The sequence below is a fragment of the Schistocerca serialis genome, chromosome 6, assembly GCF_023864345.2.
Source record: "Schistocerca serialis cubense isolate TAMUIC-IGC-003099 chromosome 6, iqSchSeri2.2, whole genome shotgun sequence".
Taxonomy (NCBI): domain Eukaryota; kingdom Metazoa; phylum Arthropoda; class Insecta; order Orthoptera; family Acrididae; genus Schistocerca; species Schistocerca serialis.
Window position 1 is genome coordinate 183,597,970 of NC_064643.1, and position 72,089 is coordinate 183,670,058.

Sequence of the window (72,089 nt, forward strand, 5' to 3'; positions counted from 1 at the left end):
TTCTGTCATTTGTTATTTTGCTGCGTAGGTAGTAGAATTCCTTCATCCTTTTCGTGACCATCATTCCTGATGTTAAGTTTCTCACTGTTCTCATTTCTGCAACTTCTCATTACTTTCGTCTTTCTTCGATTTACTCTCAATTCTTATTCTATACTCATTAGACTGTTTATTCCATTCAGCAGATCCTGTAATTCTTCTTGACTTTCATTGAGGGTAGCAATATCATCAGCAAATATCATCATTGACATCCTTTCATCTCGAAATTTAATTCCGCACCTAAACTTCTTTTTAATTTCCATCATTGCTTCTTTGGTGATTATATTGAACAGAAGGGGGAAAGACTACACTCTGTCTTACACTCTTTTTAATCCAATCATTTCGTTCTTGGTCTTCTAGTCTTATTCACTCTTGCTTCTTGTGCGTTTTGCATGTTACTCGTCTCTCCCTATAGCATACCCCTATTTTCCTCAAAATTTCGAACATCTTCCACCATTTTACATTGTCGAACGCATTTCCCGGGTCGACAAGTGCTATGAATGTGTCTTGATATTTCTTTGTTTATTATCATAAGACATCAAAATGATTTACCCAATGAATAAACCATATATACATTTGATAAATGGACAAAAATCTTTAAGCAATAATTATAGTCTTTGGAGAAGTGGGTGGCTACATGAAAGCATAATGTGAAAGTATATCATGGATATGGCTAATGACGGTAAAAATGGCTAGTGATTTGGAGAAAGAACCCCAGAAAAGCAAGTATGAACACCAATAGAATAGATTCACCAATGTGCATAATGGGTGCAAGTACTTGACTGTGAATTTTACAAGAGCATAATTAAACTGTGATGTAAATTAAAGAGCTTTGTCTCCACCTTAGGTCTGTGACAGCATCACTGGCTCATGCTTACAACAGAATGTCTGGAATATGGCTGCAAATTTTGAGCCCAACTCGACCTCTCTACTGTGATCTCTGTATACTGCCACCTAAAGTGACGTGCGTTCTTGACACCGTCGCTGTACTCATTAATTTCTTGGCAGAAAGTGAGTTCTGACTTTAATCCCTGAAAAATAGCTGGTTGTGTCGGTGTAGAAATCTCGATGACGAGTTGCAGCATACCTTGCAATTTCTGACCAATAATGGTTTTATGAGCACGTTTAAGAAATTCCTGTTCTCACAGATTTTGTCGTGGTTAACTAATAATAGTGTGGCATCGGAAAGTTGTCAGAAAATCTCTCCTACTACATGACAGGTTTATAACCCTGGGCAATCAAAAGCTTTTAATGAAGGCACACGTGAGAAAACACGCCTTCTACCGAAATAATTATTGTGAGCTAATCACAGCCCTTTTATTTGGATCTAAACGAACTTTCTTGCATGCTGTGGCTGTGGACAATGGCCGATCACACAGTCTCAAGTTCTGAGTGTTTCACCTGGTTGTCAGATCTCTATCTCTCCAAAAAGTATTCCTGCTAGCACCTCACACAACGCACACAGGGCTCCCTCCTACTCCTGCTGTACTGAGATGGGACACTGTAACGTCACTGTTCTTTCTCTGCTCGGGGGCTGTTTTCAGTGTTGAACAAGTTTATGACACTTTGGTGCTTCTAAGTTAACTTCCCTGTAACGAGCCAATTAAGGAAATCTCGCCAGGCTGCTGAAAATAGCAAGTGTCCCTCACTGTACTAATAGGAAAAGAGAAGCAGAAGTAATTAGCTGTGCGGTGTGAATATTCCCTGCCGTTTTCATGCAGCGTTAAAGAATCAACTATACTGACTATTGGGAAATGCATATTATATTATAAAATAGGTTGCATGACACCTTGGGTATAAACTTCCAGGTAACAATAATATTGATCAAAACAAGAAGAAAAGTTCCTATAATTACATGCCTGGAAGCCAGTACTTGTTAAGATATGGACCGTTTTGCTTGTGCATTTACAGATGAAGCAGGATTCACAAGAGATGGCGTAGTAAATTACCCTGATATTCTCCCGTCGGCAGATGCAAATCTTCGAGTAATCACGGAGGTCAGGCTACAGGATCTCTTTAAAATCAATGTCCTGGTGGGAATTGACGGTGCTAGGCTCATAGGGACATAAACTGCAACATATTTATGAGTCCAGTGCATCAACGATTTCTATTTACGAGCGCAGTGCATCAACGATTTCTGTTTGGTAAGTCAGAGAGTGCTATTGGAGGACATTATTGCAGAAAGACAATAACTATAGTTTATGCATGGTGGGGCGTGACTCTATTTTCTATTTATCATGCAATGGTAGCTCACAGCAATGTTTTACAGCCGACTGATTGGTCTAGATCATCTACTAGCACCAGACTCGATTCCATTGGTTTCTAGCTTCAGGGTATTTAAAGGCATAAGTATATGCTCACCTCCTTGGCAATGTGCAGATGTTATAGAAGCGTATGCCCAATTCGTGTGGTAAACCCCAAATGAATCCAGATGTATTTAAAAGAGTGCATGATTCACTGTGGAGAAGGGCTGAGAGATACGTCAGGATGCACGGTAATCACACGCAGCACTGCCTGTAGTCTCTACTTCTACATAACAGACAGGTTGGAATGAGATGACAGATTGGTCTATATCTCAAATGTATTGTTTTCTGGACGTAACAATGTCGAAACTTTTCTTTTAGCTGTGATCAATACTACCTCATGTACGAATATATGACACTTTCATTTTAAACGACCTGTGTAGCAGAGAAATGGGTTCTGCACAACCTAGGAGATCTTTACCAGGATCAGAATGAATTTTCTCTCAGAAGTTCAGAAGGGCTGTGAGAGTACTGGTGGTGTAGAGCTCGTTGGGGAGCTCAGTGCATAGAGCACTTGCCTGCGAAAGGCAAAAGTCCAAGGTTTGAGCCCTGGTCCAAATCAGAACATATTGCCCCCCTTCCCCCCCTCCCCCCCCCCCCAATACCCCAAGGGGTGAAAATCCATTCTGGAAACAATATGAGTCTGTGGCTAAGCTTTAGCTCCGCTGTATGTTTTTCTTCCAGCAGAGTGAGTTCTGCTAGGTATACAGGAGGAAGTCTGTGAAGTATGGAAGATAGGACGTCGCAATAGCGGAAATGAAATTGTCAGGGTGCGTCGTAAATCGTTCTTTAACAGTTCAGTTGGTACAGTATTTGCCCACGGTAGGCAAAGGTTACAGGTTCGAATCCCACTGGCTACGCGGTTTTAATCTGTCAAGAAGTTTCAAGTCAACCAGACTGTCATAGGTTACATACATTTTTTTATTATACATAATGTATTTATATCTAATTGTAGTTTACAAGGGAGTAACGTTGTTAGCAAAAATATCGAATGGTTCTTGACCGATTTACTTCTAATTTTTACATAATTCTCTAAGAGACTTGTAGACGTGTGTACGAACGTGGTCTATATAACTTTATAATATATATATATATATATATATATATATATATATATATATATATATTTGTGTGTGTGTATTTATTTAATATGTAAAGGGGTAGCCTTGTTACAAAAAAATCTCGAAATCATCTTTTCCAATTTAATTTTTATATAATAATAATATAATAAACATTTGGAGCGACATGTGCCACATATTATTAATATGTATGGTAAGCTACGTAAACATGCGATATGTAATACACAGAGAAACGTTGTTAGCAAAAATCTCAAAAACTTCGTGGCCGATTTCCTTCAAATTTTTACACGATACTGTAAGAAACAACTAGACAGACGTAGTTGGTGAGTCGGTTTTGACGTAATGCAGGAAAGTTGTATTTATGGCTAGTCGGCATTTGATTATAATACTAATACGGAATGAGAATCGTCCGAAAGTTTGTAATCCTAGCGGTTGTAGATTATAACCATGCGAAATTCGGTGACTGAGGCGACTATCCCCATCAACCCAGCACCTGGAGAAGTCTCCGCTATACCCTGTAACCAATGACCCCAACGGATATAACTATTCATTCTAAGCGACATCAAATGCCAGTCAGGGTTTCGTTCGCAACAGCAATAAACAAGGACCAGAGTCAGAGAGAGAGGAAGGGAGAGAAAAGCCGGCCGGGGTGGCCGAGCGGGTATAGGCGCTTAGTTCGGAACCACGCGGCTGCTACGGTCGCAGGTTCGAATCCTGCCTCGGGCATGGATGTGTGTGATGTCCTTAGGTTAGTTAGGTTTAAGTAGTTCTAATTTTTAAGGGACTGATGACCTCAGATGTTAAGCCCCATAGTGCTCAGAGCCACTTTCGAAATCTGGCAAGCGTGAGCAGTTTCACGCACTTTCAATCGGCGATCCTTCGTAATCATTTTGTGCCATTTTTGCAATGATTTCTGGAGTAGTGATACATCTTGGCTGGCCACTGCGCGAATCACCATCTAAGCTCCCCCGACCAAACTTAAATTCATTTGCCCACTTGGCAACAGTTGAACATGAAGGAGCAGAGTCCCCCAGTGTAGCCTGGAAATCGGCATGAATGTCCTTCGTTTTCATACCTTTCTTTACGAGGTACTTAATCACAGCTCGAATCTCGATTTTTTCCATCTTCGCAAATCACTACGCGGGAACAACAACAGAGCCACGTCACCGCCACAGCTCTCTTCCAAGAGCAGTGACGTGGCATGTGTTTACAAGCAACAGTGCAAAGAATATCACGTGAACAGAACAACTCGATGCGCTAGCGCTGACCTCTCGTGGTGATGCCAAGAACTTTACAAACCACCCTCGTAGATGTCCGACACACAGTGACATGAATGGGAGGAAAGCTCCCCATAACATCATGCAAACTTAAGAGAAAAAAATCTTCTGCTCGTTGTGTTAACTTTTTCGCAAATCATTTCTGCTCCTGTCCAGCTTCCCTACGACGAGAGTTGCCACGCCGCTCTGTATAACACCTCTCCTTATACTGAATGAAGTGGTCCACAACATTTACCATCCATGGTGTACTTTCTTATAACATTGCTGGTTGAGAAACGGTCTTAGAAAACTTTAATCTCGTATGTTTCTGACAAGAGTTTAATGTTTCAGACGTCTGATGAATGGTTATAACAGTCGTACATTATATCGAATCCAAAATATTTTAATTGTTTGACTTGTTGTATTAATTATTGATAACGCCGCTTTAAGTTTGGCGCTTACCTACAAAGGATGTGTTTTTAGTTTACTACACAGCAAAGTTTTAGATTATATTCTCAACATTTGTTTTCAATTTTTAGGTGCTATGTGTGTGTCTTTTTCTGTCCTCGAAATCAATAGAGTTCGTCAACATACCGTAAAGAAGTACTTTTAATAGTGACAGCTTGTTCAGTTCTACCCCATTATTTACTCTTAAACTCTATTTGCAAACCACATCGTCGCTGACGGTATTAAACAGGGTAAGAGGTAAAGCTAGATGCTCATGCCACTCCTTTGTTTTTTCGATTGGGTATATCACTTTTCCGAATTTATGCGCCACAGATTTTGTGGTTGCGAACGTGCTCAGACTTGCAGATATCGTATGGAAATGTCGTACTCTACACTTCGTTATATATCATAATTTCGAACTCTGTGTACACTTGAGACATTTCTATTTTGATTCCCAGTTATATCTTTATGCTGAACAGGATGTGTAAGTTTAATTAGAAAACGCTGACCGTGGTGGCCGAGCGGTTCTAGGCGCTACAGTCTGGAACCACGCAACCGCTACGGTCGCAGGTTCGAATCATATCCCGGTCATGTGTGTGATGTCTTTAGGTTAGTTAGGTTTAAATAGTTCTAAGTTCTAGGGGACTGATGACCTTAGAAGTTAAGCCCCATAGTGCTGAGAGCCATTTGAACCATAATTCGAAAACTAGTGACGAAAACACTATATGTCTAGAACTGGTGGGGGAAACGTTCCAGCGTGTATAGCAATTCATAATACGTGGCTCAACGCTGGAACTTTTAATGGAAAAGGAAATGGAGAAAAACATTTGTGCAACAGAAGTGTTATAAACAAAATCAGACTTGTGTGGCCAATGACCCTAGTAAATCAATAATCAAAGATAGACGTGTGTTAGATAGCTACAGAAATAATATGAAAACAAATTCAATCACTGCATTATTTATCTATATAAATAAAAATGTCTATGTTCGTTTGTTCGGAATCTTAAATGTCTCAAAATTCTCCACCGACTGCTTTGAAAATTTGGCACTATGTTGCATTCCAATACGCGCATCTTTTTACATACCTACCGCCATATAGTGTACGTAAATATAAAGATGTCCATGTGACATTGTAAGAATTTGAAGCGAATCGGTCAAGAACTATTCGACACTTTGTTTCTCCTGTATATAAGTATATACCTATAATATATATAAAGGGGAACAAAAAAATTTAGTATGGATTGCTGACACACAGGAGGCGTGAACATATTTTAATGATTAACTTTTGTTTATTATTTAGCTTTCCTTAGAGGTATGCTACTGGGTACTGAATATTTCTTCTAGATATTAATACTTATAGGTGCAGCAGTATGTAGTAAGCAGCCGGTCCCTGTGGTCGAGCGGTTCTAGGCGCTTCAGTCCGGAACCACGCTGCTGCTACGGTCGCAGGTTCTAATCCTGCCTCGGGGCATGGATATGTGTGATGTCCTTACATTAGTCAGGTTTAAGTAGTTCTAAGCCTAGGGGACTGATGACCTCAGATGTTAAGTCCCATAGCGCTTAGAGCCATTTGAACCATTTTTGTATGTAGTAAGCTTTCACGTAATAGTGGATTATAGTTTGCATTCATTAAAGAGCTCGTATTAAGGGCGCATGAATAGGTGAATGAGTCATAGTGGATTATTGTTTGCATTCATTAAAAAACTATTAAGGGCGCATGAATAGGTGAATGAGTCTTATCTTTTCAAATGGCATACTAAAAACAAGTTCCGGGGTTGCACAAAAATATGGAAACATTGCGAGGAATGGATGCCTGAACATAACTGCAGGTGCTAGTCAAGCCTGGAGATTGCGCTGTTGTATTTGACTACGGAACGGCACCTGTACGATATCCTCAGTACAAATGTCATTTGCTGTCGGAACACAGGTCTGTGTAGATGTGAGTGCGCCATGTTGGAGCTCCGTAAGTCGGAACGTGGAAACATTGTTGGTGCTCATGTGATGAGTGCTTCTATACCCATGGCAGTCGACGTGTTGATGTTTCCAGAGGCACTGTGCTGAACATTTATACTGCATAAAACGAAATCGGATACTCGCCATCAGTTAAGTCAAAACGTGGACGAAACTTATGTTGAGTGATCGTGACAGACGGTCACTGAAGATGACTATGACGAAAACTAAAAGAACGACACCTGCAGAAATCACTGCAGAACTGAATCTCGCACTCACGAACTCTGTCAGCATGAAAACAACACGGAGAGAGCTCCATAGGCAAGGAGTTGCAGGGCTAATTAGAGTTCCACAAAACACACATTAGTTAAGAAAATGCCTGTAGCAGGAAAACGTGGTGCCGAAGCCATAGAACCTGGACTGTGGTGCAATGCAAGAAACTCATTTGGCTGGATGAGTCTTGTTTCGCACTGTTTCCAACTTCAAGCCGAGTTTACGTCCCAAGAGCGAAACACGGCAGTGGATGGGTGGTGTTTTCGACAGCCATGTCGTGGTATTCCCTATGCCCTATGGCTACTCTGAAAGGTGTGACCATTTTGGCTGATCAGGTGCATTCTGTGGTGCGATGTTTGTTCGCCAATGGTGATGCTGTGTTCCAAGAGGACGCAGCTCGCATCGCCCAGAGTTGGTTATGTGAGGAAGAAGATGAAAAGTCGCACCTCCACTGCTCACCACAATCTCCAGATCACAATATTATTGAGCCTTTGTGGTCTGCTTCGGAGAGAAAGGTGCACGATCGTTTTCCACCTCCATTATCGTTACCTGAATTTACCACTGTTTTCCAGGAAGGATGTTTAAAATTCTCATCAAAACCATGCAGAACTTGTATTTATCCATTCTGAGGTCGCTGTAATCTGTTCTGTATGTCAGTGGTTTTCCTACGTTGTACTAGGTACGGTAAATGGAAATGAGTGTTTGGCGTCATTGGCCGGGAGGTCCCTTACGGGGTAGGTCCGGCCGCCTTGGTGCAGGTCTTATTACAGTCGACGCCACACTGGGCGACCTGCGCGCCGGATGGGGATGAAATAATGAAGAAGACAGCACAACACCCAGTCCCTGAGCGGAGAAACTCCCCGACGCAGCCGGGAATCGACTCCGGGCCCGTAGAACGGCAATCCGTCACGCTGACCACTTTGTTATTCTTTTCTTTTTTTTTCGTTGATTTTGATCTGGGCGGACGTCACAAGACATACGTTTAAGTTTGATTGGTGAATCCGTTACTCAGTTTTTTAATTACTCATTACTCTGACTGAATACGCTGAGCTACCGTGCAGGCATCTCTCACCTATCGGGGCGGACACTAGGTACGCTAATGTGTGTTCAGTGTTTCCATATTTTTGTCAGCCCTTGTATATTTGTTCACTGTTTCCCTCTTCGGAGAGGAAGCAAAGAAAGGCATCCGCAGATGAATTGTTATTATCATTAAATGTCGACTATGTAATCGAAAGCTGTATTTACTCATTGCTAAAAGCGTTATGTCAATATCGTGGCTCTGATACATAACAAACTTGGAAGTGGAAAACAAAGCGATCTTACTACTTGTTATAATCGGAATACCATTGATAATAAGAAAATAGCTTCGGGGAATGGTATCTCAGCACGTGAAGAGACGAGCTTCGGAGAATGGCTGTTACGTCACGAGAGGGGTGGTTCCAGGCGCCCAGGCTATACGCGGCATTAGGGGCGTAGCTGTGGCGGCTGGAACCACCCCTCCTGTGGAGAATCCGCAGTGCCACCGGCGCTAAACGGGACGCTTCAAGTCGCTGCGTCGAATTGGCCGCCATGACTCTCCGAGCAGCCCAGAAGCCAATCGGCAATTCTGACTGCTTAGAATTTAATGTAAAACGGTGCGGTGTTGAATTATGGTGTGAGAGACTGGTCTAGGAACAGCCCAAAATGCACTGAAACAGTTCGCTAAGTCCAACACTGACCAGCGAAGGAGCTTTTTGCGGCATCGGGGACTTTGCATCCCTCGCGGTATATGGACACTACAACTGACAGACAATTACACTACTGGACATTAAAATTGCTACACCAAGATGAAATGCAGATGATAAACGGGTATTCATTGGACAAATATATTGTACTAGAACTGACATGTGATCACATTTTCACGTAATTTGGGTGCATAGATCCTAAGAAATCAGTACCCAGAACAACTACCTCTGGCCGTAATAACGACCTTCATTCGCCCGAGCATTGAGTCAAACAGAGCTTGGATGGCGTTACAGGTACAGCTGCCCATGCAGCTTCAACACAATACCACCGTTCATCAAGAGCAGTGACTGGCGTATTGTGACGAGCCAGTTGCTCGGCCACCATTGACCAGACGTTGTGAGTTGGTGAGAGATCTGGAGAATGTGCTGGCCAGGGCAGCAGTCGAACGTTTTCTGTATCGAGAAAGGCCAGTACAGGACCTGCAACATGCGGTCGTGCATTATCCTGCTGCAGTGTAGGCTTTCGCAGGGATCGAATGAAGGGTAGAGCCACGGGTCGTAACGCATCTGAAATTTAACGTCCACTGTTCAAATTGCCGTCATGCGAACAAGAGGTGACCGAGAAGTGTAACCAATGGCACCGAATACCATCACGCGGGGTGATATGCCAGTATGGCGATGACGAATACACGCTTCCATTGTGCGTTCACCGCGATGTCGCCAAACGTGGATGCGACCATCATGATGCTGTAAACAGAACCTGGATCCATCCGAAAAAATGAAGTTTTGCCATTCGTGCACCCAGGTTCGTCGTTGAGTACACCATCGCAGGCGCTCCTATCTGTGATACAGCTTCAAGCGTAACCGCAGCCATGGTCTCCGAGCTGATAGTCCATGCTGCTGCAAACGTCGTCGAACTGTTCGTGCAGATGGTTGTTGCCTTGCAAACGTCCCCATCTGTTGACTCAGGCATCGAGACGTGGCTGCACGATCCGTTACAGCCATGCGGATAAGATGCCTGTCATCTCGACTGCTAGTGATACGAGGCCGTTGGGATCCAACACGGAGTTCCGCATTGCCCTCCTGAACCCACCGATTCCATATTCTGCTAACAGTCATTGGATCTTGACCAACGCGAGCAGCAATATCTCGATACGATAAATCGAAATTGCGATAGGCTACAATCCGACCTTTATCAAAGTCGGAAACGTGATGGTACGCATTTCTCCTTCTTACACGAGGCATCACAACAACGTTCCACCACGCAACGTCGGTCAACTGGTGTTTGTGTATGAGAAATCGGTTGGAAACTTTGCTCATGTCAGCACGTTGTAGGCGTCGCCACCGGCGCCAACCTTGTGTGAATGCTCTAAAAAGCTAATCATTTGCATATTACAGCATCTTCTTCCTGTCGGTTAAATTTCGCGTTTGTAGCACGTCATCTTCGTGGTGTAGCAATTTTAATGGCAAGTAATGTATTAGGGAAAGAGTGCCTGCTGCACGAAGAAAAATGAGTATCCGTGTTGAGTCTCCACATCCTAATTGTGGCATACACGCTGCGTGACAACATAATGGCTTCGGACGTGCTTAATGGAGAGAGGATGGACGACATCGCCAAACATGGAGGACCAAACCACAAGCATATCGGTGGAGCGAGGAAGAGTGTGAAGTCTGGAAGAGGTGTTTGTCGAGAAGTGGTGTCGATGCGATGATGATGATGATAATGGTGATGACGTGGTGACGGCCTGAGAAACCAACAGCTCATCTCACCGAAGCATCACCATCCTCTTCATCATCGTATCGGCATTAAAGATCACACATGCAAGAACGTTTACTTGTGGTGCCCGTAGAATTCCATAATGTTTTCATTATACAGTGACTGAACACGGAAACAATGTACGATCTGTCGGCTGTAACAGTTAATTTGTCAAGGAGTGTCAATAGAAGTGTTGGATTATTTTCTTCTTTTATATTTTTGTTTTTGATATTATCAAGTGAATCGTTTAACAAAAGAAGTCGACTAAGTCAATTTTGCTTTGTGATGGAATGTACACTCGTTTGAATCTTCCTGGCAGGTTAAAACTATACGTCGGATCGGCATTCGAACTTGGAAACTTCCCCGTCGTGGGAGACTGCTCTGTCGACCTGAGATCTCCTGTACTGACTCATGACACATCCACCCTCACAGATTCACTTCCGACACTCCTATCCCCAAACTTCACAGAATTTCTCCTGCTTACTTTGCGGGAGTAACACTCTTACATTACGCGCACAAGGCGTTTAAAAAAAAGTATTCCTACAGGAAGTAGTGTGAGCTGTCAGTCAAGTTATTTAGCACACCCCAAAAATGCTAGAAGTCTGATCCCAGGTTACCTACATTTTCCAGGCGTAAGAGAAACCACGTCACGCAACAGATAACGTCTCTGGTTTGCTGCAACCCGCCATGAGCTCCTCTTCATCTCAGAGTAGCACTTGCCATCTACGTCCTCTGTTATTTGCTAGATGTATTCCAGGATCTGCCTCCCTCCACAGTCTTATCCTCTACACCTCCCTCTAGTACCATGGTTGTTATTTCCTGGTGTCTTAACAGATGGCCTATCATCCTGTCCCTTCTTCTTGTCAGTATTTTCCATAAACTCGTTTCCCCTCCGATTCTGCACACAACCTCCTCATTCCTTACCTTATCAGTCCACCCAATTTTCAACATTCGTATTTAGCACCACATCTCAAATGCTTCTACTGTCTTCTTTTCCGATTTTCCCGCAGTCCATGTTTCACTACCAATTTGTCAGAAATTTCTTCCTGAAATTAAGACGATGTCTGATAGTACTAGACTTCTCTTGGCCAGGAATGCCTTTTTTGGCAATGCTAGTCTGCTTATGATGTCCTCTTTGCTACTTCTGTCATTGGTTTTTTTGCAGCCTAGGTAGTAGGATTCCGTAACTTCACCTTTTTTGTGACCATCAATCCTGATGTTAACTTTTCCACTGTTCTCATTTCTGCTACGTCTCATTACTTTCGTCTTTCTTCGATTTACTCTCAATTCTTATTCTATACTCATTAGACTGTTTATTCCATTCAGCAGATCCTGTAATTCTTCTTGACTTTCATTGAGGGTAGCAATATCATCAGCAAATATTATCATTGACATCCTTTCATCTCGAAATTAATTCCACACCTAAACTTCTTTTTAATTTCCATCATTGCTTCTTTGGTGATTAGGTTGAACAGAAGGGGGAAAGACTACACTCTGTCTTACACTCTTTTTAATCCAATCATTTCGTTCTTGGTCTTCTAGTCTTATTCACTCTTGCTTCTTGTGCGTTTTGCATGTTACTCGTCTCTCCCTATGGCATACCCCTATTTTCCTCAAAATTTCGAACATCTTCCGCCATTTTACATTGTCGAACGCATTTCCCGGGTCGACAAGTCCTATGAATGTGTCTTGATATTTCTTTGTTTATTATCATAAGACATCAAAATGATTTACCCAATGAATAAACCACATATACATTTGATAAATGGACAAAAATCTTTAAGCAATAATTATAGTCTTTGGAGAAGTGGGTGGCTACATGAAAGCATAATGTGAAAGTATATCATGGATATGGCTAATGACGGTAAAAATGGCTAGTGATTTGGAGAAAGAACCCCAGAAAAGCAAGTATGAACACCAATAGAATAGATTCACCATTGTGCATAATGGGTGCAAGTACTTGACTGTAAATTTTACAAGAGCATAATTAAACTGTGATGTAAATTACAGAGCTTTGTCTCCACCTTAGGTCTGTGACAGCATCACTGGCTCATGCTTACAACAGAATGTCTGGAATATGGCTGCAAATTTTTGGCCCAACTCGACCTCTCTACTGTGATCTCTGTATACTGCCGCCTAAAGTGACGTGCGTTCTTGACACCGTCGCTGTACTCATTAATTTCTTGGCAGAAAGTGAGTTCTGACTTTAATCCCTGAAAAATAGCTGGTTGTGTCGGTATAGAAATCTCGATGACGAGTTGCAGCATACCTTGCAATTTCTGACCAATAATGGTTTTATGAGCACGTTTAAGAAATTCCTGTTCTCACAGATTTTGTCGTGGTTAACTAATAATAGTGTGGCATCGGAAAGTTGTCAGAAAATCTCTCCTACTACATGACAGGTTTATAACCCTGGGCAATCAAAAGCTTTTAATTAAGGCACACGTGAGAAAACACGCCTTCTACCGAAATAATTATTGTGAGCTAATCACAGCCCTTTTATTTGGATCTAAACAAACTTTCTTGCATGCTGTGGCTGTGGACAATGGCCGATCACACAGTCTCAAGTTCTGAGTGTTTCACCTGGTTGTCAGATCTCTATCTCTCCAAAAAGTATTCCTGCTAGCACCTCACACAACGCACACAGGGCTCCCTACTACTCCTGCTGTACTGAGATGGGACACTGTGACGTCACTGTTCTTTCTCTGCTCGGGGGCTGATTTCAGTGTTGAACAAGTTTATGACACTTTGGTGCTTCTAAGTTAACTTCCCTGTAACGAGCCAATTAAAGAAATCTCGCCAGGCTGCTGAAAATAACAAGTGTCCCTCACTGTACTAAGAGGAAAAGAGAAGCAGAAGTAATTAGCTGTGCGGTGTGAATATTCCCTGCCGTTTTCATGCAGCGTTAAAGAATCAACTATACTGACTATTGGGAAATGCATATTATATTATAAAATAGGTTGCATGACACCTTGGGTATAAACTTCCAGGTAACAATAATATTGATCAAAACAAGAAGAAAAGTTCCTATAATTACATGCCTGGAAGCCAGTACTTGTTAAGATACGGGCCGTTTTGCTTGTGCATTTACAGATGAAGCAGGATTCACAAGAGATGGCGTAGTAAATTACCATGATATTCTCCCGTCGGCAGATGCAAATCTTCGAGTAATCACGGAGGTCAGGCTACAGGATCTCTTTAAAATCAATGTCCTGGTGGGAATTGACGGTGCTAGTCTCATAGGGACATAAACTGCAACATATTTATGAGTCCAGTGCATCAACGATTTCTATTTACGAGCGCAGTGCATCAACGATTTCTGTTTGGTAAATTAGAGAGTGCTATTGGAGGACATTATTGCAGAAAGACAATAACTATAGTTTATGCATGGTGAGGTGTGACTCTATTTTCTATTTATCATGCAATGGTATCTCACAGCAATGTTTTACAGCCGACTGATTGGTCTAGATCATCTACTAGCACCAGACTCGATTCCATTGGTTTCTAGCTTCAGGGTATTTAAAGGCATAGGTATATGCTCACCTCCTTGGCAATGTGCAGATGTTATAGAAGCGTATGCCCAATTCGTGTGGTAAACCCCAAATGAATCCAGATGTATTTAAAAGAGTGCATGATTCACTGTGGAGAAGGGCTGAGAGATACGTCAGTACGCACGGTAATCACACGCAACACTGCCTGTAGTCTCTACTTCTACATAACAGACAGGTTGGAATGAGATGACAGATTGGTCTGTATCTCAAATGTATTGTTTTCCGGACGTAACAATGTCGAAACTTTTCTTTTAGCTGTGATCAATACTACCTCATGTACGAATATATGACACTTTCATTTTAAACGACCTGTGTAGTAGAGAAATGGGTTCTGCACAACCTAGGACATCATTACCAGGATCAGAATGAATTTTCTCTCTGAAGTTCAGAAGGGCTGTGAGAGTACTGGAGCTCGTTGGGGAGCTCAGTGCATAGAGCACTTGCCTGCGAAAGGCAAAAGTCCAAGGTTTGAGCCCTGGTCCAAATCAGAACACATTGCCCTCCCCCTCCCCCCCCCAATACCCCATGGAGTGAAAATCCATTCTGGAAACAATATGAGTCTGTGGCTAAGCTTTAGCTCCGCTGTATGTTTTTCTTCCAGCAGAGTTAGTTCGCTAGGTATGCAGGAGGAAGTCTGTGAAGTATGGAAGATAGGACGTCGCAATAGCGGAAATGAAATTGTCAGGGTGCGTCGTAGATCGTTCTTCAGTTGGTACAGTATTTGCCCACGGTAGGCAAAGGTTACAGGTTCGAATCCCATTGGCTACGCGGTTTTAATCTGTCAAGAAGTTTCAAGTCAACCAGACTGTCATAGGTTACATACATTTTTTTATTATACGTAATGTATTTATATCTAATTATAGTTTATAAAGGAGTAACGTTGTTAGCAAAAATGTCGAATGGTTCTTGACCGATTTACTTCTAATTTTTACATAATACTCTAACAGACTTGTAGACGTGTGGACGAACGTGGTCTATATAACTTTATAATATATATATATATATATATATATATATATATATATATATATATGTGTGTGTGTGTGTGTGTGTGTGTGTGTGTGTGTATTTATTTAATATGTAAAGGGGTAACCTTGTTACTAAAAATCTCGAAATCATCTTCTCCAATTTAATTTTTATATAATAATAATATAATAAACATTTGGAGCGACATGTGCCACATATTATTAACATGTATGGTAAGCTACGTAAACATACGATATGTAATGCACAGAGAAACGTTGTTAGCAAGAATCTCAAAAACTTCGTGGCCGATTTCCGTCAAATTTTTACACGATACTGTAAGAAACAACTAGACAGACGTAGTTGGTGAGTCGGTTTTGACGTAATGCAGGAAAGATGTATTTGTGGCTAGTCGGCATTTGATTATAATACTAATACGGAATGAGAATCGTCCGAAAGTTTGTAATCCTAGCGGTTGTAGATTATAACCATGCGAAATTCGGTGACTGAAGCGACTATCCCCATCAACCCAGCACCTGGAGAAGTCTCCCCCATACCCTGTAACCAATGACCCCAACGGATATACCTATTCATCCTAAGCGACATCAAATGCCAGTCAGGGTTTCGTTCGCAACAGCAATAAACAAGGACCAAAGTCAAAGAGAGAGGAAGGGAGAGAAAAGCCGGCCGTGGTGGCCGAGCGGGTCTAGGCGCTTAGTCCGGAACCACGCGGCTGCTACGGTCGCAGGTTCGAATCCTGCCTCGGGCATGGATGTGTGTGATGTCCTTAGGTTAGTCAAGTTTAAGTAGTTTTAAGTCTACGGGACTGATGACCTCAGATGTTAAGCCCCATAGTGCTTAGAGCCATTTGAACCATTTGAAGATAGAAAAGGAGATGGACAGAAAATGGTTCAAATGGCTCTGAGCACTATGGGACTTAACATCTGTGGTCATCAGTCCCCTATAACTTAGAACTACTTAAACCTAACTAACCTAAGGACATCACACACATCCATGGCCGAGGCAGGATTCGAACCTGCGACCATAGTGGTCACGCGGTTCCAGACTGAAGCGGCTAGAGCCGCACGGCCACACCGACCAGCAGATGGACAGATACAGGGAGAGGAAGAGATGGACTTTTATCTGTGTTCACATTGTCAATTTCTATTTTTGTTGTCCATATTCGAACTGAATTCCTATATTAGCTGGTCTGGGATAGATGTACGGAGTGTGGGCCCACATCGTTACTAATTGATCGGGAGCATAAGGAGAATAAAAGGTCTCACTTTCTTCTGAGAGGCCTAGTACCTTCCTAAACCGGCAGTAAGTGGCAAAGCAAAACGAGCACAGTGCAAGAAGTACAGAAACATACAGTGTGTCCCAGAAATATCGTGACAAACGTATTGGGGTTGCAGGAGGTGCCTTGGAAAACAGATTGAGGATAGGAACCCATGTCTAGAAACCGTCACCCAGCGTCGCTACAGAGCGCCAAACTTATAGGCGCGAGCGCCTCCCATTAGGCAACCCCTGTGGCAGCAAGACGTGACTTTGTACGGTGACAGGCCGTAGGCGGAATGTCCCACAGTGTTGGTTGTTATTCAGTGATCCCAAATGATTGCCACGATCGCCAGCGAAGAAGACGGAGCTAGCAGCTGCGTGCAGAGGCCATGCCTCCTACGAATACAGTGCTCTGTATTCTTAGTGGATAATGATTTCAGACATGGATTTCCATCCGCAGTTTATTTTTCTCCTGTACGCCGATAAACGTAGGACTTTTACAGTGTCGCAGGAGAAAAGTAAATTTCAGGTAGAAACTCACGTGCGAAATTGTCATCCACTGAGGTAATAGCTGGGGCTCATCGCTATAAGTTTCGAACACAAACAACACTGCAAGACGTTCTGCCTATGGTCCGTGAGCGTACAAGGTCACGTTTACTGCCAAAGGGGTGGCCTGTAACTTCCACGCTTTGGGTGTGATTGGATGGCATCTCAGGACTCAGGTCCTGATCCTCCATTTGCTCCTCGAAGTTTATTACAACAATTCTTGAACACTATGTACAAGATGTATCTGTTGGATCCCTCTCAAGACTTGCAGTGGAATGATGGCCATTAAAATTGCTACACCAAGAAGAAATGCAGATTATAAACGGGTATTCATTGGACAAATATATTATACTAGAACTGACATGTGATTACATTTTCACGCAATTTGGGTTCATAGATCCTGAGACACCAGTACCCAGAACAACCACCTCTGGCAGTAATAACGGCCTTGATACGCCTCGGCATCGAGTCAAACAGAGCTTAGATGGTGTGTGCAGGTACAGCGGCCCATGCAGCTTCAACACAATACCACCGTTCATCAAGAGTAGTGACTGGCGTATTGTGACGAGCCAGTTGCTCGGCCACCATTGACCAGACGTTTTCAATTGGTGATAGATCTGGAGAATGTGCTGGCCAGGGCAGCAGTCGAACATTTTCTGTATCCAGAAAGGCCCGTACAGGACCTGCAACATGCGGTCGTGCATTATCCTGCTGAAATGTAGAGTGTCGCAGGGATCGAATGAAGGGTAGAGCCACGTGTCGTAACACATCTGAAATGTAACGTCTACTGTTCAAAGTGCCGTCAGTGCGAACAAGAGGTGACCGAGAAGTGTAACCAATGGCACCCCATACCATCACGCTGGGTGATACGCCAGTATGGTGATGCTTCCAATGTGCGTTCACCGCGATGACGCGAAACACGGATGCGACCATCATGAAAGTGAGTTCAGAAAACAGAACCTGGATTCATCCGAAAAAATGACGTTTTGCCATTCGTGCGCCCAGGTTCGCCGTTGAGAAAACCATCGCAGGCGCTCCTGTCTGTGATGCAGCGTCAAGGGTAACCGCAGCCACGGTCTCCGAGCTGATAGTCCATGCTGCTGCCAACGTCGAACTGTTCGTGCAGATGGTTGTTGTCTTGCAAACGTCCCCATCTGTTGCCTCAGGGATCGAGACGTGGCTACACGATCCGTTACAGCCATGCGGATGAGATGCATGTCATCTCGACTGCTAGTGATAGGAGGCCGTTGGGATCGAGCACGGCGTTGCGTATTACCCTCCTGAACCCACCGATTCCATATTCTGCTAACAGTCATTGGATCTCGACCAACGCTAGCAGCAATGTCACGATACGATAAACCGCAATCGCGATGGGCTACAATCCGACTTTTATCAAAGTCGGAAACGTGATGGTACGCATTTCTCGTCCTCACACGAGGCATCTCAACAACGTTTCATCAGACAACGCCGGTCAACTGCTGTTTGTGTATGAGAAATCGGTTGGAAACTTTCCTCGTGTCAGCACGTTGTAGGTGTCGGCACCGGTGCCAACCTTGTGTGAATGCTATGAAAAGCTAATCTTTTGCATATCACAGCATCTTCCTCCTGTCGGTTAAATTTCACGGTTGTAGCACGTCATCTTCGTGGTGTAGCAATTTTAATGGCCAGTAGTGTAGTTTTTCTCAACTCTTTTTCACAACAGTGCATCGAGATCTATCAACTATTTTTAATCTGGCTTTGTTTTGTAGAATTAGTCTAAGTTCTTCAATTGGACACCAGTCCAGTGCCTTGCGTGTCCGTAATCTAACCCATCTGTCCAAACATTGAAACGGTGCCTACAGTTTAAAGTGAATTCCGAACCTCGTGTAATTCCTGGCTGCTCGTCAGATACTCGAGACATGACGGTTAGGTTGAAGGCAGAATGAAAATTTCTATGGTCAGATCCCATGGCCTTTCAGTTTCAAAGGATGCACTTGACCAATGGACCACTGGGCCGTACATACTGTGATAATCTTTGGCTACTTTCGTTGCTTCTTTGAGGAGAAATCCAGAGAGAAAATATAAGCCTCGTAAGCAAAAATTTCTGTGGTTAGACCTCTTCGGATTACCGTGACTTCAAAATACCATGCAGGTGGACAGCGCTTAACGGCGTTATCTTCAGCTGTGGGAGAGTTCGCTCCTCTCCAGTTCCATTTCTGAGGGAGATTCAAGGTTGCACTGATGAATTTGATGCCATCGGTGCTCCGTTGGACCTCCCTCCGGAATGTGTTAGCGGCAGGCGGTGCAGAGGATGTGTATGTGCCAGCAGAAACATCATCATCGTGAGTTCTACACAGCTAACAACGTTGCAGTTGTCCCATTATCTCCCACAGATTATTTTTTCGTCTTCGAATCTGCTTCCCCCAAAAAAGTGATGTATTTAGCGCGGAAGTATTGATGTCATTTGCATCTAAGAGGGCTAACACCAAAATCTTCCTCATTGGAAACAATGTAGGCTCTAGATAAGCAAACTCCGCCCTCTGACTTGTGTGTGGAAGTGTTACGTCGCCGTACATTATTGTAAAGACCAAACATGAGATCAAGACAGTAATGAATTAGTCATTTCCCTTACATGTAATCCACATATGGCACTAACAGTGCAGATAATGGCTGACTGACAATATGAAAATCAAATTAAGCCTGTAAATTTTCAAATAAGACAACAAAAGTGAAATTCCGGGTGATCAAAAAGTCAGTATGACTTTGAAAACTGAATAAATCACGGAATAATGTAGATAGAGAGGCGCAAATTGAGACACATGCTTGAAATGACATGGGGTTTTATTAGAACCAAAAAGTTCAAAAAATTTCCGACAGATGGCGCTTCATCCGATCAGAATAGCAATGATTAGCATAACAAAGTAAGTCAAAGCAAAGATGATGTTCTTTAAAGGAAATGCTCAATATGTCCACCATAATTCCTCAACAATAGCTGTAGTCGAGGAATGTTTTGAACACCACCGTAAAGCATGGCCGGAGTAATGGTGAGGCATTGGCGTCGGATGTTGCCTTTCAGCATCCCTAGAGATGTCGGTCGATCGCGATACACTTGCGACTTCAGGTAACCCCAAAGCCAGTAATCGCACGGACTGAGGTCTGGGGGCCTGGGAGGCCAAGCATGACGAAAGTGGCAGCTGAGCACACGATCATCAGCAAACGACGCGCGCAAGAGATCTTTCACGCGTCTAGCAATATGGGGTGCAGCGCCATCCTGCATAAACATCGTACGTTCCAGCAGGTGTTTATCAGCGATTCTGTAACATATCGGCGTACCTCTCACAAGTCACGGTAGCAGTTACAAAACCAGAATCGCGCATTTCCTCGAAGAAAAAAGGCCCGATAACGGTAGATGTGGTAAATCCAACCCATATCGTGACTTTCTCTTCGTGCAATGGAGTTTCCACGACAGTTCTAGGATTTTCGGTAGCCCAAATTCTGCAGTTGTGGGCGTTGACAGACCCTCGGAGCGTGAAATGAGCTTCGTCGGTCCACAACACGTTACTCAACCACTCGTCATCTTCCGCCATCATTTGAAACGCCCACACAGCAAATGCCCTCCGCTTCACTAAATCACCAGGTAACAGTTCATGATGCCGATGGATTTTGTGCGGATAGCATCGGAGGGTACGCCCAAGTGCCAACGAAACAGTAGTGTACGGAATGCCGGTGCGACGTGCGACTGCACGAGCGCTGACTTCCCCGTGCATAGACGAACCCGCTACAGTCTCCATTTCTTCCTGAACTGTCTCAGCAGCATTACGCCTTGTGCTCGGTCGGCCACTAAGGGGTCTATCGTCTAAACAACCCGTGGCTTCGAACTTCGAAATCATTGTCGCCACAGCTGCATTTGTCAACGGACCTTTACACGTTCGAATCCCCTTCCTATGGCGATAGGGTCGTAGCGCTGAACCAGCACATTCCCCATTCTGATAATACAGCTTCACTAAAAGCGCCTTTTCAGGTAACGTCAACATGCTGCGACTGCTGGCGCATCTGATTCTCTCTCTCATTACAGCCCCTTTTATACACGATTGTCACGCGCAGTCACTGACGTTTTGCTGTCCAGCGCTATCTGTCGGACATTTTGTGAACTCTGTTTTTTTTTGGTGCTAATAAAACCCCATGTCATTCCAAGCATGTGTGTCAATTTTTACCTCTCTATCTACGTTATTCCGTGGTTTATTAAGTTTCCAAATTTATGCTGACTTTTTGATCACCCGGTATGTTGACAGAAAATGGAGTCGGTTCGCAATGAACTGTGTTGAGGAGAGAAAACGTTCACTTCTGTCTGTAGAAATAGGCCACTCACAAACGTCGCGCTAGGGATGTGGTGAAGATCAGAGTCTGTAGTGTTTCGACGGTTTAGGTAGCAGCAGGATCATGGGACCGCCAGCGTCTTCTGCGGCGCCAGGGGCGACGTGAAGCTCGTGCTGCTGAATCTGAAACCAGCAGCGAGAGCTGCACGTGGCCCCCAGCGACGCGCAATCAGCAGGACCAGCAGTCAGCAGCTGACGAGACAAACGGCAGTCAGTAGCTGTGAAGACAATCAGCAGTCAGTAGCTATGAAAACAATCAGAAGACGTCATCTTCAGTGTGTTTCCATGCAGTTGAATCGAACTCCCAACTATGATAGAGAGGGGAGAGTGTGTCAGTTCGAGGCAGGCAGTCGTGGTACAGAAACGACTGAGGCGGGCAATTGTAAATTATCCGAGCCGATAACTGTAAGAAAAATTCGAAAATTTTCAAATTCGCCAATAATATGTCTGTAACGTAGAAATTTCAAGTAAATACACTACTGGCCATTAAAATCGCTACACCACGAAGATGACGTGCTACAGACGCGAAATTTAACCGACAGGAAGAAGATGCTGTGATATCCAAATGATTAGCTATTCAGAGCATTCACACAAGGTTGGCGCCGGTGGCGACACCTACAACGTGCTGACATGAGGAAAGTTTCCAACCGATTTCTCACACACAAACAGCAGTTGACCGGCGTTGCCTGGTGAAACGTTGTTGTGATGCCTCGTGTAAAGAAGAGAAATCCGTACCATCACGTTTCCGACTTTGATAAACGACGGATTGTAGCCTATCGCGATTGTGGTTTGTCGTATCGCTACATTGCTGCTCGCGTTGGTCGAGATCCAATGACTGTTAGCAGAATATGGAATCAGTGGGTTCAGGAGGGTAATACGGAACGCAGTGCTGGATCCCAACGGCCTCGTATCACTAGCAGTCGAGATGACAGGCATCTTATCCGCATGGCTGTAACGGATCGTGCAGCCACGTCTCGATACTTGAGTCAACAGATGGAGACGTTAACAAGACAACAACCATCTGCACGAACAGTTCGACGACGTTTGCAGCACCATGGACTATCAGCTCGGAGACCGTGACTGCGGTTACCCTTGACGCTGCATCACATACAGGAGCGCCTGCGATGGTGTTCTCAACGACGAACCTGGGTGCACGAATGGCAAAAACGTCATTTTTTCGGATGAATCCAGGTTCTGTTTACAGCTTCATGATAGTCGCATTCGTGTTTGGCAACATCGCGGTGAACGCACGTTGGAAGCGTGTATTCGTCATCGCCATACTGGCGTATCTCCCGGCGTGATGGTATAGGGTGCCTTTGATTACACGTCTCGGTCACCTCTTGTTCGCATTAACGGCACTTTGAACAGTGGACGTTACATTCCAGATGTGTTACGACACGTGGCTCTACCCTTCATTCGATCCCTGCAAAACCCTACATTTCAGCAGGATAATGCACGACCCCATGTTGCAGGGCCTTTCTGGATACAGAAAATGTTCGACTGCTGCCCTGTCCAGCACATTCTCCAGATTTCTCACCAATTGAAAACTTCTGGTCAATGGTGGCCGAGCAATTGGCTCGTCACAATACGCCAGTCACTACTCTTGATGAACTGTGGTATCGCGTTGAAGCTGCATGGGCAGCTGTACCTGTACACGCCATCTGAGCTCTGTTGTTCTGGGTACCGATTTCTCAGGATCTATGTACCCAAATTGCGTGAAAATGTAATCACATGTCAGTTCTAGTATAATATATTTGTCCAATGAATACCCGTTTGTCATCGGCATTTCTTCTTGGTGTAGCAATTTTAATGGCCAGTAGTTTATGTTTCTGATTTAATTTTATTTTGTCTTTGCAGTTTATGCAGTATGCTAAATTCACAGTAGTTCTTCATAGCAGATGTTTCCCTGGTAGGCATATTACGGCTACATGTATTTCTGTCATATCCATCCGTACAACCCCGTTTGTGCTCAATCAATGCCATAGACAGAGAAAACTTTTTCAGTGTGTCGCTTGCCATCTTGTTGATTGTGTGCAACAAAAGTCTTTTTCCATAATCCATCAAGATGAGATTAATCAGATCCTTCAAAAAAGGTTATGTGTCTGTACTACCTGAACTTCTCCCTACCTCAGTTAAAAGTAGAATGAAGGAAGATGTGTATCCCATCTTCAATGGGATCACTACTAGCTAATGAAAACTGAGGTGCTCAAACCTACGGGGGTAGGTTGATCACAGGTTTACCTTATTGTTCGGTGCATATTCCGAGTTTAGATTCGTTAGGTTGATTTCTTTTGGTTGCTGCAATTTTCGTAGTCAACCTCGCTGTCATCCGACTGAATTGAGTACACGAAATATGTGATTTCAATAAACTGCCCTGAAAATGTTCACCTCTTTTATACAAAATATTGACCCAAGAATAATAATTAATAACGCTGACTATGGCTAATGGAAATATTCAAGAACAGGACATGCTTTCACTGTGCAATGGGAAAGAAACCTGTGCATAAACAAACGTTTGAGTGACTCTAAGATAGTAATTATTCAATGTACTAACATGCATGACTGAGAAGTATTGATGTGATCTCCTTTACAAGCAGATCCTGTGTAGTGACGGTGTACAAACCAACACTGTAATCCTAACGTCTGGACAGGGAATATAAAGTCACTTCATACTTAATGTAGAAGAAGACAGCAACCAGCCACTATTAATAGTGCTCTTAATTTAAGTAAATAGCGCCGTAACCAGTTTCGAACTGGCAAGTTCATCGTCAGACGGCTGTTCACGAGATTTGCAAGATACACTTTACATAATCAAGGAAAACTGACGATTATGTAAAGCCTTTGTAAGAATCAACATACATTAATAGTACACAGCCACGGTCTCACCATGTCAGTTTTAGACAAAATAGCACTTCGTACTTAATTTGAATTGCAGACGTATCTTACAAGTTGGAAGGTATGCAAAAAATTTCGAGATATTCCTGCTGCTAGCAGCTGATTTCACTTTGTGTAATAATTCTGCTGACCGCAAAATTCACTGCGAAGTTCGTGCTCACGTCGTATGCAGTAGCAAGAATGAAGATAAAAGCATGTATGACACCAAAATATTGTGCTGATTTCGTAAAGGAGTGTGTGAAAAAATAAAATCAAAGATGCTCCTTTGAAATGCCCGTTTATTAACAAGCAAAGCAATGACCAATGACAAACAATATACAGGGTGATTCAAAAAGAATACCACAACTTTAAAAATGTGTATTTAATGAAAGAAACATAATATAAGCTTCTGTTATACATCATTACAAAGAGTATTTAAAAAGGTTTTTTTTCACTCAAAAACAAGTTCAGAGATGTTCAATATGGCCCCCTCCAGACACACGAGCAATATCAACCCGATACTCCAACTCGTTCCACACTCTCTGTAGCATATCAGGCGTAACAGTTTGGATAGCTGCTGTTATTTCTCGTTTCAAATCATCAATGGTGGCTCGGAGAGGTGGCCGAAACACCATATCCTTAACGTACCCCCATAAGAAAAAATCGCAGGGGGTAAGATCAGGGCTTCTTGGAGGCCAGTGATGAAGTGCTCTGTCACGGGCTGCCAGGCGGTCGATCCATCGCCTCGGGTAGTTTCATAACTAACCTTTTTCGTAGGACTCTCCATACAGTTGATTGTGGAATTTGCAGCTCTCTGCTAGCTCTGCGAGTCGATTTTCCTGGGCTGCGAACAAATGCTTGCTGGATGCGTGCTACATTTTCATCACTCGTTCTCGGCCGTCCAGAACTTTTCCCTTTGCACTAACACCCATTCTCTGTAAACTGTTTATACCAACGTTTAATACACCACCTATCAGGAGGTTTAACACCATACTTCGTTCGAAATGCACGCTGAACAACTGTCGTCGATTCACTTCTGCCGTACTCAATAACACATAAAGCTTTCTGTTGAGCGGTCGCCATCTTAGCATCTACTGACGCTGACGCCTAGTCAACAGCGCCTCAAGCGAACAAATGTACAACTAAATGAAACTTTATAGCTCCCTTAATTCGCCGACAGATAGTGCGTAGCTCTGCCTTTTGTCGTTGCAGAGTTTTAAATTCCTAAAGTTGTGGTATTCTTTTTGAATCACCCTGTATTTACACTTGTCCGACGGTGGATCACGCGATATACACTGAAGAGCCAAAGAAACTGTACACCTACCTCATATCGTGTAGGGCTCCCGCGAACACGCAGAAGTGCCGCAACACAACGTTGCATGGACTCGACTAATGTCTGACGTAGTGCTGGAGGGTATTGGCACCACCAATCCTGCATGGCTGTCCATAAATCCGTAAATGAACGAGAGGGTGGAGATCTCTTCTGAATAGCACGCTGCAAGGCATCCTAGATATGCTCAATAATTTTCATTTCCGGGGAGTTTGCTGGCCAGCGAGTGTTTAAACTCAGAAGAGCTACTCGGTAGCATTGCCGCGCGTGTGGGGTGTCGCATTCTACTGCTGGAATTGCCCAAGTCCGTCGGAACGCACAATGGACATGAATGGATGCAGGTGATCAGACTGGATGCTTAAGTACGTGTCACCTGTCAGACTCGTATCTAGGCGTATCAGGGGTCCCATATCACTCCGACTGCACAGGGCTCACACTATTACAGACCCTCCACCAGCTTGGACAGCCCTCTGCTGACATGTTCCGTGGATTCATGAGGGTGTGTTCATACCGGTACACGTCCTCCGCTCGATACAATTTGAAACATGACTCATCCGACCGGGCAACATGTTTCCAGTCATCAACAGTCCAATGTTGGTGTTGAGGGACCACGTGAGGCGTAAAGCTTTGTGTCGTGCAGTCATCAAGGGTACACAAGCGGGCCTCTGGTTCCGAAAGCCCATATCGATGATGTTTCGTTGACTGGTTCGCACGCTGACACTTGTTGATGGCCCAACATTGAAATCTGCAACAATTTGCGAAAGGCTTGCACTTCTGTCACGTTGAAAGAATCTCGTCAGTCGTCGTTGGTCCCGTTCTTGCAGGATCTTTTTCCAGCCACAGCGATGTCGGAGATTTGATGTTTTACAGGATTCCCTATATTCACGGTACACTCGTGAAAATCCCCACTTCATCGCTACTTCGGAGATGTTGGGTCCCGTCGCTTGTGCACTTATTTCTAGATAACCTGTCATTGTAGCAGCAGTAAGCGATCTAACAACTGCGCCAGACACTTGTTGTCTTATACAGGCGTTGCCGACCGCAGCGCCGTATTCTGTCTGTTTACATATCTTTGTATTTGAAAACGCGTGCCTATACCAGTTTCTTTGGTGCTTCAGTGTCTAAGTTCATGATATACGAAAATCGGAACAAAAAGAAGCTCCATACACACCAGAATACTTTAAGCAATATTAAATCACTGGGAGTGTAGTGAATCCAGTACTTTCAGTAACCTCACTGATGAACAATGGAACTAATGGTACTGTACCATTAACAAGGAAAAAGATCCATTTCTTTGAACACGACGAAGGGTTCATCTGTAGACTTGAAAGCGTTATAAACAAAATATTACACCAAGAGTCTAGAGCATCCCATGGTCTCACGGGAATCCTCTTAGTTTCTAGAATGAGATTTTCACTCTGCAGCGGAGTGTGCGCTGATATGAAACTTCCTGGCAGATTAAAACTGTGTGCCGGACCGAGACTCGAACTCGGGATCTTTGCTTTCCCGGGCATGTGCTCTACCAACTGAGCTACCCAAGCACGACTCACGCCCCGTCCTCATAGCTGTACTTCTGCCGGTGTCTCCTACCTTCCAAACTTCACAGAAGCTCTCCTGCGAACCTTGCGGAAGTAGCACTCCTGGAAGAAAGGATATTGCGGAGACATGGCTTAGCCACAGCCTGGAGAATGTTTCCAGAATCCTTTCTTCCAGGAGTCCTAGTTCTGCAAGGTTCGCAGGAGAGCTTCTGTGAAGTTTGGAAGGTAGGAGACGAGATACTGGCAGGAGTAAAGCTGTGAGGATGGGGCGTGAGTTGTGCTTGGGTAGCTCAGTTGGTAGAGCACTTGCCCGCGAAAGGCTAAGGTCTCGAGTTCGAGTCTCGGTCTGGCACACAGTTTTAATCTGCCAGGAAGTCTCGTAGCTTCTAGTATGAGAACAGCTATTATAATGTAACCTCAAGCCAAGCACACGTCGTCCATAAGCCAACTCTGACAAGTGTCTAGGAGCGGGAGTGGCTAGTCGTCGGTAGGAAGGTAGAAACTCAAAACAGGATAAATAAGAGCTTTGTCTCCCACTGAAGGGGGCACATCAACGTGCGACTCTGGTCATCCAGGCTTGCTATTGGCCAACCGACTCTAGCTCCAAACATACCCTTACTTTACCAGATGTAGATCTTCATATACTTAGCAATCGATAACACTGGCATACAACGTCCTTCTAATATACTAGTAACTCTGAACGCATGTAAAATGATAATTTGAAAGGGGACTATTTGATGAATGTCTTTCAACAAGACGGAACATATATATGGTCAACCTTGCGCCGTGACGTGCTGGAATCGGCTACAGAGAGAGTGTTGCAGTGAAACAGCGGGGTAGCACAACTGCGCCGTTGGTCGTGACTGGGTGAAGCCACAGCTGATGTCAAGACCAGCTGTGGTGACCCCTGGCCACGCCCCGCGGTGTTCCGCAGCGTCACACCCCTTCTCTGACGTACAGCAACTCGCTAGAAGTGTAGTTATGTAAGCTTCTCTTGTAAACACTAATGTTCGCCCTGTATTACGTATGATGAAAACGCACTGTCGAGTGTATTGTGGGAACCAGTATCAAGGAAGCCAACTCTGTTCGCAATATACGTTTTGGCCTGTTTCACCGACTCTACCTACCTACCTCTCTCCCCCCTCCCCCTCTACCCCCTTCCCACACTATCCCTTACCCCTCCCCCGTATCTGACTGTACCGAGCGTTTATTCGTTTTTCGTGACTGCATTGGCATTCACCTAGGCCTCCGTCGTTTCTGTAATAACCGAAAAGACGAGGCGGAGCAGTTGCTACGTCACTCCATTCAAGTAGCGCCAAGGAAGCCGCATATCTAAAAAGCCAAATTCCGGTAACACCAGTTGAGCGACGGCGTCTTCTGTCTAGCTACGAAAAACGAATAAGGTCGTTTTGTCTTTGCGACACAATTAGCTTTCCGCCACTACCTATTAGCACCAGTTGACTGCCACCTGGTGACTGCATTTCAAAACACAATCAATCATCATAATATTTATCCAGTTTTGGATGAGGCAGCCGTGCCTCTTCCAGTTTGAAGTAGATTGCAGCTGATCATTCCATGTCTTCTTAGGACATGCCCAACACTCCTTTTCCCTTGAGGTGTATATCTGTATACTAATGTAGGTATTCGTTCCTCTGACATACAGGGTGACAATTATAGAACTAAATGAAAAAAAAGTGAGTTAGTTACAAACTACTGCGTGCACACTCTTTATTGAAGATGTAGACTTAGCTACAGATATTGTGATTCAATTCGATATGCCTGCCGTCATTGGTGATGATGTGGCGCAGACGAATAGCGAAATTCTGCACGACCCACTGAAGGGTCGGATCATCGACGCTGTTGATGACCTGCTGAATGGCTGTTTTCGGCTCAGCAGTGGTTTTTGAGTCGCCTGTGTTCAGATCCGGAGAATTTGGCGGCCAGTCGAGGCCCTTTGCTAGCGGCCTCTGGGTACCCCAGAGCCACAATATCGTCCCCAAAGTGCTCCTCCAGAACATCAAAACACTCTCCTACTTCGATGGGGTCGAGCTCCGTCTTGGATGAACCACTACTTGTCGGATTCAGGGTCACTTTGGGTAATGGAGATGAAATCATCTTCCAAAACCTTCACTAACGTTCGGCAGTCATCGCGCCATCAAGGAATATCGCACCGATTAGTCCGTGACTGGACAATGCATACCACACAGTCACCCATTGAGGGCGAAGAGACTTCTCGATCGTGAAGTACGGATGCTCAGACCCCTAAATGCGTCAGTTTTCCCGAACCTATCCAACTGAAAGTGGGGTTCGTCACTAAAACAAACCATGTATGCGCATACTAATTCCCAACATCCTCCGCTGCCAGCCATGCAGTTTGAACGTCCTAATGCAAACCGTTGAGAAGTTATGACGATTTTATTTCATATGGTTCAATAATTGTCATTCTGTACTTTGTGCTCATACAATATTCAATGACGAATTTTTTGAACAGGCTGATGATGTCACCATGGTTAGTCCCATGTCGCCCTTGCGGGCCATTTTATTTTCGGAGGGCCTCTGGAATCTGCCAGTTGTAACGCCTCCCATTCTTGAATGTGTTGGGTCAGCGAAAAGATATGGTAGCGGTATCCCGGGCTAATTAATACGGAATGTATTTACATGCAAACGGCCATGTCTACCCGTACGGTTTTTACCATCTACAGCTCCCATCGTGCTACAGGGAGCTGTGAAGGGTAAAAACTGTACCGGAAGACTCAGATTGGACTGCATCAAGGAAGTGATGCAGGATGTGGAGTGCAGTTGCTACTGCGGGATCAAGAGTATGGCGCAAGAGAGTGGCTTATGGTGTACACCACGCGCCTCACACAGTGGATGTTCTCATAATATCGCTGACGAGAGCAGTCTTCAGCATGAGCTTCTGCACTTGAACGTAGTTTTTGAAGCAACAAAATCCTAAGACACCACGGATAATACTTCAGGTGGAATTAAAGGATAAGGAGGATCAATTGGAGAGATTGATGGCTTTCCTGGCATGTGTGGGAAGCATGTTGTCAAAAATAGGACGGATCCTCACCAAGCACAAAATAAACGCAATACATGAGAAACAGCAGCTAATCTGACTTGGTATTTGGCAGGGGTGAAGTTGACAAGATCCCGTGCGAGGGTGGTCTTCCACACGTCGGTCCATCAAAGGCGCACCGAACATTGAAGCTACATCCGGCTTTTACAACCCAATAAATCAGCCTTGGCGAACCAGTGTGTCGATTTCCCTCACGCTATGTGGCATCGTCGAAATTCTAGCATAGGGTTTCTGGGACTCAGCGTTGGAGGAAACAATAGAAATACGTTTGAGGAAGAATTTAATTAACGAAGACAGCAGTTTCAGCTTGCACGCAGCATGCAAGCCGACACTTCGTTTAATAAACTCGCAAATACGTCACTAAGGTGCTGTTCATAATCATACATCGATATCCTAGCACGGACGGACCACCTATCAACATATTCAGTTTATGCACAGTTGTTTGCCGCCGATGACATTGTCTCTGGCGCTACTGTACCAGAGGGCGCATGTGCATTGGCGCGGTCCGCGGGTTTAATAGGACGCAGTCAGTGTTTGCTATGTCTGAAGGCGGTCGAAAGAAATCTAGTGGGTCACCATCGCTCTGTTTATCCACAGAAAACATGTTATACAGTGATTTATATGAGAGTAACATGAAGTCAAGTTGCAGCTGTGTGTTTTGTACAGTTATATGAAAAACAGATAAAACTTTCAGCATAATTTCTGTCACTGTCTCTTCACCGGGACGGATTAAAGGAAGACATCAAAGCCGTTCAGAGGTGGGCTGATAGGTCTGTTACCGGTTGGCTGATCAACATGCAAGTATTGCGGAGATGCTTCGTGATGTCAAACGGAAATCCCTGCAAGGAAGACGACACTATTTCGCGAGGCACTGTCGCGCAAATTTAGACAAGCAGCATTTGAGTCCGACAGCAGAGTAATTCTACTGCTGTCAATGTACATTTCGCATAAGGACCACGAAGATAAGGCGCTAGAAATTAGGGCTCGTGCAGATGTTTTTAGATAGTCGTTTTTTCCTCGCTCTATGTGCGAGTGGAACGGGAAAGGAAATGACTAGTAGTGACACAAGGTACCCTCCACCATGCACTCTACGGCTGTTTGTGGAGTATGTATGTAGGTGCGGATAAAATTTCCTTCTACTTGCTCCGAATCGTTCCCGAACTAGTCAGGCTATGGAACGTACATGTCTGCTCGCTCCTTCTGTACTCTACTATGCACCGAGTATACATGCTCAGGTTCACTTCGATCAGCTTTCAAGTGAACATTGGCATGTATACTCCGTGCACTGTGCATGATATTTTATTTAATGGTAGTTTTACCTATCATATGCCGATATAATACGCCATGCATGCTGTAGAAATTTCTTTTTACGATGTTACAAAACATATTGTGGTCCCTTGGACAAGGTTCTTTGAAGTGTAGTGAATAAGACCCAAACACGACAACACAGTTTGCCAAAACTGGTAATCTAAATGAATGCTCTAAAAAAGCGATCGATGCTGTTTGAAGTTTTTTCTTCTGTTTCTATATAAACCTGGATCGCCCGCAAATTGAAACAAAGCCAGGCAAATACAGATCATTTATTACTTTATCTTCTTTCTTCTCTCCCTTCTCTGTCTCCTTTCTCTCTTTTTCTCTAACGCTCATTGTACGTTGGAAACATACACGGTCTTAACACCAAATCACTTGTCACTTTATCTTCTTTCTGCCATCTCCCCTCCCCTCTCTCCCCCTCTACACTCCTCCAGCCCCCCCTTTCTCTCTGTTTTATCTTTCATTATCTTTCTTTGTGCTTTGCAAATTAACTTAACAACTCTATGGTCCGCAAGCCATAATACTTTTCCTACTGCATCCTCTCTTTATGTGTGTGTCTCTATTTACTAACATTTTCTTTTCCAATTTACATTCAGCATCACACTAACGCTGTTTAACAAATAACAGGATAACACCCAGTCAATGATGATGACGATGTTTCCTGGTCACGTGAGGAGGAGAAATGATGTTTCTATCTCCTTGCTGTTTCTGCAGGAGCATCATTCAATGCTGAGACAGTTTCTATATCTAACACAAACAGTTTTGCACTCTGAGCGCTATCATTAATCGCCTGTAATTATTCAACATACTTCTCCCAAGCACTGTTCTCTATGTTCCTTTAAATCAGACAGTGATTGATTTAACCTATTGCATTTACGCAGCAGATACTTAAACGATGTTCTCCGTTCTATAGGGTTCTCAACCTTAGATCGTATAAAGTCATTCAGGCAACACCATTGCAGAATTATCAGTAAAACGGCAGTATACTGGGTAGTATCTGACTAAACGTACGATCCGTGTTCGGACTGATCGGTTGTCGAAAACACATCGTTTCTGGATTAGACTTCGAGTCTTGTTCAGCACTTAGTATGAACATTGAGCTCTGTACGTGTTACAGTTCTCTTCTAATTAATTCTTAACAACAAACATTGTACTATGTCGCGCGCCGGAATGGTTTTGGCTAATTCGTTTTGTTTAGCAGGCACGCCATAATTCCGCCATAATTTTCGAAATCCAGGAGCTTCCTCGAGTGAAAAAGAATCTGAGACAAACACATATAGCTGAAGTACTCAGCCCAGCAGATTACTAATAATAATGAATGAACGTACGATCTTTATTAGTCTTTACATCTGAAAAAAAAACTAGTGCAAAATGGGTTCTTGTTTATTTTCCTAAACCTTTCGATTTATACGCAATGACAATAATGGTATAATGGTATAATCTTGTTCTTTATTTTGTAGTGCTATCAAGCAGCGCTTTAGAATAATCTTTCTACTTCTATTTACATACAGAGGTGGATTGCTGTGTCCATATTGGGGAAGGCTGGGTATTTGTTATCACTGAGGAGCCGTACAGATTTTTTTGTCCCCTACAAGTATGTTTCAAACTATCTTTTATTGGCAGTTCTGCCTGATGCATACGTTGTAAAAGCATCACAATGCACCTCGAGTAACGAAAAGAACTTGCAATCAACAAAATTTATTAAGTACACGCTTTTAAAAGGACGTAAATTGATGACTAAAAGTAATAACACACGTTTCGCTTTCTTATTTCGTCTAACCGTTCGTGAAACTCCCTCTGTGTGGTCACACTTACGTCACCGTGTTTTAGCACACTCTAGTCAGATATTTACAAACGTAGCGTGCCTATATTTCCAAGGATAGAATTGCCAACGCCAAAAACAAAAAGTATCTTTAACAGTATGAAAACATAACATCAATTAATGACGCATCAAAGGACATCAGAGAGAAATACAGAGACGGGGATCCCAGTTCGGAGGTTCAGTGCCTTTGCTGATTCCCCTTCGTTGTAACTAGTGGAACCTTAAAATCAAGTGGAAATTTTCGCAACGAGCTTTCGCAGGAGCCCATAAAGAGCTGTACTCCCAATAAGCCATGTTCCACCCCACCTCAATCCCTATACGTCTGCCGCATGGAGCTGAGCAACATTTTAAGGCCCAGCCTTAATACTACTATCTGTTTGAAAAAAAAAAAAATCTCTTAATATCAATATTTCTAAGAATGTTGACTGTCTTTTTTAATATTCGAGTGGGAAATATTCGAAATAGTTTGGTAATTTAAATAGCATAATAAATTATTGAAAAACATAATCTACTCTGCGTTTTGGGACTTCTCCACCTCAGAACCTTAAACTACCAGTTGCAGCTGCTTCTGTATATAGTTTCGTCTACACTTACCACATACTATACTGCTTCATTTGTAGAATTAACCACCACCATTCCTTACGTCTTGGAAACTCCCCTCCACAGTTTTTCATACTGCGCTAACTAGTTGATGTTATTTTGCTCTAACAACTTCTTTCAACCAGTAAGCTTTTTTTTTTTTTAATTTGCTAGGCCCCAATCCCTGCTATTATAGGTCTTGAAGAGACTGTACAGAATCTGCATTTATCATCTCATCTCTCTTATTTTTGTGCGTCGCCAGCAAGTCCGATTCTGAGAGTGCTTCCTTTCCTTTTTAATACATTCAGTACTTGCTTAGCTGCAATTGTATCATTGTTTAGGCCACTTTGCTACTCTTCTCACTGAAAACACCGTAGCCGACAGCAATTTCGACGATGGGTGATTTGTTTAGTTGCAACTGCGATGGAGCTGAACTCAATTATGATAGCCGTGTACACTTGTGAAAATTCTTCAGTATTTCTCCTGTACTACGGTAACAAAAGATTCTTAATTTAACTATTCGATCATAGATTCGAGGTTATGGGAGTCACTTGCAGAAAAAGCGATCTTTTTCTAAAATAATGAACTAATAATTTCTTCTATTCATCATGTTGAGTCACGTGATGGTCTAAAGATGTTCCGACGGATTCGTGAGTTTCTTTCTATTACGACTACTACTAAGGTCGTACTAATGAAGACTTCTGATTTCCTTCAGTGTTTCTGGCAAAAGCACAAAGAAATTGATCTTGTAAATGTAAAAGATGCGTCATCTTTAGTTTACCAGTGTTCAAACAGTGTAGCGCATTCAACAGCTGCTTAAAAGCGGAGCGGACTTGTATCCAATATGTCGTTGGGTTGACACAATAACAGGACAAAATCTGCATTTGTTCCCCATTTTTCTCTTTAGTCACATACTAAGGAAACAGGCTGGTCTACAGGACTGCACAGAATATGAACAAATTAATTCGTTTGCATTTATAGTTCCTTCGTTTCTACAGACATAAAGTAGGGCCTACATCAGTTATTGATGTACTACGATTTACAACATTTAGCACTTCTGTGGGGAATCTAAATAAAAAAAATAAAAAAAAAGAGAAGAGCATTTAAAAGTTGAAAGTGTGATGTTACAGAAGGATTCTAAAACTGTGTTGTCATAAGAAAGAAATAAGGGGTTTCTAGGCGGAATTGGCGAGGAAACGGAAACGAATATATGCTGTACGTGTGAGCATTGCCGTGGTCTGTTAGAGACCCACTTGCTAGTAACTGAGTTTGGTTTTTGCGTAAACTTGCGGTAATAAACAGCAGCTATACAGCTTTCACGTGTAACTTCGTGTATCATGAGTAACCCTCCGTCATGACAACCCAGAATTGTCGTTTCTTTCATCTTTCAATTAGCTCCCCGAAAGTCGTTTTGACCGTGAATGACATGGACATACCTCACACGGGAAATCTCAATGGAGCCAGAATGAAAAAGCAAATGTAGGCAGTAGATCCGTGGGCGCGATACGGACCGCTTTACGCAGTACACTGGGACGAGTCTGTAGTGTATTATATGTTCATATAGGCGAGCTCGTGGCCACGCCCATCTCACTGGCTTACAGCGCTCCAAGCGAGCAGACCTGAAGGTAATTATTCGGGACAGCAATAATGCCTCTAACAGGCATCGAGATGCACGGCAGGGCGCAATACTAAATTGCACCAACATCAGCGTATCCTAAACTGCTCTTCAAGCACTGTGGTTTTCCATTTCGTTTTCACATGAAGTTTCGATCACAGTATGCTTCGTTTGCTGCTAAACAGACAGTACTAGAAACAGGTGCAGGCTCTATTTCAAGTCTGCTTAACTTAAAAGGAGGATGTACTTTGGCTGAAACCAGATTCTCGTTTCTTCTTCAACTACTGAAGCGCAAGTTTTGTAGCTTTCACTGTTGTGACGTCACGCCAACTAGCGCATCATTTATGAAATGACTCCTGTCCTACGGCGTACCTGTTAGTTTCTCCTGCAGCAGCTTTTAGTTCCTTGCTTTTGCGAACTACACGTGTTTAATGACTTCACCAGCAAGGTTGTTGGATCTTATGGCTTGGGTCGCTGTCAAAGGCTGTCACTGCGTTTTGTTGGCTAAGAGACGGGTTTGTCATTGCTAGGTTTGCAAACTGCAATGACTCACCGGTTTCTTTGTCAAGGATACGCCAGAAACTGCGGTGATACTGGGTGATACGAGCTGTGCTGCGACATTAGGGAACAGCTAACAATGCCCTAGAGGGAGTCGTCGAAGGCATAACTTACGGCGCCAGACAAGAGACTGAAAAATGCGCAGGAATAACTGAGGAAGTTGGGCGTTATCGGTGCTCTGAGGAGATAAGGAGAATGGCACAGAAGAGGAACTCATGGTGGGCCGCATCAAAACACTGAGAAGACTGCTTTCCCCCCACCCCCACCCCCACCACTCAAAGCTGTCACGGTTCTGTGCAGCGATTTTTACTGCGGGTAAAGAATCTTTCTTTAACCTCTGAATGATTCTTCTTCTTTCCTTCCTAATTGTGCCCACACCTTGGTAACTTTTCCCTAATTGCCTTAGTTGCAGGCATCATTTCGTAAATAATTTAGATAATTTTTGATTTATTTTATTATATTTATTTATTTAAACTGATCTGATTAGGGCTGTCAGGCCCTCTCTTACATCGGACCAGGGTTTCTCACACAGGCTACGGTACCTTTCCTACATCATAGTTACCTAACAAATAACAATTTTAATATGACAAATAGTACTGACATGATCTGAGTGCCTATAGCGAAAATGTGAGTAAGTATTACTGACCTTGAACTAACACTGTTAATACTGACTGCACTTCTGCCATTTGTGCTTCTGCTACAAATGATAATAATAATAATGTGATTAAGAATGATAATAATAACAATATTGATAGTAGCAGGTACAAAAAGAACTTCTAGATGTACAAGATATATGTCTTCTGATATAGCGAGTTCTGGGGAAAAGAAATTTGCTAACACTGCACCAGCTAAGAGTACTAGGAAATGAGAAGGATCTGGTTGGAAAGAAGGATATAAGGGGTTTACGAGTGCGTGCAGGGGCAATAATAATCGTTGTTGTTACTTTACTAGATTAAACAGTCATTAACTGTCTTCTGAAGTTGGAGACTTTATTAAGTTCTATAATATAATGCTGGAAACGAAGTATTCTTATCCATCATCAGCAACTGTATTTCTGTTTGCTGAAATCATAGGCAACCAGTTGAACAAAAGAAATTTTCAACTGTCTACTGCTTTTCTTCATGAGGTTATAATTATCAGTTTAGCTGCGAGCTTCAAATGTAAGTTGTGTGCAGCATACTTCTGTACTAGAAATACACGAACAAAGTCTTATACCATAATGAACGCTTTAATGCAAAAAGAGCTCGTAAATGCTCACATGCTACTCACAGTTTCTGTACGGAAAAGGTATAACGAAACAAAACAAGTGCAGACATCATGCTAGCCAGCCAATCCAATCGTTTACACTTACGACATTTTCGTTGTGCGGGCGAACAATAGCACGAACTCATTCACAACTGACTGGGTTTGGTTTTTGCGTAAAATCGCGTTGAGAGGCAGTGATTACACTCCTTCGAGTGTAGTTTCGTGTCTCGTGATCAAAAGGCAGAAACGTCATTGATTTCATCTCGGAATTAGCTCCCCGATTCTCTTTTTGGCTGTGGAGGAACTGGGCATCTGTCACATGACAGGCTAAGTAGAGCCACAGACAATAAGAAACCGGAGGCAGCAGATCCACTGGCATGATAACGACTTCTTTATTCAGTATATTGCAGTGAGTCTTGACAGCGGTGCAGTGGTGTTTATCTGGAGTGGCCGGCTGTTGACCACGCCATTTCAATCACTTGCAGCGCACAGACCTGTAAGTAATTATTTGTGTTATGATGACGGCAAACGAATCGTCGCCAGTGTGAATGGCTGGTGGCCAATGCTAAACAGAAACATACAGATCACTTCTTTGCATATACAGCAGATTTGTCAGTGAAGTCGATAAGGAGCTGGCTGCCTGGTCTGTATCTACAACGACTAAAATAATTAGAAGTCGTTCGTAAAACATAATATATTATACTTAACTGGTGGTACAGGAGTCTTCATATTCAGGAGGAATAGAATTACAAAGAGAGAGCTATAGAGGCGTCACCTATGCCATACATTAACTAAGCGCCTTGTTAGAAGTTGCCAGCTATCAGCTGAAGGCTATGCTACTTTCCTACTTGACGTCGCGAGCGAGACTGGCCGATAGCTCGCTAGAGACTTGTTGCAAGCCGCGGAGCGGCGTTAGTCTCGACTCGCGGGTCCAGGGATACTAGTACCGACCGCGGTCGATAACTGCAACCCCTACCAAGTTTGGTATCGATCGTTGATATCACAATTTGGACAGCTATAATGACTTTGACACGCATCGAGATGCATGTCATATCGTGATACTAAATTTCATCAACGTCAGCTTACCCTAAACTATCCTTAAAGCAGTGTAGTTTTGTCTTTTTCCATATAAAGTTTCGATCGTAGTATGGGTTCTCTGTTTTTGAAAAGACACAAAACTAGATGCAGGTGCAGGCTTTATTTCAAGCCTCATTAAGTTAAACTGAGACTAGATCCCCACTTCTTCTTCAACTACTGTACTGCAAGATGTGTGGCTTTCACATCTGTCACGTCATCCACTTCCGAATGCTGTCAAATAGTGCATCGTTTATGAATTGACACCCTTGCCTCCTCTCCTGTGGCGAAGCTGTTAGTTGCTGCTGCAGCTGCTTTTAGTTCCTTGCTTTTGCGAAGTGCTCGTGGTTAGTGATTTCACCAGGAAGGCTGTTGTGGTTCTCACGGCTTGGGTCGGCTGCGTATCACATCGTCAGTGCGTTTCGTTGGTCAAGAGGCTGGCGCGTCATTTGCTCAGTTTGCAGGTTGCAGTGACACGCCAGACTCTTTGCCAACGGAATGCCAGGAACTGCGGTGATACTGGTTTTCAGTAACGAGGGGCAAAGCAGAACCAACAAGTAAAGGTTCAGGTAAGACTGCATGTCCTATAAAAATGTATATAAGGCGCATCTGAAATGTTCGGTGAATGAGCTGTCATTAATTGGGATGGTGTTATTATAGGGATGGGCATTTACGAGAAGAGCCACTTAGTTTCTAACTCACTGAGGTGAGACAGATTTTGTCTTCGACCTGTCCAAGAATTTGAAGGTCGTGTGATAATCAGAAACTGATGCCGCTATCTCCATGGTCACATTGCTCCAAGCTAATCACGACGGAAAGATGGTTCTCATTACAGTTCGAACAGATACATGATGCGAGAGTCTACTCAGAGGTAACACGATCTAGTAGAAACGAAATTGATGGACGCGAGGAGCACAGTTTAAGCGAAAAGCTTGCAGCGACCTCAACCATCTTGATGAAAACACCAATCCACATCGCCCGTTCGAAAAATAGGGCAAAAACGTCCACAACACACAAAAGCTGGTCCACACAGGCGCCCTCCCCTTCCACCATTTTGTCTCAACTGTAATTTTAGCGGTATGGGCCGCGATTGGCTCTCTCAAGGCAAAGACCTTCAACTCTGCGAGACACTCCATATGACACTGTTCAGAGAGGAGCCAAAACTGGTGATCTAAATAAGTGCTCCGTAAAAGCGATCGTCGCTGAAGTTTTTTACTTCTGTTTCTTTATAAATCTGGACCGCCTCCAAACTGGAACAGTGTCAGGCAAATACAGATCATTTATCACTTTATCTTCGTTCTTCTCCTCCCTCTCAGTCTCTCTCTCCCCTCTTTCTCTCTTTTCCTGTTTTTCTCACTAACGGTCATTGTACGTTGGAAACATGTACTCGGTCTTAACGCCATATCACTTATGAGTTTATCTTCTTTCTCCCATCTCCCTTCCCCCCTCTCCCCCTCTACACTCCTCTATCACCCCTTTTCTATCTTTCACTATCTTTCTTTGTGTATCGGGAATAACAACTCTATGGTCTGCGAGCCGTAATACTTTTCCTGCTGCTCTCTCTCTCTCTCTCTCTTTCTCTCTCTCTCTGTGTGTGTGTGTGTGTGTGTGTGTGTGTCTATTTACTAAACTTTTCTTTTCCAGATTTACATTCACCATCACACTAACGCTGTATAACAAACAACACGATAACACTCAGTCAATGATGATGATGATGATGTTTCCTGGTCACGTGAGGAGGAGAAATGATGTTTCTATTTCCTTACTGTTTCTGCAGGAGCATCCTTCAATACTGAGACTGCTTCTATGTCTAACACAAACAGTGTCTAACACAAACAGTTTTGCATGCTGAGCGCTCTCAGTAATTACCTGTAATTATTCAACATACTTTCCTCAAGCACTGTTCTCTATGTTCCTTTGAGTCAAACAATGATTAGTGTAGTGTACTGCATTTACGTGGAAGAGACCTAAACGAGGTTTCCCCCCTACCACACGGTATCCAACCTTAGGACGTGTAAACTTTATTCAGACAACGCTATTGCTGACGTAACAGTACCATGGTAGCACACTGGGTAGTGTCAGGCTAAACGTACAATCCGTGCTGGGATTGATCGGTCGTCGAGAACACATCGTTTGTGGATTAAGCTTAGACTCTCGTTCAGCTCTTAGTCCGAACGTTGGGGTCCGTGCACGTTACAGTAGAGCTGTTGTAATTAACTCTTAACAATAAACATTAAGCTATTTCGCACTCCGGAACAGTTTTGGCTAATTTGTGTTGTTTACCAGACACGTCACAATAGTATGAGAACATTTATTTCATATAACATGCGTATGATCTGTCATATACCTTCACGAATTCCAGAGGCGTTCTCGAGTCGAAAAAAAAAAATTCAGTCAAACGGATGTAGTTGACGTATTAAATCTACGAGATTACTAACGGTAAGGAATGAACTTATCAGTCCTTATTATCGCAGTGAGTTTACATTCTTTCCATCTGAAAAGAATTGAAGTGCAAAATAGATTCTTGTTTCCAGAATTGAAGCTGCGTTTACGAAGAAGTACTGGCAGAATTGAAGCTGTGGGAACGGGGCGTGAGTCGTGCTTGGGTAGCTCAGTTGGTGGAGTACTTGCCCGCGAAAGGCAAAGGTCCGGAGTTCGAGTCTCGGTCCGGCACACAGTTTTAATCTGCGAGGAAGTTTCAGATTCTTGTTTGTTTACCGAACCTTTTGGTTAATAAGTAATCAGACTAAACTGAACGGTATACTCTTAGTCTTTACTTTTTTGTAATACTATGAAACAGCGCCTTAGAATAATCTTTATGCTTTTATTTATATACAGAGCCAGCTTACGATTTCCATAGTGGGGAAGGCTTAGAATTTGTTATCACTGTGGTCGAGTGCCGGATAGTTCTACAGATTTCTTTGTCCCCTACAATTGTGTTTCAGGCTATGTGTTATTGCCAATTCTATGCAATGCATGGGATACAAAACTCATCGCAATGCACTTCAATGGAAGAAAATTGTAAATAACACAGTTTATCAAGCACATGCCTTTAAAGGGACTGAAAGTTATCACACACGTTTCGCATCCTTATTTCATCTAACTATTCGTGTAACTCTCTGTATGGTCACACTTTTGTTACCGTATTTTAGCACGCTCTAGTCAGGCATTTACGAACATAGCATAACGTCAGAAAGAAAAAGTAAAACTATAAAATATGTCGTCGATTAATGATGCGATAGAGAATAACAGAGAGAGTAAAAGTTGAGCGAGTCTGTTGATTTCCCTTCTTTGTAAGCAGTGGAACTTAATTCAACTGGAATTTGGTACCACTCTGTCAGGCTAAGTGATTTGAGCTTTCCAGATGCCTAAAAGAGCTGTACTGTCTGCAGGCCGCACGCCACCCCACCCCAACTTCCATACATGGGCTGCATGGAGCTAAACAATATTTCCACGTGCAGCCGTAATTCTACTACCTGTTGGAAAAACATCACTTATTATCAACAGTTCTAAAAACGTTGATCGTCATTATTTAAATTCCGGTGGAATACATTTGAAGTAGTTTGGTAATTCATACAGCGTAATACATTATTGAAAATTACATTGAAGTGACAAAACTCATGGGATACCTCCTAATATCTGTCGTTAAGCGAAGACTGTCTGCTGCTTAGTCGTCCATGGCGAGAGGTAATGCCTGGAATTTGATATACTCGACGGACTCTTGACACTTTGGATCTTGGAAATAGTGAATTCCCTAACAGTTTCCGAAATGGCAGGTGCCGTGCTTCTAGGTCCAACTACCATTCCGCATTCGAAGTCTGGTAGTTCCCGTCGTGTGGCCATAATCATTCGCATGAATCACCTGAGAGCAAATAATAGCTCTGCCAATCCACTGCCGTTTTATACCGTGTGTATGCAATACTACAGCCATCTGTATGTCTGCATATCACTATCCCATGACTTGTCACCTAGGTGTGTGTTCCAAGCTATCTTTTGGGTCTTATGCACCTCAAAACGTTTAACTACCATTTGCGCCTGCTTTTTTATAAATTTCTGTCTAGCCTTACACGTGCTGTTCAGCTTCATTTTCAGAATCAACCACCGCCATCTCTTTAGTCTTGCAAACTTCCTCGCAGTCTTTCATACTACGCTAACTCTTTTGGCGCTCATTACTATAACAACTTATTTCAGGCATTAAGCCTTTTTAAAAATTAACTGAGCTTGAATTCACGCAATTATAGTTGCTGAAGGGACTATGAAGTACCTGCATTCGTCAGCTGTTTTGTTTTTCGCCAACAAGTCTGATTTTTATTTTTATATATATATATATATTTTACTACATGCAGCGGTTGCTTAGCTGCAAGTATATCATTCCTTAGTTCACATGGCTATTCTTCCCACTGAAAACACCGCAGCCACCACAATTTCGGCGATGAGCGATTTGTTTACCTACAACTACTGTGGATCTAAGCTCATACTGCGATAGCGGCGTATATTTCTTCTGTAAATTTTTCAGTATTTCTATAGTATGGAAGCAAAAGATGCTTAACTCAGCGGTACGAACATAGATTCAAGGTTATAGGAGTCACTTGCATGAAAAGCATTCTTGTTTAAGAATAATTAACCACTAATTTCTTCCACGCATCATGCTGAGTCAGATGATGGACTGAAGATATTGTGACGAATTGATAAGCCTGTTTCTATTATGACTATTACTAAGATCGTGTCAATGAAGATTTCTAATTTACTGCAATTTCCTTGAGTATTTTTTCAAAATTTTGAAAATGCAAAAGATGTGCCGTTGTTCTTTAGATAACCAGTATTTAAACTGTATAGTGCACTGAACAATTTCTTAAAAGTTTATCTATATGAACAGACTCAACTTATATCCAGTAGGTCGTTGGGCTGAGACAGTAACAGAACAAAATCCGCCTTTTGTTCCCCATTTTGTCTCTAGTTACTCCCTAAGGAAAGAAGGACTGGAAAGAAATGAACAAATTATTTCCTTTGCAGTTTTTCTATCTTTGTTTCAACAGAGAAATGGTATATTAATTTCTAATATACTATCTAAACGCGGTATATCACATTTACCACTGAAAAGAGTCGATTGGTTGAGCATATGGTGTTACAGAAAAATGATAAAATTAATTAGCCTTATTAGATAAGAAATAAGGGATTTGTCTGCAGAATAGGCGAGGAAGCGAATGTGTGGAAAACAAAAGATTGATTGGAAGAAGGGACAGGATGATACGGCCCCTGTTGAGACATCAGGGGACAGCTAACATTGTCCTAGAGGAAATAGCCGAGGACATAACTTGTAGGGCAAAATAAGAGATGGAAAAATGCACAAAATATGTTTGAGTACGTTGGATGTTAGTGGTACTCCGGGATGTTAAAGAGATTGGCACGGGAAAGGAAGTCATGGTGGACCGCATGAAGCTGTTCGGAAGACTGCTGCCTGCCTCCCCCCCCCCCCACTCCCCCCCCCCCCCCCCCCCGCGTCACCCCCTTCCTCTTCCACCCAAATCTGTCATGGTTTTGCGTAGTGCGTTTTACTGCGACTAACGAAACTTTCTCCACTCTCAGAATGACTCCTTTGTTCTTATTCCTCTCCTCGTTTTGCGCACACTCACCTAACTTTCTACTTTTACCCTAGCTGCATTAGTTGCGAGAGTCATTTCATAAATAATGCACATAATTTTTGGTTTATTTACTTGCTGGCGCCTTACCCTGGCTTTACCTGGCAGCATTAGGTATCTAACACCGGAGGACTTGTTTGCCGCAGCGATAATAAATTATACAGACAAATCTTGATCGAGAGTTTATCTCTTAGTGAAAACTGTATCAAAGCCTCTACAGTACCTCCTGAGATTAGCAGTCATGTAAAACAAAAACAAGGACGAGGTCGGGATCGGGAACTATAATTTACAGCATGTGTAGAAGAAGAAGAAGAAGAGGTTTGCAAGATTGCCTACATCGTAGCAAAAATACTTTCGTGCATCTGAATCGTCTTGTAATTAAACATAACTTCGGGAACTCTTCTGTCCCCCACCTACACCAGTTATTTCAACTAGGGAAAAGGGGACCGACGGTTTAACGTTGAATTCAAACGAGGAATCGTTTCTGGCGAATGTCCTCATCATTATAAGGTGAATCCTGGGTTAAAAGACAAACTAAAAAAAAAAATCCATAATCCGACCAGGGTTCGCTCCCACGACATTTCTGTTTCTTAAGAACACACTTCACCGGTACATCACCAGGCCCGATGTAGATTCCGGCCAAGGTTCGCTGCTCTCTGGAACTTCGGCGGCTATTTTTCCCGCCAGGTACCGCCTCCTGTATATGATCACTTTGTTTCGTCCATAATTACAGCGATAAGGCACTCAAAATGACAGTTAAATATCAAACAGATATCAATACTCATCATTACTTTGTGGTAATAAATTAAACATACAATTGTTCCTCATCAAACCATCTATTGCTGACAATCGTATCAAAATCCCCACAACAGCTCCTGAAATTGGCGTGTATAGATTATCTTTGACCCTCCCCTGCCCATATGGGGCCGCGGAATGAAATTACAATAAAGAAATAAAAAAAATATTATCTTTGCAGCTTTTTCTTACAGTGATTCAAGACAGACTCTCAGTTTAAGGTCTTAGAAGTTTTACTACACAATTACTTGTTGAACGGTTCGGGTATCGATGCAAAGAAGCGAAACTACGTCCACAGCAGGCTAATTCAGATCGGAGATTCATTCACGGCACAGTGGCCTATAGGGACATCATGCTAACACTTCGCTTTCCACTCACATTTATGACGTGCGAGCGAGCATTGGCATGGATCGCTGCGAGACACAGACTGAATTTAACTCAGACTGAGTTTAACTTTAGCATAAACCCAGAATCGTCGTCCTTGAATCAGCTCCTCGAAACGCTTTTTGACCGAGGAGAAAATAGGCGTCTCTAACCTGGGAAGAGTCGCAGGAGCCAGAAAGAAAAAGCAAGCGTAGAGGGTCGTAGATACGTGGGCGCGAAACGGATTGCTTTACGCTCTTCACTGCAGTGAGTGTTGCCAGCGCCGCTCTGGTGTTAATCTGGGCTGGCGAGCTCCTGGTCATGCTCCTTATATTCGCTTCCAGCGCTCCATCGGACAGACCTGGAGGTAATTATTTTTGAGAGCAATAATGGTTGTCGCATTCATCGAGATGCACGCCAGGATGTGATTCTAAATTGTACCGACATCAGCTTAACCTACACTATCCTTAAAGCACTGTAATTTTCTTTTCATATAAAGTTTCGATCATAGTATGCATTCTTTGTTCTTATACAGACAGAACACTCGTAACCGGTGCAGGGAGCAGTTCAAGCCTACTTAACTTAAAATCGGGTTGCGCTGTGTTTAAAACCATATTCTCGATTCTTCTTCAGCTACTAAACTGCAAGCTGTGTAGCTTTCACGACTTTCGTGTGGGACCCTTCTCACTGCTTCCAACTAGTGCATCATTTATGAAATTACTTCGCACTTCCTCTTCTATCATGAACCTGTTAGTTGCTTCTGTTGCTGCTTTTAGTTCACTGTTTTTTTAAGTACTCGTGGTTAATGACTTACCAGCAAGGTTCCTCGTTCTCATGGCTTGGGTCTCCGCCGTAAAACTACGTTTTGTTGGCAAAGAAGCTGGTGGGTCATTTGCTGGGTTTACAGATTGCAATGACTCTCCAGGTTCTTTGCCAATGAGACGCCAGTAACTCCGGTAAAGCTCGCAGTTGGAGAAATGAGAGCCAAACTGCTACCAAATAAGGTTCAGGTAAGATTGCATGTTTTAATGTGAATGATCCGTTATTGATTCGGAACGTGAAATTTTACGTATAGTACTTCAGAGAAGTGCCACTTACGGTCGAACTTTATAAGATGAAGCAGATTTTGTCTACGACCTGTCCAAGAGTGTGTAGTCATGGTCCAAGTGCAATGGTGCGAACCAAACGCATCGCGTTGTGTTTCAGGCGGCGACGAGGCCACAGTCACATGTGTGAAACATAAGCTCTGTGCATAAAATGATAATCACAATAAAATAAGGGAAATCAGGGTTCGCACTGAAAAATTTAAGTGCTCGTTTTTCCCGCGCGCCATTCGAAAGTGGAACGGTAGAGAGACAGTTTGAAGGTGGTTCATTGAACCCTCTGCCAGGCACTTTTTTGTGAATAGCAGAGTAATCACGTACATGTAGATTTTATTGCCTGCTCTACTCTGCAAAATCCGCTCCACCTGAGCTTGCTCTATAAAGCTGCCACCAGGTTAAATTTGACGAAATCTCTGTCGTGGACCGTACTATCGGTGTGTATAGTGTGATAAAAGAAGTTATTCGAAAAAAATTCACTGGCACCACTCTTTGTGGAGAGAGTGGCGTGCGGCCTCAGCGTAGCGTGGGATCCAGAGCCCGCGAGGTGAAAGCAGGTCCCTCGAACGCACAGTCAACGTATGCCTACATATGGCGATACCGCGGTCAACAGTGACGTCACAGCCGGCAGCTAGACTATATAACGGCGTACCAGCAGCTCAAAAGCACTCGCTACACTTGGCAGTGACCAGAGAATCCTTGGCCGAAAGATCGTGGCATTTTGAACACTTGACGCTGCTGGCTCCTGAGAACATTTCATTCCACAAACATAACGACGAACAAGGTTGATTAAGTGCAACGAATCCAAGATGCTACTCCAGGTGTAAAATGAATGTGTGCAACGGAGAGTAATAAACGCTAAAATTAAGAATTGGCCCTGTCTAACTACCCTCTAAAGCAGATCTTAGGATCTCTTAATTCTGCAGGGTGTTACAAAAAGGTACGTCCAAACTTTCAGGAAACATTCCTCACACACAAATAAAGAAAAGATGTTATGTGGACATGTGTCCGGAAACGCTTAATTTTCATGTTAGAGCTCATTTTAGTTACGGATGAGGCTTCATTCCAACGTGATCAAATTGTAAATTTTCATAATCAACATGTGTGGGCTGACGAGAATCCGCACGCAATTGTGCAATCACGACATCAACACAGATTTTCTGTGAACGTTTGGGTAGGCATTGTTGGTGATGTCTTGATTGGGCCCCATGTTCTTCCACCTACGCTCAATGGAGCATGTTATCATGATTTCATACGGGGTACTCTACCTGTGCTGCTAGAACATGTGCCTTTACAAGTACGACACAACATGTGGTTCATGCACGGTGGAGCTCCTGCTCATTTCAGTCGAAGTGTTCGTACGCTTCTCAACAACAGATTCGGTGACCGATGGACTGGTAGTGGCGGACGAATTCCATGGCCTCCACGCTCTCCTGACCTCAACCCTCTTGACTTTCATTTATGGGGGCATTTGAAAGCTCTTGTCTACGCAACCCCGGTACCAAATGTAGAGACTCTTCGTGCTCGTATTGTGGACGGCTGTGATACAATACACCATTCTCCAGGGCTGCATCAGCACATCAGGGATTCCATGCGACGGAGGGTGGATGCATGTATCCTCGCTAACGGAGGACGTTTTGAACATTTCCTGTAACAAAGTGTTTGAAGGTCACGCTGGTACGTTCTGTTGCTGTGTGTTTCCATTCCATGATTAATGTGATTTGAAGAGAAGTAATAATATGAGCTCTAACATGGAAAGTAAGCGTTTCCGGAAACATGTCCACATAACATATTTTCTTTCTTTGTGTGTGAGAAATGTTTGCTGAAAGTTTGGCCGTACCTTTTTGTAACACCCTGTATAAATTACAATGTAAACATAAATGATTGATGAAGGCAACTAATCCTACTAAATGATAAACGTTGTTCCTGCTCATGTATCTATTGCAGATTTAAAAAAAAAACCTTTATATTACAAAGTTTACATTTCCTAAGTAAAGTTACTAATCAATTTCCCAACTCTGCCCCTTATTATGACTGCTTGGTCTAATATCAATAACGCGAGATGACTGACATCATCTACTGATATGTACCAAACACTAGAAGACACTACTTTCAAAGATGATCTATGGTGGTGTGGAACCTTAGTGGAAATAAACTAACGTGATCACAGCTGTTTAGCTTCTATAGCCCTAATAAACCGAAGCAGTTTGCGATATCACCGTATGTACTGCGTCCGGTGCGTTGAAGTGATGGTTCTCGTAGCCGTCTGCGACGATGGAAGAACTCCAGCCACAAATAAACTCTTTCAAACACTAGGATGACTAGTATACTCTAATACTGTCTTCTTCTCTCTGTGTTCTACAGACGAGAAACGCGAACTCCCAGCAACAATGACGGAGTTCAGGTAATTAGAATTATGTGAAGACCTTCAGCTGCTAAAGGGCGTTGATATATATATCAACGGGGACAGGTGAAAATGTGTGCCCGACCGTGACTCGAACCCGGGATCTCCTGCTTACATGGCAGACGCTCTATCCATCTGAGCCACCGAGGGCACAGAGGATAGTGCGACTGCAGGGACTATCTAGCGCACGCCTCCCGCGAGACCCACATTCTCACCTTGTATGTCTACACACTACATTCGTAGTGTCCCACCCCAACACACTCATTACTAGTGGAATACATTCTAGCCAAGTAGCCCGTCCTTTACGTTCGCAAACCGAGAGCTTATTTACTCATCCATTCAAACAGATGTGAAACGCTGGTCATTGTAGTAATTCTACCGAAGTTCTTGTATTTCAACCGTTTCTACGTGCTCGAATAATGATTTTCGAAAGAAATGGATCTCAACATAAACTGAATCCTAACTATTATACTGTTTCTATTTGACGATGTGAACACCAAGCTGGAGCGCCACATGACTGCTATAGTTGTGAACACAGGCACTTCTGAACTTGGATATGCGCAGTGCTCTGTTCTTGGACTAAATTATTCGGGCCGGCCAATCTTTTTACCTCTCATTGTGCATGAGCGAACGAGTGATTTATTGAGATTGACCTACAGCGCTTTTCTGGTTGTACCTTTGAAGAGGGGGCACGAGTTTTGCTGGGAGCGACCGAGAGATTCCACTTATGAACAGTCTGTTCCTCCGACCCCAGCATCCCCCGCACACAGTGTGAAGTTACGATGCGCTTATTGCATATCTTGTGCTACGGTCTACCTCCCTTTATCCTTCAGTATTAGGCCTACGAAATGGAGAGCTTGAAGCTATATGCCAAGATTTCCTTCAACTGTTAACACTGTCTGCGCAATTTGAAAGAGGCCCAAGTATTTCAGCCGTAAATGAAACCGAGTGGTTTGTGCGCCAGTGAGTAATAATTCCCAATGAACGTCTACCTCTGTTCGGGGAATATGTGTGCATCCGCACAGAAGAAGAAGGTAATGGCCGGTGTTGCCAGAACTTTTTTTTAAACATTGTTTGTGATGTCGAACATTATGAGGCAAATGCCTGCAGACCAAGTAGCGACACAGATAAAGTATGGTCTTATTTTCGACCTTGCCGTCCAGTGATGCGCTAGATTAGACAACTGTCGTAGCCGGCAAGGAACATCAGAGCATCCGCCAGGTGGCTGGAATTGAGGCTCATCAGATGTGACCTGTTTTGACCTGACCCAGGTCCATCGGGTAAGCCTCACCTCCCCGCCCGCAACTGCCATCACATTGTCACTCTTCTAGCCGCAGTAGCACCAGCCGTTGTGCTGATGGTGAACAGTAGAGCTAACACCTGCAGTCTGCAAACACGCTGTAATCGAAGACTTGTAAACATTCTGACCAAATCACCCTGATTTGTCACGAAGATAGCCACGCACTCGAGGATCCATCTGTAGTCAACTAGTGTAGTATATTTTGCTAATAATGTTCTGAAGCGTGTTCCTGATATTGGAACAGCGACAAAAGGAATGGCTAGAGATCCAAAAGTATAACCTTCGCTTCAACGACATATACTTTTGTACTCTGCCGGTAGCACTGGCAGATCGTCGTAATGCCTGCTCAGTTTGGAAATCAGAATGTCTGGCATGGAATTGTTGTAGTTACCACCAGTATGCATTTGTAACCCTGTTGTGAAGATCATACTGACAACATATTTCTTTTTAATCGCCTTTTGAGTAATTTGCGCTGTCCTCTGGCTTTTTCTGCCTTCTGCTTATCCTTTCGTTTTTACGTAACAACTAGGCCTATCATGCCCTATAATTTATTTTCCACATTTTAGCTGTTGTCTGCCCGAACTGTCCTTCCTCCGTACTGCTCCTTACATCTGGAAGTTATTCCAGGATGACGTAGCTTTTTTCCCTTTGAGTGAGCAGTCTTCTAATGGGTTCGATGCGGTCCAGCACGAATTTCTCTACTGCGCTATCCTCTTCATCTCAGAGTAGCACTTCCATCTAACGTACTCAATTATTTGTTGAATATAGTTCAGTCTTTATCTTCCTATACAGTTTTTACCCTCTATAGCTCCCTCTAGTACCATGACTGTAATCTTGTCCGTTCTTCTTGACCGGTTTTTTGTCCATACGTTCCTTTCTTCGCTGATTCTGCAGAGAATCACTTTGTTCCGTACCTTATCAGTCCACCTAATTTTCAACACCCTTCTATAGTACCACGTATCCGACCCTTGGATTCTCTTCTCTTCCAGTTTTTCCACAGACCATGACTCACTACCGCACAATCCTGTGGCTCCAAATGTACACTCCCAGAAATTTCTCCCTCGGATTAAGGCCGATGTTTTATACTAGCGGACATCCTTTGGTCAGAAATTCCCACTTTGCCTGTGCTAAGCTTTGTATGTTTTCTGGTTTTCCTCATTACTTCCGTGTTCCTTCTTCGCTGTAACGTATGTCCCACGAATCTATCCCCTCTCTAGTAGTAGACAGAATGTCATAGACCTCTTTCCTCGCCTATTCGTTTTAGTTCTATTTCATTTCGCACTTTATCGGACCAGACATCTAAGTTGATTCGGGACTTCCTAGCAGATGGAATTCAAGACGTCGTTGTTAAAGGGATGAAATCGACAGATGTAAAAGTAATTTCAGGAACACCGCAAGTGTATGTTTTAGAGACGTTACATTTTACAAAATATGTAAGTGATGTAGTGAAAGATTGTAGCGAGTTACAGAAAGACCTGCCGATGATCGGCAGTTGCTGGAGGGAAAGGAGCGTAAGTGCAACGTGTTGTGAATAAACAGGCAAGGGAATCCATTATGCTGCTGGCGATATAGCACTGTGAAGGGTAACAACTGTAAGACACCAAGGGGTAACAATAATTTGGTTTGGTCGCCAAATCAGTTTTCCTTATTTTTAAGTTTCACAACGTGTCTCATGTTAGCGCCTAATGTTGCTTAAGAGTACAGTGTGAAACGAAATAGAGAAATGTAGATCACAAAGAAGAAGTGAACGCTGTTGTTTGTCACTTATAGTAATTCCACGATAACCCGCAGCTCTAGATCATGGAGTCTCGGTTTCGATTCCACGCCAGGTCGGAGATTTCATCCACACGGGAACGGGGTGTTGTGTTGCCATCTTCATTCCATGTTCATGGACGGGCAAGGTGGCCAATTGGCGAATAAAAAGACTTGAGCTAGGTGGCCGAACTACGGCAGACTTAGTCACCAAGCCGATAATGCTATACCACGATTTCATTTTAATCCTTACCAACATCAGCGTCGAAACAGGCTCAGGCAGTACAACATGTTATACGCGACACAATCTTTGCCACTAGGTGGCGTTAGTGACAGTACCAAAACATCTATGACAGTAGGCATATCTGTGACGTCTGAACGCATGTTACAAGAAGATGTATTACTGAACTTCAATTATATAAAAATTAGTACAGGAGCCATTATGCACGGGCTGATTCAGCTGGCCCTACCTACGGGTTTTGTGCAATCCACAGTGCCTTCGAAAGCCACGTGCGAGATTTTCATATTGTCTCGCTTGCAGTGCACAAACTATTAGTCCCAATGAAAAAATGAAGAGGATAATTTTGTAGGAAACTTAATGTCGTTAAAATTTTTACGGGGACACGTTTTCGCTGGAGTACACTGTTTTCCAGTTGTTCAAGAAAAACCCGCTTGAAGATCACTTCTTTACGTTTTTCTTCAATAACCCGAACACTGCGGTCTCTAGAGAAAACGTATCCCAGTACAAAATTTAACTACATTAAATTTCCTACAATAAGGTCCTGGTCACTTTTTCTGTAGGACTAAGAGTCTATATGTAGCGAGCGAGAGAATACTAAAATTTGCGAGTGGTATTTGAAGGCATGCGGGTTGCATTAAACCGGTACGTAGGGGCAGCTCAGTCACCCTGCGTAAAAGCAGGTAATACGTGGTACATCAAATTACAAAAATTTAACGCATTTGAAAGTTGGTTCTTGGGGAACAAGGATATTATTACAATTAGAAAGGACTTCTCGATGTACAGCCCAGCGCCCGAATATGTTTGTACTAGGGATGAGAGTCTGGAGGAACCTAAGTAGGAATGATCACCTAAAACTAGAGCAGGGAAAGCATTTGGTACGCTGAGATTCATTGGAAGGGTCTTAAGGAAATGTAATTCATCACCGAAGGAAACTCTTTATTTCTACAGCAGGCTCATCAGTTTGGCACGCTTGCCAGGCTGGATTAATTGGAGCGACAGAGAAGATCCAACGAAGAGCGTTTGGTTTCCTCGCGCGCTCGTTTATCAAGCACGAGAATGTTACGGTGATGATGAATAAACTTTAGTGGCAGAGGTTACAAGAGAGGCGTTCTGCACCACTTAGTAGTTTACTGCTGAAATTACGAGAGCGTAGCTTTAATGAAGAGTCGGGCAACATGTTACTATGGTAAGCATTTCGTCCCATGCACCGTTCGCGAATAGAACAGGGAATGCTGGAAACGATAGCGTTGCAGTAGGCACACTGCGTAAGATGGCTTGCAGAGTCTAAATGTAGCTGTAAATGTAAGCCAATCTACGTAACTTTTATCGTTCTTCGAGAACACCGCTTATCAAATTCCCAGATTATCCTTGTCTGAACTTCCTGCGACCCATGTGATACTACACCCCAAAATTTTCTCCCTTATTTCCATGCGGATAATTTACCAGTAGAGCTCTGTTTGTTAAAGGCAGCTTTCTTCGCCCACTCCAATACACAAAAAGCCTACTAGTGCTTGTGAATTCAGACCTGGGTGTTCATGAATAATTACGAACTTGCTTTCGCTCTGAAATTTACCCAAAATCATTGAATAGGACCTCCCCTAATGCAATTTCCCTAAAGGATTTGCACTTGCGAGATGGGAGATCTTTCGCAAGCTTAACTAAGAGGTTAATGTGAAGTGACTGAGAATAATTTAGATGTGAATGCTGATTGCCAAACTGGAACACCTGTAGACTCAACCTGTGCAGAATAAATGTGCCTGTAATTTGTAACCTATACTGCCTTACAAAAACTGTTACACTATGACATACAAGATAAGCGTCTGTGTCATCCCGCCGAGCGGTCTAGGGCGCTGCAGTCGTGGACTGTGCTGCTGGTCCCGGCGGAGGTTCGAGTCCTCCCTCGGGCAAGGGTGTGTGTGTGTTTGTCCTTAGGATAATTTAGGTGATGTAGTGTGTAAGCTTAGGGACTGATGACCTTGCCAGTTAAGTCCCATAAGATTTCACACAAATTTGAAAAATTTGTGTCATCCCGTTCGAAGACCCACCAGGAACGAGAGTAAAAACAGTCCTCGTCCATCTGTGATTCTGCAGAAAAACGAATTTTGGAGCCACACGCCCTGATTGGGTGCCGCAGGTGAAAGCTGCGCGTACGACCAGAATATACTTCACGATGTCCTGCAAGGATACACTCCCCTAGCAGACGGAGTTCGCTAGAGATTGAAACGCTCGGGGAACGAGTGACTTAACCCGCCCTCTCACGCGACCTGCTTCTTACCGCAAAGCACGCCAGACTTGGTGTCTGTTGTGGTTGTTGCACGCTACGAAACGACCGTCCTACACCTCACAAAACGTAACACGCTCCTCGTCGCGATTTACGATCTTAGCACTTTACAGAGGCAGTTACCGGTTGCGTCTCGCTCATAAGCCACACAGTCTTTTTACGAAAATGGATGCGACTAAATTAGCTGCGTTAAAAGTTTTCACGACGTCGAAGAAGGGGGGGAGAAAATCGCGAAGATGATTGTAAGCTGTCCGATAGAGTGAACAGAGAATTCCAGGTACAGGAATAGCACATAATGCTGTGAAACTTTCTCAGATACACGCTAGAAAACTCAGTTGAATTTCATTTTCGGTCTTAAATTAAATACACAACAGTTAAAGCATAGTGTCTAATTTCAGATTGTGCATGCATAATATTCATATTCTAGACGTCGTATTGACTACCATCACCGCAACTCGTACTCTAAAGTTCTAAAGTGCGCGTCATTTACGATGGCGGCCGAGTTTAGGTTCGTTCTGTGCATCTGACGTCACAAAACACAGCCAGCCAATGAACAGAGAACGACATTGCCAGAGCTCGACTGCAGTGCAGAGCAAGGACGAGTGTCTTCAGTTTTAGAAACGTTCAGTCATAAATAAAGTAATTGAACGAAAGCAATGTCTTGATAGCAGAATTTATTTTATAGAAAGTTTGGAAAAAGCATTCATTATACCGATTGCTTCATATTCTATTAATTAATTAAACCAAACAAGCAATAAGCCTCCTACTTCAGGCGATAGCAAGGAAAGGTGTTTGTATCATTCTCATTAACCGCTTTTTCGCAATAAAGAACAGCGGTAATTGTTTATTTCCTATTGTACTTCGACGAAACGTGAGTAATTCACAGTCATACCAACCGTGTTTGTCAGTATTTTCCGTCATATTTTGAAATACTCCAGGAAATGTGTTGGTTGATGATGGGCGTTAGCGTAATGGTTAAAGTGTTTGAATGCTGAGCAAAAGGTTCTGAGTTCAAGCCTTGTTTGCTGCTTAATATTTTTTTCTTTATTTAAAAACAATATCGAAGTGTCTTACTTCATGAATTTTATTCGTTTGAACGTAATTTTTTGAAATTTCTGGTGGCAGCTAAAATCGACCGTACGGAAAGTATATGCTATGGACTTTTACCACTGCAAACTCTTCAAAATTTCGTGCAATGGTTTACTACATTTAATGCTGCACAATAACTGCGTTGAACATCGAAACAAAATTAAGTCATTTATGGGGGGAAGGTATCAGTCAAGAAGACGTGTAAAAATCAAATTTTTGGACCAAATAGTTTTTGTGAAATCGAATGATAAGTGTGTCAAAGCAGTCGGAACACCATGTGTCTGCACAGGCGAGCAGTGCAGTGATGACAAAATCGCGCATATTGCAGAATGCGGGGAGTACGTCTCTGTAGCAGCGAAAGGGTTAATGCGGCCGTGGTGGCTTTACTTCATAAACTGCGCGCTCCCCCCTAAACGTAAGTTTGCTTGGCGCGTGCAACTGGCAACGCAGCAATCTCCCGCGTCTGGGCGAGCATGCGCGAACCGCCAAGATAAAAGAATTGAACTATAGTGGCTAGCGTTGCTTCCTCTGGATCATGGGGTCCCGAGTTCGATTCCCGGCTGAGACTGGGTGTTTGTTCTGTTCTCATCATCGTCTTTCGTGACGGTGACTAGATTGGACTGAATAAACTATTGCACTGTGAAAAAATTGGGACTTTGTACGGGCTTTGATGACCGCGCAGTTGAGCGCCCCACAAACCAAACATCATCATCATCAAATGCTGACAGCGCACTTCATCACAAAATGAAAGAGGTTTTTTTTTCGACGCTGATCAGCACAACTGAAAAAGATAATTACAGGCAAGATGCAGAGTGAGACGCTCCATAAATTCAAGAGATAGGTTTATATCTTCTATGAAAACTTTCATAACAGCGAAAACGTCCAGTGTGTGTAACTTGAATTTACAAGCTGAGACAGACTGCCAATCACTTTAAGATTTCTGGCAATTGGGGAAACATACCAGTCGTTGGCCTATGCAACAAGTATTGCAGAAAATACATTAGCCATACTTCCGTACCCATGCATAATGTTATTAATGCGAAAGTAATTCTGTCAAGCTTCCACGACTAAATAGCTGAACCGATTTTAATGAAATTTGATATGGAGATAGCTTGAACGCTGGGGAAGAACATAGGCTACTGTGAAAAGTGTTTAGTGCAAGAAATTTATCGATTTGAAGAAAATAATGTGAAATATGGAACAATAATTGCTCTCAGTAAAAGCTATTTACTCTTTGATTTCTGAACATTGTTACATTTACGAATATGCTTTTATTGTTTTATATATATATATATATATATATATATATATATATATATATATATATATATATATATATAAAATAGAAGCACGGATTAAGTAGGCTGAGGATTGTATATACATTGTATATATATATATATTAAAAACTTTTCAACGTAATGAATACAATATTTATACAAACCTCAGCCTACTTAATCCGTGCTTCTATTATAATTTCAGTCACGAGCCCGTCGCATTTTAGCCGCCGAGCGTCGCGCTTCTCTTGCAGCTTTTGAGACGCCAGACATACGAGACATCTTTTGAACGTTGTACGACAGAGGGACCTTGTGCCTTTACGTGTAGAATGTGGGAGGCTTTTAGTGAGGCTGCATTTGATTGTTATATGCGAGGGCCGCTGGTAATAGGGAGAAACGTGAGGACATCTGACATTATTGCATGTACAAATGTAATAAAATTTGCACTGCGCCGACCTACAAGTTATTTATTTTCTTTCTTCGTCAGTTTAATGCTATTTAATAATTTTAGGAAGACCACATTTTATTTTAGTGCCATCACTCACCGTAACAAGACTTGATTAGCGTCAAGAATTCGTTGTCTTTTGGTTAGCTATCCTGATCCTTGATCTCGGGTCCCGGGTTCAATTCCCAGCCTGGTCGGATTTTCTCCGCTCGACAGTATGCGCGCACTCGCGCGCGCGCCTGTGTGTGTGTGTGTGTGTTTTGTCCTTATCATCATTTTATTATCAACGACTCGCAAGTGCCCGAATTGGCGTCAAATAAAAAGACTTGAACCAAGCGGCCGAACATCCCGAATGTGATCTCCTCGGCAACAAAGATACTCGCCCATTTCGTTTCATTTTACTGAAATGCGAGCGCAGTCGCGGATAACATTTTATAATAAATGACGCCTACTATTGCAGATAATCCTTCTGCGAAATTAATAAGAAAGACCCACAGTATTTTCCAAAAGAAAAAGCGAATAAAATATGTGGAAGTAGCTAAGCTCTAACCTCCTCCTGTTCTCATTATAAGTTATGACGTAGTGAACTACGTTATGATTTCAATAGGCAGCTTCGCCTGAGTTATATACACTGTCTAAAATCTATATTTGCAGTTATCAGTATTTTTTATTTAACTATGACAAATAGTACCAAAACGACGCGCTTTTGATTGTGTCTGTATTATCTGAGCTCGTTTATCAAAATCTGCTCGTATAGACTTCATCACATATCAACGACGTTCAACGGCGGATCTACTCATTTTGGCAAAACGATTCTGCGATATCCCCAGGATTAAAGTACCACGTAAATGAGCAAAAGTTCGCCTACAGTTCTCGACATGTTCGAAAACAAATTCCCGTAAGGCGTTAAAAGCCGACTACAAGTACCACACACAGTACCAATTTTATAGGGCGGGCAAAATAGACGTCGGCCAGAAAATATTCCATGCACCTTAAGATAGGCAATCCAGTTTACATCATCCACAGTATTCTATTTTGCATCACCTTCATTATGTCTTCCCCCTTCTCCTCAGTCTTCTACCTGTTCTTCTTCTTGCGTTCAGCACGAAGTGATGCACAGTCCGTGATGATTTCTGCAGACTACTAGAGGAGTTACGCTTGCATTCGTAGCTCCTTACAGCTGCTGAGACTGCGCTTGACACTTCACATTCATGTCTCTTTCTTCTTCTGTGGTATATCTGCTTTAGCACAGGTATCTACTGGACACTTCCCACTCGCCTCTCTCCTCTGCCTCTCACTGAATCTGCTGATAATTTCGACCATTTTTAGTGTCCCTCAACATTCCAAGTGCTCTTCTTCCCCTCCCTAAGTTTCCTTCGGTCACTCTTCGTTGCAGAATAATTCCTGTCAATATAGGCCCCAAAAGCCGTGTTTCCCTCATTCCTATCATTTCCACAGTGTTTCTTTCATTTCCTTTCCTAATCTCAGGACTATTTCTTCATTTGTCATTCTCTAGATAATGACAGTACATTGATCAGTGAGCTACTAGAGGAGGTGGAGAACAGCGGGTGAAACGGTGTTCTAATACCACTGGGCCTCGTTGAACCCTGACACAGGGGATGCAACGTCATACCGCCAAGGTTGTTGTAAGTTTGACTCGATTTTGTAATCACTGTAATAACATCACATACCCTGTCAACCCGTGAAGTTTCACTTTGTTTTCTCCTCCACTTCAGCGTGATTCACTTTTTTGTCAGGCACTGTACTTTCCCAGGTGCTGTAATCTTTAATCGTATACTTTTCAGAGGTCAAGTTCATTCATTATGTAGCCGTGAGACGGAAAATTCTTACGCCTTGTTGACAACCAGATGTGCGAGCCATTGCAGCCTGAGAACCCTTCTCGCCAGCAACACGCCCGAACAGCTGCGATGCGAGCGCGTCTGGTGGCAAAATCAACAACCACTCTGGTGTGCCCGCGGTCGAGGTATAGCGACGTTTAGAATCCTATGAATGCCAGAGAGATCCAGAAAGTGAAAGGTTTGTTGACGTTGTTCTGATAGAGCTAAGAAAGATATCGCATGTGCTTTGTCTAGAATGTAGTATATATTTAAGGCGGTTCGCAATCAGTTTGCGTGTGGTCGTACGGAGTGAGCATGACGTTTTCTCCTTATTAGAAAACTTTATGTCTAAGGAACTATGATGGATACAGCCACGCGTTTTTTGCTGATGGTAGCTTAAGTAACAAAGCGTTTTGTGCATACTGTTTCACAGGAGCTCCGTTTCACCAGTGTACTGGTGCACCATCAGGCTGAAACTCTACCTGGGGCTGAAATTCCTTTAACTGAGCCGCAACGTGAAGTTTCAATGTGTTCCACGTAAACGTAATGATAGGCTCCGTGAAAAAGGACGTTTGAATAATTGTGTTGTGCACTAAGCCATACGTTGCACACACTTTCGGGGTGCCCATTACCTGCTTTACCTCAAAGATCCGCATATCATGATTGTTTTCTATCGCCGGTCGCTGTAGCCGAGCGGTTCTGGGCGCTTCAGTCCCGAATCGCGCTGCTGCTACGATCGCAGGTTCGAATCCTGCCTCGGGCATGGATGTGTGTGATGTCCTTAGGTTAGTTAGGTTTAAGTAGTTCTAAGTCTAGGGGACTGGTGACCTCAGAGGTTATGTCCCATAGTGCTTAGAGCCATTTGAACCCATTTTTTTGTTTTCTATCTCGGAGACGTAAAAAGTCGCTTCATCGAAAAAACAAATTTTTATCAAGGTGGTCATTGCTTGCATGATTCGTTCCCACGTGTTCATAATAGCATCCTCAGCACGTTTGGGCCCATCTTCTGGCTGTAAAACTTGCGGTAGTTGCACCTCGTACGCATGGAAATGCAGCGGTTTTTGTAAAATTTTCGCCGCAGTGCTTTACTGTATGTCTGTTTCTCTGTAAATACGACACGTCGTTTTCCGCACATATCAATAGCTCCGTCACTCACCCCAGATCTATCGCGTCCTGCCTTGTCTCTTTAAACTATCAATACCATCCTTTGACGCTCTTCACATCTGCCGGATCTCGACCATAGACGTTTAGGAACGGTCGCTGAACCGTAATAGTTACCGTGTTTCATGAAACCACTAAGGACATTGCGTCTTCTGCAAAGACGCCTCAGCGCTCGTAAATTATGCTGCCTGTCGTACGAAAACTCCTGGAGCTAAGCCATCATTTGTAAGAATGCCGTACGGATAGGTGCAAGGGTATCCATAGAAACTTAAAGCGTTGTCCTATCAGATGCAACAAGCCACGTACCTGTCTGCAGTATAGTCGCTTAGAAATAAATTTTTGTAATAGGGGAAAGAGTTTATACTCACCCTATAATTTGAGATAAAAGAGCGCACTAAGTTAAACTCGAATGTGGCCGTAGCTGCCCGCATGGTCGAATTGGTTCGCTCTACGACCTCCACCCCACTTGACTTTGCCGAGGACCGTGAATGACATGGTGCGCCTTTCATGCTGTGGACTCCTGTTGACGTCGACAAAAATTCTTATGCAATCGGCTGCCGCTCGAGCACTGACACGCAAGGTAAACGTTTTTTTCTGGCTTCCTCGTCCAAGCAAGTGGTCTGTCACTGAGATGACGTAACAGCGAGTGGCAAGCGACAAATCACCGCCGGCCGCAGAGGCCGAACGGTGCTAGGCGTTTCAGTTTGGAACCGCGCGACCGCTACGGTCGCAGGTTCGACTCTTGCCTCGGGCATGGATGTGTGTGATGGCCTTAGTTTAGTTAGGTTTAAGTAGTTCTAAGTTCTAGGGGATCGATGACCTCGTATTTTAAGTCCCATAGTGCTCAGATCCATTTGAACCATTTGATAATCACCGAAGCCACGCTGCTTGCCGGAGGTGAGTCTCATCAGATATGACCACGTTCCTGAGTAGTCGTGTCTGGTGAGGCTTCCTTCCTGCAACTGCTGAGCACCCAGCACCATTTTACAGGAGACCAGCCCTCGACTTGATGTTGAAGAGTGAGCCGTTGTTGCAAATAGTGATTTCAAACGAAGGGAAATGCCATCGTCGAAGAACTGTAGCTACATTGCAAGAGCAAAACAGCTCTGGCCACGAAGAAAGCGCTACATACAAAAGTAAACGACCGCAGTCGTACAGTTTCCCACTCCTCCCTTTATGTACAACCAGTGCAGCTGCATTTGATGTTGTGGTCTTCGGTCCAAGGAATGGTTTGCTGCAGCTCTCCTTGCTACTCTGCCCTATACTTGCCTCTTGATCTCCGAATAACTACTACTACCTACATCCTTCTGAATCTGCTTCCTGTATTCATCTTTTGGTCTCCCTCTACGATTTTAGCCCCTCCCCCCTCATTTCTCTCCAGTACTGAATTGGTGATCTTGATGTCTCAGATTGTGTCCTGTCAACCAATCCCTTCTTCTGGTCAAGCTGCCCCACAAATTTCTTGTCTCCCCAGTTCTTTTTACTACTTCCTTCTTAATTACGTGATCTACCTATCTGACATTGCACATTCTCCTGTAGCACCACATTTCAAAAGCTTCTTTTCTCTTCTTGTCTAAACTGTTCACGTCCATATTTCACTTCGTACACGGCTTACACTCCCTACAAACGCTTTTAGAAAAGACTTCCTGACACTTTAGTCTATATTCGATGTTAACAAATTTCTCTTTTTCAGAAACACTTTTCTTGCAATTGCCAGTCTAAATTTTATATCCTCTCTTTTTAGGCCACCATAAGTTATTTTGTTGCCCAAATAGCCTAAAGTTAAAGCAATTACAGCCCTCATTCGCAAAAATTAAGTCTTTTGACCTGGTTTCGACACTTCTATGAGTGCCTTCATCAGAAATTAAACATTCAGATAAAATAATTATCAAGCGATAAAGCTTTAGTCTCAAAATTTAAAAAAAAAGATTACATGGAAGGCGAGCCACCATGGGCTGCTCATACGTGTCAAGCCACAGGAAAAAAATTCTTTACTGCTTTTAGAGTCTCGTTTCCTAATCTGATTCTCTCAGCATCACCTGATTTAATTCGACAACATTCCATTACATCCACTTCGCTTTTAATGATGTTCAGCATACCGAGAAATAAAAACAGTAGTGTGGAATTGTTGAGCAGGAGAAAACTGCAAAAATGACGGTGAGAGCAGCGAGATGGTGAATCCTGGTGCTGACGTGCAGCCTATTCTTCTGGAATACCATCGAGATGCTTGTGTTGCTAAGTTTCCACTTTCGTCTTGGTTCATCGTTTAACAATAAAGCACTATTCTGGCCTTGAGGTATGGACACCTGTCCTGCAAGAAGACATCAAATGCAAAGGGCTGCATGTGTCCCCCAATGATGTGCTTAAATTTGGCATCTGCCTACGTCTGTTGAGTATTTAAAAATGTTTCTGTATGGGAAAAATCCGTGGGAGACTCCTGACTGTCTGCTACTAGGGGTACAGGATCTGAGGAGTGTCATGGGGTTGCCAGCCTGCAGGTGCCTAGGACTCCTGTCATGGGTTGTCTCTGTGCAGTAACGTTTTTAAAATGCTCACCAAATGTGGGTGGTTGGTACTGAGGGTTTTGCCAAGCTGGGGTATCTTAGGAGGACCCTTTGCCGTTTTATTCATGCATGTGTCAGTGTCACATCCCCCCATGATCACGCTACAGGAGATCTCGAAATAGGAGAGCTGAAAAGCGTAAGCACCGTTCGCTGCTTCAGATCGCATTCAGCTTTCATCAGGTGGGGTTGACCTCCCCCTATTGCTTCCACACTGTACGCCAGAGCAAAAATTGCAGTCTCACTGTACTCCAAAGGGGTTCAATCAAATTCATTTGGTTTACTAGACCACGATGTCCTTAGAGAAGGACTGAAGTGTCCATGGATTGTCAGCAGTGTCAGACATTGTCAAGAACTTCGTCCTGCTGCTCATCGCACAGTGAACTGTCGTTTTCGACCGCGAACTGTATCCGAAACAGTGCCTCGGGGGAAGGGTTGATTTCACTGACGCCTTTATACCACCCCTTGAGACTTCGTGTTTGTTATGTGCAGCGATGTATCTAAAATGTTTTCCACGACCACCCATAAGAAAACCGCGTAATTTCGACGTTGAGCGTCGTAATCCTGACCTCCATCGCAGAGGCGTCAAAAGAGGGGTGAAATTTGATTAAGGTGGAGAGTTATGAATCTCTTCCCATCGCGTGACACGCCCACTATTGTGGTGGAACGTGGTACCAATGTGACATCATTATCCACCTTCCACCTGACATGAACCTCTGACCTTTTCGCAGGTGTCGCCTGGCCGGAGGATGATGAACTTTGCCAGGACTTTCTCCATTACAGGGGAAGGTTGTAGCCACTTATGAGCCAAGTTTCAAACTTGCACGTTGCAATGGAAAACACTTACGTGGTTTCTAAAAAGAATCCTTCAGCTGTGTTGTGCAGTGTATTTCCGAAACTTAGTTTTCACTATACTTCACTAGTAGAATTTTGTTCTAGTACACTTTATGCCCTGTAGTTCATAGACTTTCAGCCCACCTCTTTTCCCTAGTTCACATCTTGCAGTGTGCAGTTACTGTACTAATAACTAACAGAGTACTGTGAGCTCAGTGACGAAGTTTTCTCCTGCTTATAGGGGTAGTGGACAAATGTGGTTTCAGATCCTTACGTTACCTGCAGGAATTGTCAGTATATTGGGACTGCACTTAATTCTACGATTCGTGTACTTTCTACAAGAAATATTGCACTTGCTGGATCTCTAAATATGGGTCGGATCATTCGAATGAAACGACGATCTATTTTACATACAATATGAGCTCATAAACAGGCCAGTGTGAGTTTCCCCCATTGCGAAGATCGCGTTGAGTTTGTAGGGAACTACTCACGGGGAGACTTGAAAAGTTGCCTCTGGGAAAAAAAAAAATCAAGGATTCCACCGAGGAATCCTTATGGTAGCCGCCCTTTTAAGGATTTAAAATTATTGTATTTGTGGATAACAAACCCAACATTACATCCGTTGAAGAGATCCGGCTGTCTAACGTGGAGTTACAACTGAACGACCACTTGCTCGCTGATGCTACAAACCTTTTTCCATCAACGAGTCCCCACTCGCCGCTTTCTCTGTCATTTCCTGCATCAACACAAGTACAACGCTGTCCTCTAACAGATGTTTATCGAAGTCTACTGCTCCGCCGGCCGGGGTGGCCGAGCGTTTCTAGGCGCTTCAGTCGCAGGTTCGAATCCTGCCTCGGGCATGGATGTGTGTGATGTCCTTAGTCAGTTTTAAGTAGTTCTAAGTTCTAGGGGACTAATGACCTCAGAAGTTAAGTCCCATAGTGCTCAGAGCCATTTGAACCCTTTTTTTCTACTGCTCTATTCTAAACCGTCTTTCACAACATACAGCTGCCACCGCAAAGGAAAGGTGTCATTACGTGTAACAGTTTTAGCTGGGCGCCTGAAACGAATTTTTGAAGTCTCCCGACGAGGATACCACAAAGCTGTCTTATATTTCTTGTAAAATATTTAAGTCAGAGCGCTAGCTCTCCACAATACATTCTTAATCTATAAACAATTTCTGTTTTCAAAGAAAGATATATTGTTATCAGCATTTTTCCATTGATTGATGTTGCCTCAGTTCCTTTCGTTGTAAAACGAGGAATAAAATATATGGTCATTAGAGCTTGCTAACCAGAAATGGCTCGGGCGAACGTATAACACTTCGACACCGGCTAATACTGCATATTTCATGCGGCCACTAGCTAGAAATTGACATGCAATTCGTTAAGTTCCATGTGCTTCCGCAGATTAATAGAGGAGGAAACACGTGCATTAGTTGGTATCTGGTGAGGTATCAAGAATGCGGTTCGTGTAATTTCTTAAATCGAGCACCATTCCTGATGCTTCACCGGATGTCACCTAAATTATTACGTCCACTTTAACTCACTTATTTCAGGAGGCGTCCTGCTAAACGGTCAAAGCGTAATATTTATTAAGACTGAAATACAGGGTGATTCAAAAAGAATACCACAACTTTAGGAATTTAAAACTCTGCAACGACAAAAGGCAGAGCTACGCACTATCTGTCGGCGAATTAAGGGAGCTATAAAGTTTCATTTAGTTGTACATTTGTTCGCTTGAGGCGCTGTTGACTAGGCGTCAGCGTCAGTTGATGTTAAGATGGCGACCGCTCAACAGAAAGCTTTTTGTGTTATTGAGTACGGCAGAAGTGAATCGACGACAGTTGTTCAGCGTGCATTTCGAACGAAGTATGGTGTTAAACCTCCTGATAGGTGGTATATTAAACGTTGGTATAAACAGAGAATGGGTGTTTGTGCAAAGGGAAAAGTTCTGGACGGCCGAGAACGAGTGATGAAAATGTAGCACGCATCCAGCAAGCACTTCATCACTGGCCTCCAAGAAGCCCTGATCTTACCCCCTGCGATTTTTTCTTATGGGGGTATGTTAAGGATATGGTGTTTCGGCCACCTCTCCCAGCCACCATTGATGATTTGAAACGAGAAATAACAGCAGCTATCCAAACTGTTACACCTGATATGCTACAGAGAGTGTGGAACGAGTTGGAGTATCGGGTTGATATTGCTCGAGTGTCTGGAGGGGGCCATATTGAACATCTCTGAACATGTGTTTGAGTGAAAAAAACCTTTTTAAATACTCTTTGTAATGATGTATAACAGAAGGTTATATTATGTTTCTTTCCCTAAATACACATTTTTATAGTTGTGGTATTCTTTTTGAATCACCCTGTATAAGAAAATTTACGCTTTAAGGTGGTCCCGAAGGAAGAAATATTTCAATGTGTGGAAAATGTCGTAGACTAATCATAGAACTTCATAACTGTTTTTCGTGGCATATTACGGATTTTCTATCTGTTTTTTGTCCATATGCCGTGGCTACTTCAACCAAAACCGTTTTATTCAATGGCAGCGTAACACAGCCGGGTTCCTCTGCTTAGGGCCTTGAAAATAGAGGCAAAAGAGACATGCTGCAGTTCTGTGCACATATTAATTGTGTTCGGTTAGCGTAGCCATCTTTAACAAAGGTCTAATGTAATACCATACACGTATACTTTCGTACGTTGCACTGCTGGAAATATTTCTCCTTGTCATTTACCACGAGACTTAACAAAAACTCCTTTATTTTTGCCTTCTTCGAGGTACCTTTCTTAACTGCATTCCTCAACAGTGTGTGCTCTACACAAATTGCGTCTAACTATACAGTGTTGTGTATTCATCCAAGCTATTGCCTACCTACCCCAAACTTCAGACTGTTGAGTCTACATGGCAGAAATTCCTTCACGCGGAAATATGTTTCCATTACTATTGTGGAAGGTACGATTTCACTTAGATCGTATATTATTTGCGTATCTTTCGAAAACAAGTTTCATATTTAAAGTTCTCCACTGTAGCAATGCAGAGCTACGTACGTCCATTGCAGAAGAGTTGGCGAAGTGACGAAATAACTTCTTATTTGGTGTTTGATTTCTCGGCATAAATCACTACTTAGCTCTGAGTTGTTTGTTTGCTTCTTTGTATGTTTAACGGCAGCCAGCCATACAAGTCTACCGAGAACTCTCTTGTATAATCATTAGCTATGCCGCAGACATGTACGCTAACATTTATGAAAATTACAACACCAAAAACAATATATTAGACGTGGTTAAACGTTAACGTCAATTCATTAAATTATACACAGGAATCAGAATCTCCAAACATTATGACATATGGTGGCCGAGCGGTTCTGGCGCTACAGTCTGGAACCGCGCGACCGCTACGGTCGCAGGTTCGAATCCTGCCTCGGGCATGGATGTGTGTGTTGTCCTTAGGTTAGTTAGGTTGAAGTAGTTCTAAGTTCTAGGGGACTTATGACCTCAGCAGTTGAGTCCCATAGTGCTCAGAGCCATTTGAACCATTATGACATAAAAACAATGAATGTCTGTCTCTGCGTTTTCGTGGGGAATGTCCCTCCATGTATGTATTAAGCGTCTTGAGTGATTGGTGGATGATCAACACGACCGAAGCACCTGCCTAGACATATTAGGCTAAAGACCACTTCAGGGTACAAGTGATAGGCCCACGTGCAGTTTTCGATATGCCATTGCCTGTTCCTAGCCATGGGCCGCTCGACAGAAACATCGCAATTGGAGAAACCTAGTTGAGGGATAGTGCCTCAGGGTCTAGTACACTTCCAATGCAATAGCTGCAGTTCAGATGGCTCTCAGTGCCGAAGAGTCGCTTCGCAAGTTACATTCACTTCGCCGTGCGACGATAACGGTTCGTACTGTTCTCCACAAGTCGAGCCACAAACAGTCCTAGGATTTAGCGAAGCCATTTCTCCGCGATAACTTGTCTACCACGTGTGCTAGACGTACAAACTTCTCTGAAGTTGGGGAAGATGTTGCTGGGTAACTGCACAGGTGGAAGTGACGGGACGGGTTGCGAGTCCGGTCCACATCCAAACTCAGCAAACCACTGTGCAGTACTTGGCACTAGGTTTGTCGGTTCCCTTTGTAAGACATGTAAGCCTTTCTTGCCGTTCCAGTGACATATGGGACGTGGGAATAATGATTGTTTAAATGTCTCTGTGCCTGAAGTTATTAGTCTGATCTTCTCTTCGAGGTCACTACGGAAGAGATACATAGTTTAATTGCGTTTTCCCAGTATCCTGTGGTGCATAATTTTACACTTCTGATTTAAGGATCGTGTTAATTTCTGTACCACTTTGAAATCATCTAGATCTGCCTCAATATTTTTTTTCTAACAGAACTTCATTGCAGACAACTGCATAATCTGCAAAAACACTGAGGCTAATAGTAACATAGTTTACCACGTCACTATTATGCAACACGAACAGCAAGCGTCCGAATACTCTTCTCTGCAGGCACCTGGCGTTGCTTTCCAATATGTCGATCATTCTCCATGAAAAATAACGTATTCCGTTGTCCCCACCAAGCAGGTAAGAGCAAATGTCGCGAAAACGCTGTCTGGCGACGTTAGACATTTCAACTGACTGCAGAGTGGTAGAGTCACTCTGGCGTACAGTTTTCCACTGAGCAAGCCATAAATGGGATGTAATGTGCGCCATTTTCAGTCTGAGGCATTTGCGTTTTCCGGACAGTGGAAACCGCTGCAGTCGAATCCGTTTCCCAACCAAAGCCAGCATCACGAGGACTCCATCTGTCGAAGTACAGAGATCCTCATATGAAGGAGGAGCCAACACTGGGGACGAGACCCGTCCATCCGTTACGGCCAAGATGGAGATCGTGACGTTTGTGGCCGACTGACAGCTCTTTGATGTGTGTCACCCTCCTCTATTTACTGGCTTCACACACGCTGCACTACTGTTGAAACTTGCCTTGTAGAGGCAAAACGCCGAAATATCACTCAATAATTAAGCCACTTCCCAGAGACCGATTTTTATTCCCGTTCGAACTCCCTCACCTGCTCAAATTCTCGCTCTCCACGTCGGTAAGCCATATTGCCTCCCTCTTTCACACTACTGTTCCTTCTGTCACACTGTATTTCTACTCATACGACAGACGGCATTGTCATGTCATCCCTCGCCGATCTCAGTCACGTTTTCGCGACATAACGCTCTGCTAACCTTCCAAGTCAAGATTTATTCGAACGATTCTTGATGGACGTTGCAATTCCGCTTATGTTCTTCGAATCCTTATTTGGCGACCCTGTCAGGATTTGATCTGAAGTCACTTCTCAGATTATTATATACTCTTCAGCGATTACTGCTGGCATCTGTGTGGGCATTAGGGATGTGAGTCGTGCCTTAGTAGTAAATCGAGTCACAGCCCAAATGCTCATACAGCTGCCAGGTATTTCACCCCGGCATCGGCAGCTGACTGTACACCAGAAGTGGTCACCCCCATCAAGAGGGGGTGAAGGGCCAGATATCATTCACCCAGAATGCATAGCAAGCGAGGCTCCAATCTGTCATGATGTCTAAATCTCCAAAATGCACACTAAGTGGGCATTAATAGAGCTAGAGATCCAGATTAATTGAGGCCAGATAAACAAACTTCCGCTCTATTTGTATATGTTCCATTTCATACAACAGAGAGGGGGCAGGGAATGACGTATAGTTGCAATAATATGAGGCAGTGTGATGGTGTGGCTGATAGAAATAATGGTAGAAAGTTGGCATGCAGTGCATGCCATACAAGGTATGGTAACAGGCGATAGCTCATAAGTGATACTTCATTATAAAGCTGAGTAACTCACAAATTTATATTCTAAGCAAGTATTTTGACTGGTGCAGTGCGTTAGTGAAGACATCAAATTACGTGTACGTGCCGATGTGGATATTTGTCACTGTACGAACTGCTATGACAGAACATGTGTTGTACATACTTGAGTGGACATATGAACAAGTTTAGTTTTTTTTAAAACTGCGGTGTACGTTGTAATGGAGTTTACGCTGTCGACAATATGGATGTGATTGGTTGGATAGGTAGCTATGTAGACGCAAAGACTCTCTTGTTAGACCAAAGCCACTCATCCCCATCAAGACTATGCACATGAGACATTGGAAATTAAAGGATAATTATACTACGAAGCAGTATTTGCGGCTTTCCTCCCGATAAATATGTCACTAATACTTAAGTTATAAAAAGTGCCCTTTTTTAATTACTTTTCATGTCAGGTAAAACAAGGTAGAGAGCCTAAATTCAGGTCTTGAAACTAGAGCCATAGAACTGTGGAAAGAATAAATACATCGTGCTTGGAACTGTTTATTACTGTTAAATAACCTTATCGTGCACCTCGCTCGCAGAGGACGCACACTAACAGAAACGTCGGTTACTTAATTGTTTTAAAAAATACAGCAACCGGCTGCTTTCAGTTACTTATGGAAATGTCAGATTTCTACGAAATGTGACATGAAATCTTTGCACTTTATGTTTGTTGGACGCCCTGAAGTATGTGGAAGAGGCTGTACTTTTTGTAGCAGTTTGTCAAAATGGATACATTTGTTAAGAAGAAATCTAAAAGTTGAAGTGGTTTACTTGTATTATAGGAAGATCACTTTTATGCATCCTCTGTATATATCCCAACACTTACACCTACACCCTCATCTACACTTAAATCCATACTGTGCAAACCACTCTGAAGTGCATTAGGTATTTGCCATTGCACCACATATTCGGAATTTTTTGCCGTTCGGTTCGCTGTGGAGCGCGAGAAGTATTTCTGCTGTAAAATACCCGTGTGTGCACAGTAGATAGCCTAATCTAGTCTTCGCAGTCCATACAGAAGCGATGCCTCCGTGATTGTGGTATGTCATAGATTCATCACTTAAGCTATTTCTTGATACATTAAAAGAAGGCTTTTGCGTCTATCTTCAAGTATCTACGAGTCTAGTTTTTTCAGCAGCTCTGTGATGCTCTCCCGTGAGTCAAACAGAATTGCTGCGCTTCTTTATATCCGTTCAGTACCCCCAGTTATCCCTATTTTGATAAGGGCTACACATACATGACTGATGCTCTTGATTGGTCCACATGAGTGTTACACAACTTCCATTGTAGACAAATGGCATTAGCGGAGTTTTCTACCCATAAAAATATTTCTCCCACCTGCTTTACCTCCGACTGAGCTTATTTTATGTCTCATTAATTGGTATTTGTATGAGATCACTCATTCACATTTCACACTTCCACAGATTGCGTTTAGTCCAAATCGAACTGCTCACTTCTTTCATCTTCTGCGATAAGTAAGAGTAGGTTTGCAGTCAGTGATGATATTTGCTCTTTACCACAGGAAGAGCGACATTTATGTTTTCAGCTTCTTTCTGTGGTTGCAGCAGCATTCACTGTTGCTGAGACTGCACCTAAAAAATATCCACGTATTGAAACCAGAAAATCATTCCAAATGGCTTTGATAATCTAGCTCCGAAGCCGTAAAGCCGTGATTCGAATTACAGAACAGCTAATTTACTGCTCCATAAGAGTTCATCCGTAGGTTTGAATGCGGTTTCTACCTTCCTCGCGTCATGTTTGAACCAAATTACGAGTGTACGGAATCTAAGACCAGTTCTGTAACTAAACTGAACAATTCCAAGTAACCTGATAATTCTTAATGATCCGAAATCTTCAGACTGAAAAGTAATTTCTGGCGTTTTACATTTCTTGTAAAATATTTACATCAGAGCGCTATCCTTCACAATAAATTATTAATCTGTGAACAACTCTCGGGAACAGGCATTTTTATCAGTATCTTTCCATTCATTTTCTTTCCTGTTGCCCCATTTCCTTTCGTAGTATCAAGCAGAATAAAACAAGAGTGGCATTATAGCTTATTAACCAAAAACGGATTGTGCCATTGTATGGCTCTTCCCTAAACATTATGACACCGGCCGTTTGTAAATATTAGATATTACATGCAGTCGATAGATAGAAAGTAACATATAGTTTTTTAAGTTCCATGTGTCCCCGCAGAATAATACTCTAGAGAAGACATGCATTAGTTGGTATCCGGTGAGGTATCAAGAATGCGGTTCGTGTACTTTCATAAATCGAGCACCATTCCTGAAGCTTCACCGGATGTCACCTAAATTACCACGTCCATATTAGCACACTTATTTCATTAGCCATCCTACTAAAAGGCGAAAACACAAAATTTATTGAGGCTGAGATATAAGAAAATACATGCACCAAGTTGGTCACTTAGAAGAAATGTTTCAATGTGTGGAAAATGTCGTAGACTGTACTAGACTCGTCACAGAACTGCATAACTATTTTTCGTGGCGTTGTAAGTAGACTGTTTATGTTTTCTTATTGGCAACGCCACGTAGCGCTCTATATGAAAAATCACTGGCTGTGCTGTGTGCAGTCTGT